At 44.5% G+C, this 72,089-nt stretch overlaps 1 pseudogene; it reads right to left on the bottom strand.

The window, feature by feature from the left end:
* Window positions 1–44,951: 44,951 nt before the first annotated feature.
* LOC126207358 (5S ribosomal RNA) lies at window positions 44,952–45,068 on the bottom strand (annotated as a pseudogene).
* Between the last annotated feature and the right edge of the window lie 27,021 nt (window positions 45,069–72,089).

Genomic DNA, 72,089 nt, shown 5'->3' with positions numbered 1-72,089 from the left:
GGGAAAGGCGCAGAAAGTGGCAATATTGGTTCCGCATGAACTGAATGAAAGACAGCAACCAAATCGAAAGACGACTTGTGAAATGCTGCTCGCCAGATACAAAAGAAAATCGTTTCTCCTTCGAATAGTGACAGGTGATGAAAAATGGATACACTCTGGGAATCCTAAGCGTCGTAAATCGTGGGTGAATCCAGGCAAACCATCGACATCCACTACAGGACCAAATCGCTTTGGAAAGAAGACAATGCTCTGTGTTCGGTGCGATCAGAATCTATTATGAGCTGCTAAAATCTGGTGAAAGTGTTAACACTAATCGCTACCAGCAGCAAATGATCGATTTAAATCGAGAATTACGTGAATGACGTCAGGAATATGGAAAAAGGCAACACAGAGTCATATTGCTCCACGGTAACATTCCATCACACACAGCAAAACGTGTGGTATCGATAGTAACGATGCCACATAGTTTCAAAGGTTGGCACTACCACGAGACACCGACGGCAGCGCCCTCTAGCTGGTGCTGTGCATCTCTACGATCTCCGCTACACATTCTCCCCATCTGATCATGTGCAGCCAGCCAGGGCACTACGCTTCAGCTTGGCACCTCACTCCAAGTTATGTATTCTTATTGCTTGAGTAAAGGGCATTTAAATTCGTACAGCAGTACCGAGGTGTTTTACGTTTTCCTGATCCGACCCACGCGCCGCCTCCCAGGCGGGATACAAAAAAACGGGTCAGGGGAACGATCGAGGTGTTCAGTTGGGAAATAGTAGGGCATGCGGCTTATTCTCCAGATTTGGCTCTCACCTACTTGCATCACTGGGACTCGCTCTCGCTGAACAGTTATTTAATTCGTGTGAAAATTTACGAAAATGCTTCGTTTCAAAAGGAAGTTTCTTTGGCGTGGCATTCATAGCATTTCGGAGGGTTGGGAGAAATGTATAAATAGCAATGGAGATTATTTTGAATAAAATATTTTTTATAAGTTCAAACAACAGACCTTTAATAATTGCAACCAAATTCCGGTTTCACACTTCTACACCTGGTTGGGGTTGGGTTGTTTTGGGGAAGGAGACCAGACAGCGAGGTCATCGGTCTCATCGGATTAGGGAAGGATGGGGAAGGAAGTCGGCCGTGCCCTTTCAAAGGAATCATCCCGGCATTTGCCTGGAGCGATTTAGGGAAATCACGGAAAACCTAAATCAGGATGGCCGGACGCGGGATTGAACCGTCGTCCTCCCGAATGCGAGTCCAGTGTGCTAGCCACTGCGCCTACACCTGGTAGCGTGAGCTTCACATACTTCCATTCAAAATTTAATTTTAATACAGTTCTGTCTCCCTGCACTGAGATTTATGTACAGTAGTTCAATATCGAAGTCAGTTTTATACGTTTCTCAGATACCAACCAAACACATCATCTAAGAATACCCTTCTTTTTATACTGCGAATAGGCCATCTGAGAATCACGTTCCAATTTCAATTCGTCCGCAGCTCGTGGTCCAGTGGCTAGCGTTGCTGCCTCTTGATCACGGGGTCCCGGGTTCGATTCCCGGCCAGGTTGGGGATTTCCTCTGCACGGGGACTGGGTGTTTGTGTTATCATCATCATCATCATCATCATCATCATCATCACCACCACCATCACCATCCGTGACAGTGAACAGATTGGTCTGTGTACAAAATTGGACCGCGAAAAAATTGGGAATTTGTACGGGAGCTGATCACCGTGCAGTTGAGCGCCCAAGAACCAACCATCATCATCATCATCATCAATTTCAGTTCTTTGTCCTTGTCTTTTCCTCCAGTAAGCTTTCATCTGTTCATTATGTGTCTTCTTTCTGTCTTCCGATCATTTTGAAACGGTCTTTTTAGCTACCCTGCCTTGGAATCCCTCCATTTTCAATTTTCCCGAAAGGCTTCTGTTGTTTATATCTTGTTTTCACATTGTTTCTAAATCCTTTCTTATTTCGTTGACCCAGCCTGTGTACTTCTTACCCCACAAATATTGAAAAATCTGAGTTAATCTAGTATCATGCATTCGAAATAAATGTCCAGAAAAATGAGTCTTCCTTTTCTCATTACGTTCCACATATTTTCTGTATTTTGGTATATATTCAGCATTGCTTCGTAATTTCCAACCTGCTCCTGTTTTTCGTTCAACAGAATCAATCGAGGGGGGGGATACTGAAAACAATAATACACGCACAGTAAGTAAAGTTCCCGGTGCAGTTATTTCAATTAGCGGGCAGCAGTGGTGTAAATAATTAGGGGAAATGTCGTTAGGAGAGTATCGTACCGCCGGGACACCACTGCTGGAGCAGCTTAGGTCGACTACGAGCGCTCCAGTGCCCATGCGCAGGGATCCCATTCGCGGAACTGTGTCCCCATTGACAGTTCGCAGCGGCTGGCGCCCGACAATGCAGCCAGTGTGGCCCTCGGAAACTGGCAGCCCAGCGCGTCCGATTACCTCCATCAAAGGGCTCGATTCGGAAGCGGGATTGCGCTCGCTCGCAATGCACAGTGGCAGCCGGCAGACAGGCCGGGTTCTCACATTCCGCGCCAGCAGTCAGCTAACTCTCTCTCCTACCCCTCCCCCCCCCCCCCCCTTCACTCCCTCTCTCTCTGCTGCTGATCACCCCGCCCGCTCGCGGGTCGATCTCTCCGATTGCACTTTCCATTTACATGTTTGGGACGGCGGAACGAAATAATACGGTTATAGAGGAGCAGTTAGGAAACAGAACAATACGCGAGTCTGCATGTCATTTTGTGTAGTCACTTCCCTCTCTCCTGAAAATCAATGTTCCGAAGATAATATCAGGAGCTGTTTGTTTTTCGCTGCACAGAACCGAACTCATTGACACGGCTAGTTGTGGGAATGTGGTATCTCAACACAATGCGCCTGGGCATATTATCTGACCACCTGGCGCAGTACATTTACTTCTTTGAAGCGACTGTTACACAGAAAAATGAGTCAGTACTACCCGCAGAACGTTATTTCTGTTACACGTTTCTGAAAGTACAAATTTACATTTGTTGTGGTCGTACAGTTCGAAGAATATAGTTTCAGTTATGTGTTGGGTTACAGTTCCCATTAATTGACACGAAGTCACCGAATAAAACAGAAGTGATCTCTGGCGTTCCCCAAGGTAGTGCTACAACCCCTCTGCTGTTCCTGATCTTCATAAATGATTTAGGAGACAAACTGAGCAGCCGTTTGCTGACGATTATCGTCTAGTTAAGGCATCGAAAGATCAAAAAATTGAAAAAAGATTTCGACATGATATTTGTGTGGTGCGAAAATTGGCAATTGACCCTAAATAACGAAAAATGTGAGATCATCTGCTCGAGTGCTAAAAAGAATTCGCTAAACTTCGGTTACACGATAAATCAGTCTTCTCTAAATGCCGCAAATTCAACTAAAAACTTATAAATTATAAAAAAATGGTTCAAATGGCTCTAAGCTCTATGGGACTTGCATCTGAGGTCATCAGTCCTCTAGACTCAGAACTACTGAAACTTAAATAGCTTAAGGACATCACACACATTCATGCCCGCGGCAGGATTCGAACCTGCGACCGTGGCAGCAGCGCGGTTCCGGACTGAAGCGCCTAGAACCTCTCGGACACAACGGCTGGCCTTGGGAATTACAATCACGAACAATTTAAATTGGAACTAACACACAGAAAATGTGGAGAAAGTAAAGGAAATATTGCGCATTACTGGCAGAACACTTAGAAAATGTAACAGATCTACTAAAGTGACTGCCGACACTACGTTTGTCCGTCCTTTTGGAGTACGGCTGCGCGGTCTGGGATCCTTACCAGATAGGATTAACGGAGTATATCGAAGAAGTTCAAAGATGAACAGCACATTTTGTATTACAGCGAAATAGGGGAGAGAGGGTCACTGACATGATACAGGATTTGGGGTGGACGTCATTAAAATGAAGACGCTTTTCGTTGCTGCGGCATCTTCTCACGAAATTTCAATCATCAACTTTCTATGGATGTCCATCTTAATGCATCAACTTTCTCCTCGGAATGCAAAAATATTTTGTTGACGCCGACCTAGATACGAAGAAACGAACATTATAATGAGATATTCAGAAACTAACACCATAATTAAATAAGGGAAATAAGAGCTCGCACGGGAAGATACATTTGTTCTGTTCTTTTTCACGCGTTGTTCCAGATTGGAATAATAGAAAGTTATTGTGAAGGTGGGTCGATGAACACACTGCCAGGCACGTAGGTGTGATTTGCGGAGTATCCATGTAGATGTAGAAGAGCTGTTTGCTGTAACTCTCCAAGCTAGTCTATTCCGTGCAAGCCGAACGAGCTCTGCACAGTTACTGCAATCTACGTCCTGGTTCAAATGGCTCTGAGCACTATGGGACTTAACATCTTTGGTCATCAGTCCCCTAGAACTTAGAACTACTTAAACCTAACTAACCTAAGGACATCACAGAACACCCAGTCATCACGAGGCAGAGAAATTCCCTGACCCCGCCGGGAATCGAACCCGGAAACCCGGGCGCGGGAAGCGAGAACGCTACCGCACGACCACGAGCTGCGGACACACATGCAAGAAAGAAACGTAGGTTTGCCTTCCCTTAACGTATCTTCTAACGAAAGTTGTAGGGTCTATTATTACCTCGCGTGTTTCAGCATTTGTCCGAAACCCAAACTTCGCCCATGTTGGCTTCTACCAGTTTTTCCATTCCTCTGCAACTAATTCGTCTCAGTATTTTGCAACCCTATCTTATTTAACTGATAGTCTGGTAATATCACATCAGTCAGCATCTGCTTCCTTTGGAGATGCAGTTATTTCGTTCTTCTCGAAGGCTGAGTGGAATTCGCCTGTCTCCCTGTAAACTCCACCCTTACTAACCGATTAATGCGATAATGTGACCCTGATGGCGTATGCCTGTTGAACTTTATTTTGGATAATGCTATCGTTCCCGAAGATAATTTGACCGTCTAGTGGAGAGATGTAAAAGACGCTGTAAAGAACAATCTAATCTACTCCTGCACTTTCTACTACTCGGACTTTGTTTAATACTTAAAACAATGCTCTCACTCACATAAAATACGAAACGAAAAGGGTGCCACATGACTTCAGGAGCCCTCAACAAAAATAGTTTGAATAACACAGGAATTAATACAGTCCCCAGCTTAATTCGGCACTGTCTGCCTAATGTGAACAATAATGCGGACAACAACGATATGTAACCGTCTTGCTGTATGTATGGCAAAAGAAGAATGACGCACGTTGCTGACAGCACAATACGTTACGAAATAATAATGAAAAAAGAAAGTTGTCCTGTATCGTTAATAATGAGACATGTTAATTTAGAAAAGGGGATTTGAATTCGTTATTGAAAAGTAACTAATTAAGCAGAAGCAATTGTTTTGTCACGACAGTAATTTCGTAACCTCAGATTTACACTTGCTTACGTACTAGATTCCTGGACATTGCAAACTATGTGCTTTGAAAAGATCGTTATTACTACAAAAATTTACTGGATAGATAAGCAACTGTTCGCTTCCAACATATCGACAACGCTGAAATACGAAATACGCCAGCACACAATAACATTATTACAATAAACACAGATATGCCATATGTGAACTTAGTTTGTTATTTTCTTTGATTTGAGACTGCCAGAATTACTTGAATTTTAGTTACTTTACTTCATCTTGAATCAATTAGCAGGAGTAACTGCCTGTAAAAAAATAATAAGAAATGTTGACAATATAGGCGTACGTACAAATTAATTTCCGGTGTGAATGTATGATGATACGTTCCACATCATTACGTTCTACCGTGCAAAATGATCCATGGAACACGTTACTAATTTAGTTGACAACAATGTTAGCTTTCTCAGGCTTCCTTTAGTAAACAAACAGAATTGACAATGGTAATCTTTTAATACTTTTATTTTCACTACTTAAATAACACTCCGGTATTCAATAACTGGAAAGGAATGGGACTAAGCAGGTGACAATTACTGAGTATAATGACTGACAAGATTATATACCTACAGTTTTTATGTAGAACGCTCGTTACTTACATGAAATTCACCGAGATACACCATAGTACAAACTTTCTGCAGGTTAGTGACCATATCACATTTCCAATTAATATACAGTATCTAAAGATTTAGAGAATAAAAGAAGTACATCATATTTACAGTAAACATAATGGAACATAATGTGCAAAAATTTTAGGTAGCACATCTGTATTGTAGTTTCACGTCCTACGTCTTGCTCGCCAAGTAGAATCGTTTTGTCATGGCCGGCTCTGTCAAACATCTCAGTTTTGAGGGAAAGTGGTCTACTGCAGTGGCCTCGTTTGGACTCAGATCAATCAGTGCACTGCCAAATTCTTATCGCACTATTGTATGTCCTTTCTCATCTCCATCTACTTCCTTTGCCGTACTATAACATTGTCTTCGAGTTCATTTTCCTCATAGAGCCACTCTATACGGTCCTTCCACCTTTCAGCTTTTCCGTCTTCGCTTTAGTACTGCACCTCGTATAAGCAAATGTTACGGCAGACAGTATGAGGTGGCGAATGTGGGGAACGTAATCGGCGGCACTTGCTCTCGCCCTCTCCTCGGCGCACTGCAGTGTGGCGCGGCGGCCACTCCCGGCTCTTGACCAACCGCACCGCCACATTTTGCAACACACACACACACACAGAGGTGGGTGCCATTAATGAGGCTGCCGGCGCGCCATTCAGTTCAGCAGCACACCAGGAGAGCCATTCCAACGCAGTTCCCTCCACGTGTGAATCACACTGTGACATTATGAGAAGCCAGATCGGGGAGAGGGAGAGGGAGAGGGAGAGGGAGAGGGAGAGGGAGAGAGAGGGAGAGGGAGAGGGAGAGGGACAGGGAGAGGGAGAGGGACAGGGAGGGAGAGAGAGGTAGAGGGAGAGGGAGAGAGAGTCAGACAGACCGAGGTAGGGACAGACAGACCGAGGTAGGGACAGACAGACAGAGGTAGGGACAGACAGACCGAGGTAGGGACAGACAGACCGAGGTAGGGACAGGCAGACAGAGGTAGGGACAGACAGACAGAGGTATGGACAGACAGACAGAGGTAGGGGTAGACAGACAGAGGTAGGGGTAGACAGACAGAGGTAGGGGTAGACAGACAGAGGTCGAGGTAGACAGAGAGATGTCGAGGTAGACAGAGAGATGTCGAGGTAGACAGAGATAGGTCGAGGTAGACAGAGATAGGTCGAGGTAGACAGAGATAGGTCGAGGTAGACAGAGATAGGTCGAGGTAGACAGAGATAGGTCGAGGCAGACAGAGATAGGTCGAGGCAGACAGAGATAGGTCGAGGCAGACAGAGATAGGTCGAGGCAGACATAGGTCGAGGCAGACAGAGATAGGTCGAGGCAGACAGAGATAGGTCGAGGCAGACAGAGATAGGTAGAGGTAGACAGAGATAGGTAGAGGTAGACAGAGATAGGTAGAGGTAGACAGAGATAGATAGAGGTAGACAGAGATGTATAGAGGTAGACAGAGATGGAGGCAGAAATAGATGGAGGCAGAAAGAGATGGAGGCAGAAAGAGATGGAGGCAGAAAGAGATGGCGGCAGAAAGAGATGGAGGCAGAAAGAGATGGAGGCAGAAAGAGATGGAGGCAGAAAGAGATGGAGGCAGAAAGAGATGGAGGCAGAAAGAGATGGAGGCAGAAATAGATGGAGGCAGAAAGAGATGGATGCAGAAAGAGATAGAGGCAGAAAGAGATAGAGGTAGAAAGAGATAGAGGTAGAAAGAGATAGAGGTAGAAAGAGGCCAACATATTTTAATTTTTATTTGGTTTCTGGCAAAGTCATTTCACCACATGCAATTATTTTACATGATGATACAAACGCGACACAAGCTGCGACATCTGATGATGGTCATTATAGATCGAAACCGGTAATCTGTTAAACAGAAAAGATTGTGACCAAAGACGTAAATTAACGGTAACGTATAAACGCGACAGTCGTCTGGTTTCACTGTAAAATACACTCAACGAAAAAACGGCACATTACTAAATAATTACACACATCAAAAAAAGTTTTTATTACCCCGGTTCCCAAAACTCCTCAAGATAGACGTTGACTGTGGGTATCACAGACAGTCCCTTGGACTCTCCAGAGATATCATTAAACCCGTCCAAATATGTAAACAACCATGCATGAGCAGCGCCTATTAGACGGGGTGGGGGGGGGGGGCGAAAGCCCATCAGTTCTAGTCACTCCACCAGGAAGGTGGTACACGGCTCGTGTTGTCTGTGGTTCAATCATGCCTAGACGGTCAATAACGCGGTTTGATCGCGTCTGCATTGTTATTTTGTGTCAGAAAGGGCTCTCAACAAGGGAAGTCTCCAGGCGTCTCGGAGTGAACCAAAGCGATGCTGTTCGGACATGGAGGAGTTACAGAGAGACAGGAACTGTCGATGACATGCCTCGCTCAGCCCACCCAAGGGCTACTATTGTAGTGGATGACCGCTACCTACGGATCATGGCTCGGAGGAGCAATGACAGCAACGCCACCATGTTGAATAATGCTTTTCGTGCAGCCACAGGAAGTCGTGTTACGACTCAAACTGTGCGCAATAGGCTGCACGATGCTCAACTTCACTCCCGACGTCCATGGCGAGGTCCATCTTTGCAACCACGACACCATGCAGCGCGGTACACATGGGCCCAACAACATGCCGAATGGAACGCTCAGGAATGGCATCACGTTCTCTTCACCGATGAGTGTCGCATATGCCTTCACCCAGACAATCGACGGAGACGTGTTTGGAGGCAACCCTGTCAGGCTGAACGCCTTAGAAACACTGTCCAGCGACTGCAGCAAGGTGGAAGTTCCCTTTTGTTTTGAAGTGGTATTATGTGGGGCCGTCGTACGCCACTGGTTGTCATGGAATGCGCTGTAACGGCTGTACTATACATGAATGCCTCCGACCGATAGTGCAACCATATCGGTAGCATATTGGCGAGGCATTCGTCTTCATGGACGACAATTCGCGCCCCCGTCATGCACATCTTGTAAGTGACTTCCTTCAGGATAACAACATCGCTCAACTAGAGTGACCGGCATGTTCTCGAGACATGAACCCTATCGAAAGTGCCTGGGATGGATTGAAAAGGGCTGTTTATGGGCGCTGTGACCCACCTACCACTCTGAGGGATCTACGCCGAATCGCCGTTGAGGAGTGGGACAATCTGGACAAACAGTGCCTTGATGAACTTGTGGATATTGTGCCACGACAAATACAGGCATGTATCATTGCAAGAGGACGTGCTACTGGGTATTAGAGTTACCGGTGTGTACAGCAATCTACACTACCACCTCTGAAGGTCTCGCTGTATGGTGGTACAACATGCAATGCGTGGTTTTCGTGAGAAATAAAAAGGGCGAAAAGGATGTTTACGTTGATCTCTATTCCAAGTTTTTGTACAGGTTCCGGAACTGTCGGAACCAAGGTTCAAAAAATGGTTCTAAGCACTATGGGACTTAACATCTGACGTCATCGGTTCCCTAGAAGTAGAACTACTTAAACCTGACTAACCTAAGGACATCACACACATCCATGCTCGAGGCAGGATTCGAACCTGCGACCGTAGTGGCAGTGCAGCTCCGGACTGAAGCGACTAGAACCGATCGGCCACAGCGGACCGCAGAACCGAGGTGATGCGAAACTTTTTTTGTGTGTGTGTGTATTCAAATGTGACGGAAAACGGTAGATGTGATGTGCGTGTACAGACAAACGAATTTCTACAACTTCAGAAAAACTGGATTATTTATTGAAGAGAAAGAGCTTCACAAACCGAGAAAAATCAATAACGTGATGTTCGCAGGGTCCGAGTTTGGGTGCTAACAACTCTGCCAGATGTTTCGCTAGTCTGTAGGTGGGTGGTCATCGGATCCTGGAATCTAACAGACTGGAATAGAATTATCTTCAGTGATGAGTCCCGCTTGGAACACAGCCCCGTTGAGCAGCGAAGATGTGTGTGGAGACGACCCTGACAGCGGTGGGTTACTAACCGGACGGCCGCCCGCAATAACCTGGAGTGACGGTCTGGGATGCCGTTTAATTTCACAGCAGGTCCCCCTTTGGTCGTCATCCGCGACATCCTTACAGCACAGCGGCACGCCGACGATATTCTGCGCCACGTTTTGTTGCCCTTCATGGCAAGCCGTCCTGGGCTTACATTTCAGCAAGATGATGCCCCCCGGACAGGGCTAGTTTCTACTGCCTGTCTTTGTGCTTGCCAAAATCTATCTTCGCCTGCTAGGTCGCCGGATCTCCCGCCAATTGAGGGCGTTTTGACCATTATGGGTGGTGGCCTGCAACCAGCTCGGAATTTTGACGCTTTAACGTACCAATTTTACAGATTTTGGCACGATGTCCTATCAGCCAACGCCAAGCTGAATAAGAACTAGCATAAGCGCTAGAGGTGGACCAAAATGTTATTAACTTGCTCAATTTGTGAAGCTCTTTCTCTTGAAAGAATCATCCAATTTTTCTGAAATTGTAATCATTTGTTTGTCTGTACGCCTACATCACATCTACCCATTTCCGCCCTATTCGGATGATTCCTTCGTGGTGCGCCTTTTTTTTCTTTCAGTGTGTAAAACCATAATTAAACGAAATAGGAGTCAACAAAGTATATTAATCTGATGCACCATTGCAATAAAAGTCACTAAGTTTCAACATAAAATTCAGTTATGTACAGTACATACAGAATGAAACATTAAAGATAGCGTCGAAGTTCCCTTTCACAACGACATTTAAAACGGCAAATAAATTCGACACCGGAATTATTCATGTCACTAAGACAAAGATACACTTTAATTTTTAAAATACTGTCAATGTAAATGCAGATGATACTAATTATGACTTTCTATTAGTACAATGTCCGCGTCAGTAGGGCAGCACTCACAGCTTGGAGAAAGAATTAATTGGCACGAATTCTGCGAAACCCTCTTCATAACCCACTGGACGGTGGTTACACCATGATCAGAGAGACAATGTTGTGTATCTCCTTCAATCATACCATCAAACAGATGAGTGTATAAAACACCACATGGATAATTCAGTGTTGAATGAGATTCTAACTGAACAGGGTATCGGTGGAGGAGTGTAAGTAGTTTTTGGTCTTGAAAGGCACTGTCTCTGGAAGCAAAGTTCCATTGCGTAAGCGAGTGCAGGACTTTAGTGGGCCTGCAACTCTGTCCACACCCTTCTGAATGACGAATGGATTCACTGTAGTAAAGTTCTGACCTGTTGTGCGTAACACCCCGAGGTAAAGGGTATAACTCGAAGATTCGTCATGTTTTTGGCCTCATCCCATTTCCGTTTATTACAGGGAGGTTGAGTCGATCAAGTTTATGTACTCATTGCGGGCGAATCCCCCGTGATTGCCGGCATCTTCGGTGGCGCGTTCCTTCCTTCTGGGGGCCCCCACCGAGGGGAGCACACCCACCTTAGGCGATATTTACACCTCAGATCAAACCTCCCGAACTTCAAACAGTGGGACCAATCGGCAATTGGGAAGGTAACAGCTCCGGTAGTAACCCCTTTACCGGGAGGTATGTGCGAGCCCTGCATGTCGACCCGGGTGCTGGGAGGTACACATTACCCAATCACCTTTTATGCATCAAATGCGTAAGCCGGCCTTCACGCATGCAAAGGTAAGAAGAAAGACAAAACAAGAGACCTCAAACGCTGAAGCGGAGAAAGAGCACGAAAAGTCAGATGAAGAAAGGAGAAAAGACAAAAATGATACTTTGATAAGTTCTGATTACCCGATTTCACGCAAGACCTGATCCCAAGGGAGGGGAGAAAGAATAGGAGTAGTACAGACATGCAACACGGAAAAGGTATGGGTATTACAAGGGCAGGGGCCCCATGTGTGTCAAACATGTACTCACAAAAGCGTTGCGAGTCCCCAGGGGGTTAATTCTATGAGGTTTAACCAGTCATTTCACATATTTTATATTATTTGCGAACTGTCTATACACTAATAAGGATTTGGGGATTCATCCTGTACCAAATGTGTGTGCTTTAAAATGATGGTGCCCAGTCGGCCCAAAGGACGAGTCGAGCCAACAATAATTAAGTTGCACATCGTGCAAACGAACAGTGCCCAATAAAACTGCCAGAACTCTCGTAACATTACTATGACACTTAGGAAAAAGGCAGACTGGACAAAAGTATCAACAATAGTACGTTTTTGTTTGCGGCCACCACGATTCCCAACTGAAGAGTCATAATTCAGATCAACCGCTTATAGCAAGTGTAGCAAGAACGTTAACGGAAACCTAGCAGAGCGATGGTCAATGTACGTGGGAGACTTGACTGCTCATTCCAAAACTTCGCATCACAAATGGCCCCGCCAGCCTCGTCGCTAGGTGACTCTAGGTTGATACAAGATAATCTAGACAGAATTTCTAGTTGATGCGATGAATCGCAGCTCGCTTTAAATGTGGAAAAAATTTAAGTTAATGCAGATTGGAACAAAAAACAGTCCTGCAGTGTTCGAATACAACATTAGTAGTATGCTGCTTGACGTGTTCACGTTGGTTAAATATTTAAGCATAGTGTTGCAAAATGAAATTAAATGGAACGAGCATGTAAGGTCGGTTGTAGGACTTGTGAAGAACGAATGAAGTAAAAAGAATGAAACAAGAGAATGATTCAAGAGATTGAGAAGGTCCAAAGAAGAGCGGCAAGGTTCGTGACGTACATTTAGCCATCGCGAGAGCGTTACAAATCTCATAGGAAGTTTGAAGTGGGGCACATTTGCAGATAGACGGCGCGTTAAGCGGAAGGGGCTGCTTACTAAATTCCGAAATCCGCTCTTCGCCGAGGATGTGGAGCATATATTATTACCACCAACTTTCAGATCACGCAATGATCACCATTCAAAGATAAGGGAAATTAGAGCTCGTACTAAGGCGTTCAGATAGTCGTTTTTCCCCGCGCGATCCGCGAGTGGTTCAGAGGGGGGAATATGACTTTGGCGCGAATTGTGCCCTCCGCCACAGACCGCTTGGTGCCTAGCGGAGTATATATGTAGACGTAGATGTGGATCAGCATCTGACAGATTAAATGGATTCTCGTTGTGGGTATTCATTTGGCCAGCTGGTCGAATCGTTCACTCTCAGGATTTGTGGGGCATTCGGAGGTGGCAGTGGCTCGGTTTTGGTCTTCAATTGAACGAGAGGGCAGGCATATTGGTTGGAAAGTTTTTTTTTTTATGTGTTTGGCCCTCCGAGTGGCAATTCGATTTAGCCATCAATAACACACAATTACAATGTTCATAGACTTGAATAAAATAAAAGAATACAGAAATGCATGTTTACAAGTAGAGAAAGCTCAAACCGTCACAGCTGTGTCCATTATATTTTTGCAACAATCAGATTAAAAGGTAGTTGGAATTTTATTGAGTTACAGTTCACACCAGTCCTGAAATACCTTCAGAAGCAAGACAGAGAAATGAAATATGTACACCATTAAAACCAACAGATTGTGCCCGGTACTCTTAAGGAACTTAATCACTTTACAAAGACGAAGGTTTTTGGTAAATAAAAGTATCTGATTGAGGAAGGTCTTAGCCCGTACTCAGCGATGTCTTCAAAACGTCCAACCGTTCGCAGTCAAATTTGGGACACACAAGACGCTGTTGACATCAGTTTCCGAATCAGGACCTCACTCCCACGCCGGCGAAGCATAAACTTTGATCCGATGTTAATGTTGAGGAAACAAGGAGTGACTGAAGCGAAATCGAATGATTATAGAAATGCATTGGTCCATATGAGTCACGAACCACAGTTGTGTAGGAATCCGAGGTTGCAGCACTGCGTAATAACCACCTTCCGTTTGCTGGGAAAAGTACCACATCTCGTGCCAATGTTGATTCGCATGACCCTTGACCTCAAGTAAGTAGTATGTGTAAGGTTATTTCAGATCCAGGACAGTGCCAAAGGTGTCGCTTGCCTGGCTAATGCATCATTATATAGGACACCTGCGTGGGAAGCCACCCACAGCAAACGGATTGTCCGCCCCATCAGTGTGCTGCGAATATATTCCGAAACCACATCCATGGTAGAGCGGTTAGTTGTTTTGTTGCATCTCCGGTGCTGAATATTTTGAAGGACGCTTTAAGAGATAGACAAAGTATCTTGGGGAAAGAAGTGGAAGGGACAAACTTAAAAGCTTCCAGGTGTTCCACTGTCTCCGCTGTCAATATAGAAGAGCTGGAGTGCAGTTTGAAGGTTTTGCAGATCTGAATCTGCACATCTAGTATCATCTTTCTGCGGAATTTTGGATCCATCGGTGTGTACACAGAGGAAACCAGGCCAGTGAGCTGCAACGATATGCCTGAATCCATTGACATTACCACTTTCCAAAAGCCTTATCTTCAAATAATAGACTGGAATATGACAGATGAGTATGAAGATCGTAGTCAGAAAGACGCAAATGCGATTAGTGTTTAGTCTAGGATAAAACATATTGAGGTGACCAAGTGTCAAAGCTGATACAAACGGCCGGAGCTTTATTCCTTCTGTAGGAGGCAGTCCATAGTAGGGAATTGCAGTGTACTTTGGTAGACAGAAATGTCCATAAAGGCCATGCCCTGAACACAGAATTTATCCGATAACATTTGGCGTCTAATGCTCGCTCCCTTGCTTCCACTAAAGAGTTTTGGTGGGCGTCGATTGCATGGCTCCAAGACAGGTACGAATGGCTCTGTATTGAAGAGTATCTAGTTTGGTGAGGTGAATCTTTGGCGCATTGTCGTACAGTTGGCAGCCATAGTCTAGCCGAGATCGAATAATTCCCCGGTAGATGGTGAGCAAACTACTCTGGTGGTGCACTCCATCACACAGGGGTCAGTGATCGAATTACATTTAAGCTTTCTTCATACTTGGTAACATTAGTTCAGAAGTGAGGTGCCCAGCTTAACCGAGAGTCAAAAATCATCCCCAGAAATCGAGCGTGAGATTCTATGTGAAAAGTGTACTTTCCACACGTAGTGTGACCATCAATGGAAGTCTATGTCGACTTGTAAAAGGGGACGATTAATGATTTCCCAGCCGAAATCTCCAGCCCATTAGTAAATAGCTACTCGTCAATGTATGCAATGGTTGTGAGAATGCCATTTTGACCTGAAGATGCGAAGCGGCAGTGGAATAAACATAGACGTTGTCTCGAGAATGAAATTTGCACTCTGAAGCAGAGTGTGCGCTGATATGAAACTTCCTGGCAGATCATCTTCCCGATAATCTTGACGCTGAGGTCCCGTTGTGGTGACGACTTGTATGAATGCCGCCATTCGAAATGCGTCGTGGAAATATTTGGACTTTTTTTTCCAATTATACAGGGTGATTCTAAAGTCACTATACATTTCAGTGATATAGTAACGGAATATTTGTTTCTTGCAGGTACTATGACAGAACGGTAACCAAAGAAGAACGAATCTCTGTTGTTTCTGCTCGTCTTCGTGGAATGACGCATGAACAGGTGCGGACAGACTTTGCCCGTCAATTCCGGAAAACAGGCCCTACCAGGCTTGCTATCAAGACGTCAATAAATTCCAGCGCACTGGTAGTGTTGCAGATGAAGAACGTCCAGGGAGGCCGGCCATAACGCCAGACACCGTGCAAAGTGTGCAGCATGCGATCACACATAGCCCTTCTACATCTGCCAGGAGACTTAGTAGGGAGCTTGGTATTCCCCAAACCACTGTATGGAGAGTTCTTCGTTACAAGCTGCACAAACGTGCGTACCATATCCAGGTCGTACATAAGCTTGAAGCGGAGTACTACGCGGCCAGGCAAGCTATGTGGCATGACCTGCTACATAATTTGATGCAAAATGTCTTGACCAATGATGAAGCTACATTTCATACCTGTGAACATGTGAACAGACAACTGCAGGATCTGGGCAGACGAACAACCAAGGGTGCTGCAGGAGTGGCAACGGGACACAGCAAAAGTGAACGTGTGGTTAGGGGTAACGAGGTCAACAGTGTACGGGCCCTTCTTCTTCGCAGAATAAACTGTTACTGGAACCACATACCTAGATATGTTGGAACAGTTTTCGGAGCCCCAGTTGTTATCTGGTGGGATTATGGATACTGTTGTTTTTCAACAGGATGGCGCACCACCCCATTTTGTCCTCGTTGTTCGGGATTATCTGAATCAAGCTTTTCCCGGCAGATGAAATGGTCGTGCCTCTCCACGGATGTGGGCACCCCGCTCTCCTGACTTGACACCATTAGACTTTTTTGCATGGGGGTTTATCAAGTCTAAGGTATACCAGGTGAAGATCCGCAGCACTGAACACTTAACACAGCGGATTCGAGCCGCAACTGCTGAGATTACACCAGATATGTTTGGGCACGTTTTTCGGTCTACAGTGGAGCGCTCGGGGGGGTGGGGGGGGGGGGTGGGGGGGGGTGCCTAGACATGCAAGATGGTCATATTAAAATGTAGAGAAATTATGTCCTATTGTAACATAAGTTGCAGTGCCATTACATATTGGTTAATAAACAAAATGTATAGTGACTTTAGAATCACCCTGTACGTGGAATGAATTGGCAATAAGGAAAACCATCAGTTGTAGAATGGAATGACGACAATGAAAATTTGTGCCGAACCGGGACTCAAAGCCGCATTTCCCGCTTTTCGCGAGCTGCCACCTTACCATTTGGCTATCCGTGCACGACTCACAGCCCGACCCAGACTTCCATATGTCGTCAGCCATCCGTCTACGACCTCTCCTCGTATATCCATTATGTATATTCCCGACCAGGTCACGCGTCGTACTTTGAAGTCGCTTGCCCGGTCTCGGCAGATAAATACGATATTGCAGTGCCTGTGTTATTCTGATTACGATTTATTTTATTTAGTTTTATTTAGCGTATGTCAGTACACATCATTTTACGCATCTTACAAATGTTTAAACAAAGATATACATAAAAAACACAATAAAACATACAGATAATGGGCAATACAATTAAACAGTGACATCAAGATTATATATGGTCAATACAAGTAAATAAAAACATCAAGATTATAAATAAAGTCTTTTGCGGCGTCTGTTGCCATCAGAGAATCACCAAACTTGTCACTGTATGCTCTTCGGTCGCACTATTGGACGATGTGGCGGATGGTCTGTCTGTTGGCTCCGCAGTCACAGTTGGGAGTTGGTGTTTTTCTCCATTTGTAAAGGGTATCTGCACATCTTCCGTGATTTGTCCGTATTCTGTTAAGGGATGACCGTATTTTACGTGGTAGTTCATATCCGGGCGGTCTCTCAGTGATGCAGGGTTCAAATGGTTCAAATGGCTCTGAGCACTATGGGACTTAACTGCTGTGGTCGTCAGTCCCCTAGAACTTAGAACTACTTAAACCTAACTAACCTAAGGACATCACACACATCCATGCCCGAGGCAGGATTCGAATCTGCCACCGTAGCGGTCGCGCGGTTCCAGACTGTAGCGCCTAGAACCGCTCGGCCATTTCGGCCGGCGTGATGCAGGGGAGGGCTTCACAATGCTCAGGGCACGCCTCTCGCCACTGTTCGCTCCAGGTCTTTATTGCATCACAGTTTATACTTTGCAATTCCTTGGCTGTTATCATTGTTGGATGTCTAGACGGAAGTCTGTTTCTTTCCAGGTCAGGCATGCCGCAGTGTATAGGGAGCTGGGCGTTCGCAGGTGGTATGTGGCTTAGAATTGGGAGCCAATGTGTTGGGGGTTGATCTCATGGTTCCGCTGACAATTCGCATCGCGTTGTTGACCTGCACGACGATTTTTTTGTGTGTGAACACTGTTCATACAGACCGGAGGGCAGTACTCTGCAGCCGAGTAGACCAGTCCGAGTGTCGACGTGTGTAGCGTGTCAGCCGAGGAGACCCAAGTAGTGCCGCACAGCTTCTGGAGAATATTATTGGGTTGTTTTGAGGGAAGAGACCAAACTACGAGGTCATCGGTCTCATTGGATTAGGGAAGGAAGTCGGCCGTGCCCTTTCAAAGGAACCATCCCGGCATTTGCCTGGAGCGATTTAGGGAAATCATGGAAAACCTAAATCAGGATGGCCGGACGCGGGTTTGAACCGTCGTCCTCCCGAATGCGAGTCCAGTGTGCTAACCACTGCGCGTGAGGATATTATTCCTCGACTTTAGTTTGGCTGCAATATTTTCCAGATGTCGCTTATAAGTGAGCGCTCTGTCCAAAGTGACTCCAAGGTACTTTGGATGCTCATTAGATCGGAGCCGATTTCCCTCGAGATGAACGTCAAGTTGTTTGCTAGCTGATTTATTATTGAAATGGAAACATGTAGTTTCGGTTTTTGTAGGATTTGGTTGTAATCTCCTTTTACGAAAGTATGTACTTAATTTCTCCAAGTCAGATGTCAAGGTTGTTTCGATGACCTCGAAGTTCTTGTGTCGTGTTGCCAAAACCCACTCGTCTGCGTACCCAAACTTCCTGGAAGATGTGGCTGGCATATCGGCAATATATAAGCTGAAAAGTAGTGGAGCCAACGCGGAGCCCTGCGGTAGGCCGTTGTTCAGGTTTCTTTGGACGCTTATCTGTTCTCCTGTTATTACTTGGAATGTTCTGCCAGCAAGCTTGGCATCTGTAAGTCTGGTACTTGTCAGGCAAGGGATTGTTAGCATGAATTTGTACAACAGGCCATGTCACCAGACACTGTGAAAAAAAATGGCTCTGAGCACTATGGGACTTAACATCTGAGGTCAGCAGTCCCCTAGAACTTAGAACTACTTAAACCTAACTAACCTAAGGACATCACACACATCCATGCCCGAGGCAGGATTCGAACCTGCGACCGTAGCAGTCCCACGGTTCCGGACTGCAGCGCCTAGAACCGCACGGCCACCCCGGCCGGACACTGTCACAGGCAGCAGACAGCTCTATGCAAACAGCTGATGTTTTTAATTTCCTTGGGTACCCAGCCTCTACGTATGTAGTTAGTGAAATAACCTGATCGGTACAGTTGCGCGCTTGCTCCACGGGAACTGACTCGGGGTGTAAGGATAGTTCGCGCCCGTAGTAGAATACTACACGTGCACCCTGGATAGCGTCTAATTATAGACGTGAACTAAATGAACTAGCGCTAACTTGCAGCCAGACAATCATATTGATCTCCTGGCTATTTAATAGCACATCCTAATCTGATGACGATGCAAAGTTCCTTTGGACATACATGTATGCACATGCAGGCTCGCTATAAGCGGGAAATCCGGGTTCGAGTCCCAACCGGCACAAATTTTCATTGTTGACATTCCATTCTACAGCTGACGGTTGTCTTTATTCGCAATTGCTGGTTCATTCCATGTATTTCTTACCGGCTGTAGTCGCCGCAGTGCCTGCGCGTTTGGACATGCGTGCATGTCCAAAGGAACTTTGTATCGTAATCAGAATAACACAGGCACTTCAGTACCGTATTTTGTTCCATTTGCCGAGAATCGACCATTATTCATACTAAGGGTAATTTTCAGGTATAACAGTTACGGACATTATTGGGAACTGCGGTCGATTATTAACAATATGTGCCATTCAAGAATTTATACAGCGTGAATCTGCGTTCAAAATAGTCTTCAAAGATGTATTAGAGACGATACAACAGACCACTGCCATTATTCGTTGGACTAGCCTCAGTGTCTCCCAGAAATGCGGTAACAGAAGTTTCCAGTGCGTAGTTTTTTTGGATTTCCCCGGTCTATACTTTTTTGTCATTATGTGCATTTCACGTGATCTGATCAAATTTCCATTTTCTCCCTTCTGCGCTGCTGCATTAATTTAATTGAATTCGTTGCAGCAAGCGAACGCGCTTCATCCCCTCCGTCGAGCGGGCGCAGTTCAATTTCGTGGTCCGTGCGCCGTTATTCACGCGTCTGTTTTTATGTTTTTTCAGGAGCTGAAAACGTTATATCGACACTATCGAAAACTGTTCGAAACGTTTTTAAATTAGATCAGCCGAAGGACATTATGCGCATAAAATGTCAGAAACAGTCAACTGCGTTTGCGGAAAGGCATCGTACGTCCATCGACTATCGCTTGTCCGTCAGTCGCATGATTAAGTTAACTAGCGAACCGTTATACTAGGAAATAGCTTACTGTGTCCAAATCAATGCTCTTGTTTGACATCGAGCATAGCTCATGCGAGGGACCGACTATGCGTTAAATATAAAACGTCGGCGCGTGTTAAATATTAACTGCAGTAGTTTAAAATGTAAAGGCCTTCTGTACGTAGCAGATTTAAGTATTTTTATTTGACGTGTGCACCCAGACGCGTTGCGCTTTATTTGCAAGTCATCTTCAGTGGGTGTTCTGCAATACTATATAATTTTTTTCGTTTGCAAAAAAAATGGTTCAAATGGCTCTGAGCACTATGGGACTCAACTGCTGTGGTCATTAGTCCCCTAGAACTTAGAACTACTTAAATCTAACTAACCTAAGGACATCACACACATCCATGCCCGAGGCAGGATTCGAACCTGCGACCGTAGCAGTCGCACGGTTCCGGACTGCGCGCCTAGAACCGCGAGACCACCGCGGCCGGCTTTCGTTTGCACATGTAGATTGTAGATTTAGAAGAGTTCATTGAAATTTTTATAATAAATGCGAAGGTACTCCCAAGTCAGCGTCCAGTTTATTATTTTGTAAGCGAAATACTTATTTCACGTGGCAAACTCGCTGAAAGCTTGCAGTTTTCCTTGTGGTCACTGTTTTCGAAATACTACACTGCCATTTTCTGTGTCTACAGTGTCATTCATTTGTGTCACCAATTTTCTCAGATTTTGCTGTTATAATTTTTTGGATGACCATGTGTTAATGTAAATTCTGTCCGTCTATACAAAAACTTTATTATTTTTTTCTTTTCTCTTTTCATGTTTCATTTATATACTTAAGGAGAGGTATGCGATTTGTGGTCATCTATTTGGATCGTTTATTATATGGTCAATAAGAGTAAAGAGTGAGTGGTTAGTCATTTCACTTAGTCATTTAGTAGTAGCTTCTTTTCAGCCATTGATTTGTATATGTTTTAATTTTCTCGTAAGGTTACGGGGTGTCTCATTTATTCTAAGCATTTTCATGTTTGCCTCTTGTTGTAGGTTTGTGGTTACTTAGTCTTAAAAGTTAACTGCTAAGGTCATCAGTCCCTAAGCTTAAACACTACTTAACCTAAATTATCCTAAGGACGAGTACACACACCCATGCCTGAGGGAGGACTCGAACCTCTGCCGGGACCAGCCGCACAGTCCATGACTGCAGCGTCTTAGCCCGCTCTGCTAATCCCGCGCGGCGCAGAACATTCCACAGCCGGTTCAAAGAACATACTAGAGCATGGAAATATGGGACATGCCACTCAACTTCTACAGATCATTTAGGAGAAGGTAATGACAAACTTACAACGTGAAAATGATTAGAATAAATACAATGATTAGAACAAATACTGAAAGATACCTCCTAACCTTACAATAAAATTAGAACATATACAAAACAAAGGCTGAAAAGTAGCTACGAGGACTACTAAACGACCAAGTGAGTATGATTAGTCCCTCGCTGTTTACATAGACTGATCATAAAATAGAAATCCAAATATATGATCAGAAATAAAATTTCTCTCCTAAGTACACACACACACAAACACACACACACACACACACACACACACATAACTTACGTCAACACAGATAAAGTAGAACAAAAACAATTAACAGGAAAACTTGAGACAGTTGGCAACACTCACAGAAACAAATGACACTAGCCGTTACAGCCATATTCCGAGAACAGAATTATAACAAGGTAAACTGCAAATCTTTGAACCAGTTTTCCACATGAAAGAAAGTTTTTCCGCGTACAAAACAATGTATTAGACGGGAAGTACCTTCTAGTTTATTATAAAAACATTAATGTACTGTTTGAAACCTATAACCTATACGCACAAACGATAAGCTATAAGTGCAAACTAGAAAACTCGTGTAGTTTTTCAGAACATCCACACAAGATGTCTTTTAAATAAGGCGAAACGCGTCTGGGTACCCACGTTAAATAGAAAAACTTTATCTTCAGCACGCGAAAGTCGCTTTTCTCGTAAACTACTGCAATTTTTGTGTAGTTGCTGCGAAGATGGCCACCACAAGAAACTTGTAAAAAATTTATTCGGCGACCCTTCAAAATAAAAATGACTTCGTCTAAAATATGCCGCGTATGTTGTACTGACAAGGGAACCTCCCCATCACACCCCCCTCAGATTTAGTTGTAAGTTGGCACAGTGGATAGGCCTTGAAAAACTGAACACAGATCAATCGAGAAAACAGGAAGAAGTTGTGTGGAACTATGAAAAAAATAAGCAATATATACAAACTGAGTAGTCCATGTGCAAGATAGTTAACATCAAGGAAACTGTGAGGTCAGGAGCGCCGTGGTCCCGTGGTTAGCGTGAGCAGCTGCGGAACGAGAGGTCCTTGGTTCAAGTCTACCCTCGAATGAAAAGTTTAATTTTTATTTTCAGACAATTATCAAAGTTCAGGCACTCACACATAAACAACTTCGCCCTCCAAAATTCCAGGGCATGTTAAGATTTGCTTGGACATATGCAGGATTTGACGGTCTACACATAGAAAAATTTGAAAACGTTAAAAACATATGTTTTGACAGAGCACAGGGAAAACTGTGCGACTGTGAAACTGTTGCATTCATTTGTTGCAGTTTATGTGACAAATTCCTATGTTTTCATCACTTTTTTGGGAGTGATTATCACATCCACAAGAAAACCTAAATCGGGCAAGGTAGAAGAATCTTTTTACCCCTTCGCCAAGTGTACAAGTTAGGTGGGTCGACAACATATTCCTGTCACGTGACGCACATGGCGTCACCAGTGTCGTATAGAATATATCAGACGTGTTTTCCTGTGGAGGAATCGGTTGACCTATGACCTGGCGATCAAATGTTTTCGGTTCCCATTGGAGAGGCGCGTCCTTTCGTCTACTAATCGCACGGTTTTGCGGTGCGGTCGCAAAACACAGGCAAATGGCTCTGAGCACTATGGGACTCAACTTCTGAGGTCATTAGTCCCCTAGAACTTAGAACTAGTTAAACCTAACTAACCTAAGGACATCACAAACATCCATGCCCGAGGCAGGATTCGAACCTGCGACCGTAGCGGTCTTGCGGTTCCAGACTGCAGCGCCTTTAACCGCACGGCCACTTCGGCCGGCAAAACACAGGCACTAAACTTATTACAGTGAACAGAGATGTCAATGAACGAACGGACAGATCATAGCTTCGCGAAAATAAAGAAATTAAACTTTTCACTCGAGGGAAGACTCGATCCGAGGACCTCACGCTAACCACGGGACCACGGCGCTCCTATGCTCGGACTATCCTTAATGTTGCCTATCTTGCCCATTGACTACTCAGTTTGTATATTTTGCTTATTTTTTTCATAGTTCCACACAACTTCTTCTTGTTTTCTCGATTGATCTGTGTTCAATTTTTCAAGGCCTATCCACTGTGCCAACTTATAACTAAATCTGAGGGGGGTGCGATGGGGAGGTTCCCTTGTGAGCACAATGGTCCCGCCTGCTAAAGAAGCTCCAAAGCCGAATACTTTGTACACTCACTGGTACGTCGCTTTCTTCGTCCTACGATGTTCCGGTAAGGCTCTCAACATTCTGCAGAACCCTCATGGCTCACTCGTTGGGACTCACTCAGAAAACTGGTACCTTTAGGGCGGAAAGCAGCAGATTACATAATTACGGTTTTGCAGTATTTTGTAAATATGGCCAGTTTCAACGCGAGCTCCTCTTTCGCATGTGCATACTGAGCGGTTACTCGCGCCAGACAGCCGCCACCGCTGGTGCTACCTCATCCGCGAATTAATCGCCGCTGGCTGAGGTCGGAACAAAACAAATCCTTCCCCGAGACGGCAAACGGCGCGGTGCAGGATCCATTCCCTCCGCTCCGCCCACTGTTTACACGCGTCTCGTACCACTGCAATTTACATCGAATTACCCCCGTTTATCCAAACACTGCCGTGGAACACGGCGTACAAGATTCTGTTTCATTAGCGTCGTACCCCGTAACTAGCGAGCTCACGAGGTAATTTTAATATTTAAATTGTAATCTCTTCCTGAATGGGAAATAAACTTCTTTGTCTAGCGCATGCTAAAGAGAGAGAGAATCGTCGGACGTAACACCAATTTACGTCCGCCGCGGCAGCAGACGTCGCTGTAGATGCAGAGCTGTTTCAAATGGTGGAAGGGGTGGAGAGAGGCATTTCTTTACCTGTTCACGCCCCACGGCGGAGTCTTCAAGCTCTCTCATTATCACATTATGGACCGCCTCTTATTCAAGTTACGATATTGGCATTGCTAATGCTTTTGTTCGGCTGGCAACAAAAAATGAAAGGGATTCCTATTCCGGAAACGTTATTTCCAAGCACGAGAACTTATTATTCTCCCAGACTCTGCTAGCTTGCCATATGAAAAAAAAAGAAAAAAAACTGTTGCATGTCAACTGACATGTGTTCCCAGTTTAGAGACTACGAAAGATTACTCGGGTTACCAACTTACCACAAGCTGTAATACAGTGTCGGAAAAAAATATGCAACGCCTTCAACGACAAGGTCATTTTATTCTAAAGCTACATGGGTACTGTGCAAATCACATTTAAGTGCCTGGCAGGGGTTTATCGAAAAACCTTCACAGTATTTATTTCTCTTTATTCCATTCTCGAACAGAGCGCGGAAAACACGAACATCTATATCTTACCGCGCGAGCTCCGATTTTCCTTGTTTTATGATGATCGTTTCTCCCTCTGTAGGTCGCTCTCAGCAAAATATTTTCGCTACCGCAGGAGAAAGTTGGTGATTGAAATTTCGTGAGAAGATTCCGCCGCCATGAAAAACGCCTTTGTTTTAATGATGGCCACCCCTAATGCTGCGTCATTTCAATGACACTCTCTCCCCTATTTCGCGATAATACAAAACGTGCTGCCCTTCTTTGAACTTTCCCGATGTACTCCGTTAATCCTATCTGCTAAGGATCCCACACCGCGCAGCAGTATTCTAAGAGAGGCCAGTCAAGCGTAGTGTAGGCAGTCTCCTTAGTAGGTCTGTCACATTTTCTAAGCGTCATGCCAATAAAACGCAGCCTTTGGTTTGCCTTCCCCACAACATTTTCTAAATGTTCTTTACAATTTAAGTTGTTCGTAATTGTAATTTCTAGGTTCAAATGGTTCTGAGCACTATGGGACTTAACTGCTGAGGTCATCAGTCCCCTAGAACTTAGAAGTATTTAAACCTAACTAACCTAAGGACATCACACACATCCATGCCCGAGGCAGCATTCGAACTTGCGAAGTAGCGGTCGCGCGGTTCCAGACTGAAGCGCCTAGAACCGCTCGGCCTCTCCTGCCGGCTAATTAATAGGTATTTAGTTGAATTTAAGGCCTTTGCTTTTGACTGATTTATCATGTAACCGAAGGGTAACGGATTCTTTGTAGCACTCATGTGGATAACCTCCACTTTCCTTTATTTAGGGTCAACTGCCAATTTTCATACCATACAGATATCTTTTCTTAATCGTTTTGCAGTTTGTTTTGTTCTCCTGATGACTTTACTACACAAACGACAGTATCATCTGCAAACAACCGAAGACTGCTGCTCATTGTCTCTTAAATCGTTTATACAGATAAGAAACAGCAAAGGGCCTGCAACACTAACTTGGGGAACGCCAGAAATCACTTCTGTTTTACTCGATCACTTGCCGTCAGTGGCTAGGAACTGTGACCCCTCTGACAGGAAATCACGAATCCAGTCACATAATTGAAACATATTCCATAAGCACGCAATTTCACTACAAGCCGCTTGTGTGATACAGTGTCAAAAGACTTCTGGAAATCTAGAGATATAGAATCAATTTGAAATACCTTGTCAGTAGCACTCAACTCTTAGTGTATGTTATTTACAAGTGAAGTGATATAGTTCCGTTATTGTACGAGTATACAGGATGTTCGGAAATTTGCTTTACAAACTTCTAGGCGTTGTAGAGGAGAGAGAGGGACTAGGAACTATTCTGAATAGGAACCCATGTCCGGAAACGCATTGTTTCCTCTCTACGACGGTTTCAAACCAGATGTGTAATGCGTCCACGTCTGCTGAGGGAAAGAGGAAAGTCTCAGCTGCTTGTCCTGGTACGCAACAGGGCAGGTAGGATGACGTGTACTACGTCATATGGTCACCTGATGGTATAATGAATCAGTGCTGTTCTGTACGTACAGAATGCTAGGTTCTTTTTTTGTTTTAGAATAATACAAACACGTAATCTCTAAGTTCTAATACAAACAAATGTGCTTGAGTAATAAATTGATGTTTCCTTTTGAATTGTTTCCTAACAACTGTGCTGCGTCACGCCTAATTCCGTTCCTGAAGCAGAATTGGATGAGCTAAACACCTGAATTGAAACCGCCGTAGGATGGAAATGGTTCGTATACGGACATGGGATCTTATTCGAATTATTATGTACTCACCCCCCCCCCCCCCCACCACCCTAGAAGTGCTAGAAATTTGTTTCCGAACGCCCTGTATGAAAAATGCAAAGCAAATCAAACAGCAGTGTGTGTGGACACTCCTTAGAAATGAAGTGATATCAAACGGGTCATCATCATCATCATCATATTATAATTATAATAATAATTATTATTATTTACTTTCTTAAAACTGTATAGCATAACGTTCATCCTAAAGCATCCCGAGGATTTAGTTTTTTCAACCACATGAAATTGACGTCTATAAATAGCCGAGTTTATTGCAAACACATCGGCACAGAATCACCCGACCTTTCATAGAAATTCGGATACGAATTACAGGATTTGAAATCTGTCAGCTGCAAAAGCCGGTTTATCCAGTTTATTCTGATATCCATCAGAAACAAAATGTTTCCCAAAACTAGACAAGATATATATATATAAATATTGAAAATCTGTATCGATAATCATACTGACAGGAAATTGTGATTGATCTGACAGCCGGAAAAACAATTTCGAGTTTATTCCAGTTAAACTAAATTCCACTGACACGAAGTAAAACGGAAAATACCCTTGTGCGTCTCTTGCACTCCTTGTTTAAACAATACTGTTACTGTACATATACTTCGCACTTCGTAAAGTAGGCGTTGCGCAATGACAAGTGTTGAGTTCTATGATAGATGTGAGGTCGTTAGCACGATTCCTGCATAATCACTATTTCATTTCCAGTCCCTGCTTCGCATTACAAACTAATCAATTACGCAAACGATAATGAATTTGGAAACGCAAATGGAAATTAACTTAACTAGGGTGTGGGAAGAATGTAGAATTAGCTGTTTCAGACTTCCCCGAAGGAAGTTCACTTGTTCACGGGCGTCGCGTCGGGTAATGTTGCGGATGCTACACAATTTTTTATCTTCAGGTGAATCACTTTAGCAATATAAGACTGATCACCGTCATCTGCCATATGATGATGATGATGATGACCCGTTTGATATCACTTCATTTCTAAGGAGTGTCCACACACACTGCTGTTTGATTTGCTTTGCATTTTTCATACAGGGCGTTCGGAAACAAATTTCTAGCACTTCTAGGGTGGTGGTGGGGGGGGGGGGGGGGGTGAGTACAGGGATTTTCTCTGCCTCGTGATGACTGGGTGTTGTGTTTTGTCCTTAGGTTGGTTAGGTTTAAGTAGTTCTAAGTTCTAGGGGACTGATGACCATAGCTGTTAAGTCCCATAGTGCTCAGAGCCACCACAGATGTTAAGTCCCATAGTGCTCAGAGCCAAATACCATTTAGTCTCGTCGGATGACGTTTCCTGACATGAGTTCCTATTCAAAATATAATGTACTCACTCACCTCTACAAGTCCTAGAAGTCTGTAACGGGAATTTCCGACCACCCTGTATTTCGTCACGTATTCATCCTCCGTTTTTTTAATCTCGGACCAAAAGATTCCACACATACGTAGACCGTTGCTAATAATTTTGCACAGAGGGTGATACCGCATTGCGATGCAAACGAGTAAGTTAGTTCTTCATATTTCAGTTTATTGATAGTGTAAGTAACGTAAACATTGGAAACAAAGTTCAGGATAGCTGTGCGGGCCGGCCGTTGTGGCCGTGCGGTTCGAGGCGCTACAGTCTGGAGCCGAGCGACCACTACCGTCGCAGGTTCGAATCCTGCCTCGGGCATGGATGTGTGTGATGTCTTTAGGTTAGTTAGGTTTAATTAGTTCTAAGTTCTAGGCGACTGATGACCTCAGAAGTTAAGTCGCATAGTGCTCAGAGCCATTTTGAACCATAGCTGTGCGAGCTCGTGACCTTCGGATTACAGTTCTCTATTCTTTCTGCTGCGCCATTCTCTGTCCAGAAGTCATGCACGCCAACGTACGCGTATCATGCCTCGCCCGACCCGCGCCAAAGATGTTTTTTTCTAAACGCTTGGCCATCTGGAGCTTCCACTTCCGTCGCTTTCATTTCTCCCCTGGTCCTGCTTCTGCTACAAATCTGGACGAAAGTGGTGATGACGAGTAGGCACGGCCCCTTGTCAGGGTCAAAGAACTTGGCATCTCAGGAGAGAGAAACTCATTCCCGCACTAGCAGAGATGCATCGCTCCTGCGTTTGCAGTCAACACACTGACAGCCTGACTAAACAAGTGGCAGACGCACTGCGTAATGCTGATTTAGGAAGAATGGAAAGACGATCGTTACTAATTGGCCACTTTTCAGTTTTTATTGCTGTAATGTCAACAACTGATCATTTATTCGTTATATAATTGCGTGATTCCTGTGTACCTGATTTACTCAGATCAAATTCGTCTTCACATTGGGGTCACATTATTCTTTGTATCGTACAAACGCGCCAATGGAGACCTTGAGCCAGCAGACGGAAAGCCATGCGTAATCCGTCTAAGTTCGAATCTTGCATTGAAAACAGTTAATTCAAAAATGATATTCTTATTCCCACTTTTTTATTATCTTGAACAGATACAGTAGTTTTAATGAGGCAGCAAGCATAACAAACTGGAATACATTTATTACCTTTTAAATGTATAACCATACCATCTCACTTATATTACAGCAGAAAACCAATTATTTTGATGTACTTCCCTCTTTAGAGCTTCAGACTCTAAAAAAATGACAGACTAAAGATTCCAAGAAAATGGTCACACAACTATCTCATAAATACAAAATCAATATAAAATACGATTCGCCACGAATATATATGTTGCCTTGCGGAATGAGACAAATGCATTTCGGAAACAGATTTCCGCTGACGTGTTTACATGATGGGCATAAACCTTCTATGAGTGTCAGCTTTTTTTATACAAGCTGTGTCTAACCAGCTGTTCCGATTTAGTCACCACGATGAAGTGACCTTATTAGCAGTGAACTCTGATGGAGGAAAGAGCAAGAAAGAGGAGGAGGAGGAGGAGGAGGAGGAGGAGGAGGAGAAGTAAGAATCGGAGGGGCTGGCGGAACAAGAAAAGCGAGAGCAGAATAGCGAGTATTTTTAAACCTAACGAACCTAAGGATATCACACACATCCATGCCCGAGGCAGGATTCGAATCTGCGACCGTAGCGGTCACGCGGTTCCAGACTGGAGCGCCTAAAACCGCACGGCCACACCGGCTGGCTCCAACGAGACTACAGAGCGTCCAAGTTATAGCCGCGGGCGTCTGTAAATATACGTATACACTGGGTGATTCTGTGGTGATGTTACAGGCTTTCTAGGATGACGGAGAACGATAAATGTATATATTTGAAGTGAAGATCCCTGTACCGGAAACGAACGAGTCGAAAGTTATAAACGAAAGCCGTTCTGATACCTCTGACAGTTGAATACATTTACCGGTTCGTGTGTTGCGAAGAGTGTAGGGTTGCTAACTTTCAGTGGTGGTAGTGTGGACAAAAACGAGAAAAAATGTCCAATAAACGTGGGCTCTAAAGTGCGTACCTTAACAGCTATGAAAACTTGCTCAGTGGAGGAGATGTGTTTCACATTAGGGAAGATGAACGAATGATCACAGTTACTCAGGTATGCAATTTAGAGCCCACGTGTATTGAACATTTTTTCTCCAATTTATCATCTGCATTTCTTCTTGGTGCAGCAATTTTAATGGCCAGTAGTGTACATAATCCGGCAGAGAACCGCGGGCCCACGAATACTTTATTCGGGTCGCGTGCTGCCGGCGGGCCGCAGTTTGACGGTGACTGGTCGACAGGGTTCTAAATGCAGCGTGTGATTTCTTAAAATTCTATTTGCTTTTCTGACTTGGTACTTCCCGTGCAGAGTCAGGAAGCATTTATCAGAGTAGACGGTTCTGGTCGTGACTGGAGCGTGTTCCGGAATACACAACAGCTTGACGGCACCGGTGCTGGTTTGGGGACCGGTGCGTCAGCTCGGCTCACGACCACGACCACGACCACGGCCACGGCCGGCGCGCAGTTGGCCGGGGCGGGGCGCGGCGCGACGCGGTCGATCAAGCGGCCCAGACAGCGCGCCCCTCGCAGCCGCCTTTGTTCCGCGCGGACCTGACTCCCAGTGGCGAGGAGTCAGCCGAGGTGACGCTGCCGCGTCGCTACTTGTCAACGCGGCGCCGTTTCCACGCCGCGATGCCCTTCCTTCACACTAATCTCTCTACAGGGCTGATCGGAAGGTTCCAAATGATTGGAAAAGAGCACAGGTAGTTCCAGTTTTCAAGAAGGGTCGTCGAGCAGATGCGCAAAACTATAGTATGCCTATATCTCTGACATCGATTTGTTGTAGAATTTTAGAACATGTTTTTTGCTCGCGTATCATGTCATTTCTGGAAACCCAGAATCTACTCTGTAGGAATCAACATGGATTCCGGAAACAACGATACAGTTCCACACTGTTGCCTGATAAACAAAGTAAGAGCCTACGGAATATCAGACCAGCTGTGTTGTTGGATTGAAGAGTTTTTAGCAAACAGAACACTGCATGTTGTTCTCAATGGAGAGACGTCTACAGACGTAAACTTAACATCAGCATTGGAGATTACGAATTAGGCGAAGTGAAGGTATTTTCATACCTTACAAGGGAACCTCCCCATCGCACCCCCCTCAGATTTAGTTATAAGTTGGCACAGTGGATAGGCCTTGAAAAACTGAACACAGATAAATCGAGAAAACAGGAAGAAGTTGTGTGCAACTATGAAAAAAAAAAGCAAAATATACAAACGAAGTAGCCCATGCGCAAGATAAGCAACATCAAGGGGAATGTGAGCGCAGGAGCGCCGTGGTCCCGTGGTTAGCGCGAGCAGCTGCGGAACGAGAGGTCCTTGGTTCAAGTCTTCCCTCGAGTGAAAAGTTTCCTTTCTTTATTTTCGCAAAGTTATGATCTGTCCGTTCGTTCATTGACGTCTTTGTTCACTGTAATAAGTTTAGTGTTTGTGTTTTGCGACCGCACCGCGAAACCGTGCGATTAGTAGACGAAATGACGTGCCTCTCCAATGGGAACCGAAAACATTTGATCGCAATGTCATAGGTCAACCGATTCCTCCACAGGAAAACACGTCTGATATATCCTATACGACACTGGTGACGGCATGTGCGTCACATGACAGGAATATGTTGTCGACCCACCTAACTTGTACACTTGGCGAATGGGTAAAAAGATTCTTCTACCTTGCCAGATTTCGGTCTTCTTCTGGATGTGATAACCACTCCCAAAAAAGTGATGAAAACTTAAGAATTTGTCACATAAACTGCAACAAATGAATGCAAGTGCCAGCCAGGGAGCCTCTTTAGCAGGAATACTCTCTCTTCCGTGCGCTGTAGTCGACTGATGTCGTGTGTTTCGATGTTTGCTTAGGTGTAGCGTCCCCATACTACGGCGCAGTTACCTCGCATCGGACGGACGGACGGGCAGATAATAATTGTCTGAAAATAAAAAATTAAAATTTTCACATGACAGAAAGCTTGAACCAAGGTCCTCTTATCCCGCAGCTTTTCACTCTAACCACGGGACTAATGCGCTCCTCTGCCCTTACTGTCCTTGATGTTGCTTATGTTGCACATGGACTACTCCGTTTCTAAATTTTGCTTATTTTTTTCATAGTTCTACACAACTTCTTCCTGTTTTCTCGATTGGTCTGTGTTCAGTTTTTCAAGGCCTATTCACTGTGCCAACTTGTAACTAAATCTGAGGGGGGTGCGATGGGGAGGTTCCCTTGTTAGAAACAAAGTAACCCATTACGGACGAAGCAAGAACTACAGAACTCATAGGCAAAAGAAATCAGCCAGTATCAAACACAGGCCTTTAATTGATTGTGTGGCAGTGAATCACGGATATTTTTTTTTTTTTAATATTCCATTACCGGTTTCGAACCGCCTAGAGATTCATCGTCAGGTGGTACACATATTAATTGTCTCGTGGAGTGTGGGAGTAATGTAGAGTGATTATTATCCGTTGGTTAGAAGTTGGTGTACATAGTGTTCTGGAAAACGTAATGAATGTTTTCCAGTGACGTTAATTGTACTGGATCGTCGTAAAGACATTTCTGGTATGAATGCATGGTCTCGCGGCGACATGATTTAATAAAATCACGGGTTTCCAGCAGTGCCATGTGGTTAAAATCCCATGACCTTTCGACTGACCATTACTTGGTGATCGTCGAGTGGTAAATGACAGCCGAATCCCCGTGGCCTAGCCGTTATACAGCCACGCTGCTGCACACCTCGTGTCCCATCTGGCGTTGGTCCACCACCTGTAGTGTTTCGCCCACGTGGTAACAACCAAACTGGCATGGTCGCTTTTACACCCCAGGCGTCCTGAGGCCTAGATCGTCCTTCACAGGCCTCGTGAGCTGTCTTATTTCTTATGAGGCCTGAAAGCTGACGAGACGTTGTGTCCCTTCAGGAGCCGGCTAATCTTTCCCCGACACTGTGCTGCAGAAAGGCGTTTCTGTTCCGGGTGGTCGTGGCTGAGAGGGTGCAGATAGTGATTCCTGTGTGTAGGTTTTCATTAGGCACTCTGACTAAAGTGTCCACCGGTTTTCTGGAGAACGTGGACGTCAAGGAATGTCACTGCACCACGTGGGTTTGTTTCCATAGTAAGTCTAACGTGGTCGTGAATGCCGTCCAGTTTTTCACGACCATGCTGCAATTTACCGTCTAGTAAGGTCATCCGAAGACCACTATCAGTTGCAAAGCGATTTAGAAAAGATTGCTGTATGGTGGCAGTTGATGCTAAATAAAGAAAAGTGTGAGGTGATCCACATGAGTTCCAAAAGAAATCCGTTCGAATTCGATTACTCGATAAATAGTACAATTCTCAAGGCTGTCAATTCAACTAAGTACCTGGGTGTTAAAATTACGAACAACTTCAGTTGGAAAGACCACATAGATAATATTGTGGGGAAGGCGAGCCAAAGGTTGCGTTTCATTGGCAGGACACTTAGAAGATGCAACAAGTCCACTCGTTCGTCCTCTGTTAGAATATTGCTGCGCGGTGTGGGATCCTTACCAGGTGGGATTGACGGAGGACATCGAAAGAGTGCAAAAAAGGGCAGCTCGTTTTGTATTATCACGTAGTAGGGGAGAGAGTGTGGCAGATATGATACGCGAATTGGGATGGAAGTCATTACAGCAAAGACGTTTCTTGTCGCGGCGAGATCTATTTACGAAATTTCAATCACCAACTTTCTCTTCCGAATGCGAAAATATTTTGTTGAGCCCAACCTACATAGGTAGGAATGATCATCAAAATAAAATAAGAGAAATCAGAGCTCGAACAGAAAGGTTTAGGTGTTCGTTTTTCCCGCGCGCTGTTCGGGAGTGGAATGGTAGAGAGATAGTATGATTGTGGTTCGACGAACCCTCTGCCAAGCACTTAAATGTGAATTGCAGAGTAGTCATGTAGATGTACATGGGCCAGATGATAAAACACTCGTCGACGAAAGGATAACAGCAACATCGCTGAGACCGGTGACCACGCTGTCTGGTCTCCTTCCCCAAACAACCAACCAACCAACATCGCTCAGCTGAAACTGTTTCTCCATAAAAAGTTGGCTATGCATGGAGCGAACGTATTTCCCATCGCCACGCTGTCCAGACACTGGCTGCCGTATAGGAAATACGATGACACCAAAGTGTGCTTAAGCAATCCCACAACCGTACTGTCGAGTAACTGGGAGAGGAGATCTCTACTCTTATCGTATCACCTTCCCCTGGAAGCAGATGTTTAATTCGGTTGATAAAATCGTCGGTGTTCTTGGTGTGACGCAAACAGCGTCCACATGCTGTGCAAGGAGGCTGGTCAGATGTTTTCCCAATCTACAAGTTGGCGATACAATGGTGTTCACAACGGGGCGAAGGGGAGAATGCATTGTTTGGATCTTTGGTAGCCCATCAAGCGTAAGAGGTCTTGGATGTTCTTAAAAATGGCATCGTCCAGTGATTGTTTTTGGAGCTCTGACGTCTTCCTCATTCTTGACGTCGGGTACTGTGGCAGTTTACAGTTGATATACTCCTCAAGAATCAACTGAATTTTAGTATCTCAGTAAGCTGTATTTCTGGAGTTGTAAATCAGCCGTTGTACTCCAGAATATGAGTACATATCAAAGATATATAATGTGGCTAATATTGGGGACAGCGAATAACCATTTATAAACATACAGCTTGTCTAAAACACGGTAACGTTGCTGTAGCCCATATTCGTAATATACATGCATAGATGTGATGAATTCAGATCATAAAATACATTGAAAATCAAATTTTTGTTGTTCCTGTAAGTCGTTAAACAGGGAACCTGCAACTGGTACCGGGTTCCGAGACAGCGGGTTAGTAATATGGATAACTGTGATTTTTGCGGTTGTTACTTTAGACGTCCGCAGCTCGTGGTCGTGCGGTAGCGTTCTCGCTTCCCGCGCCCGGGTTCCCGGGTTCGATTCCCGGCGGGGCCAGGGATTTTCTCTGCCTCGTGATGACTGGGTGTTGTGTGATGTCCTTAGGTTAGTTAGGTTTAAGTAGTTCTAAGTTCTATGGGACTGATGACCATAGATGTTAAGTCCCATAGTGCAGAGACCCATTTGAACCATTTGTTACTTTAGACAGCAGTTTTTCCCCGCCTCGTTTCCAGCAGTTGCCCGGTTAGCTGAAATATATATTTTTTTACAATTTGTGCAAGTCTGTATTTGATGTTAATATTAGATTCTTGCCTAAATTCGTAGCTTTTTTCATAAGTTTCATCAGTACACCAAATATACATAACATAGCCGGCCGCGGTGGTCTAGCGGTTCTAGGCGCTCAGTCCGGAACCGCGCGACTGCTACGGTCGCAGGTTCGAATCCTGCCTCGGGCATGGATTTGTGTGATGTCCTTAGGTTAGTTAGGTTTAAGTAGTTCTAAGTTCTGGGGGACTGATGACCACAGATGTTAAGTCCCATAGTGCTCAGAGCCATTTGAACCATACATAACATACAGTTTAGTCATCAATAATATGGTCTCATGCACTATTTGCAAAAGTCTGCCAACGCTGCAGTAACTTTTCGATTCTGCGACTGTAGAAATCACTTGATTTTGAGGCGAAGAACTCGAGTCGTATTCGGATAGCATTTTCATCCGAAAAGGAACTTCCTTGAAGGCTGTTCGATAGAGGGCGGAAAGGGTGAAAATCTGAGGACAGAATGACTTCCCAACTCAAGTCCTGTATAGCGAAACTTCCTGACAGATTGAAACTGTGCGCCGGACCGAGACTCGAAGTCGGGACCTTTGCCTTTCGCGGGCAAGTGCTGTACCATCTGAGCTACCCAAGCACGACTCACGACCCGTCCTCACAGCTTCAATTCTGCCAGTACCTCGTCTCCTACATTCCAAACTTCACAGAAGCTCTTCTGCGAACGTTGCAGAACTAGGCACTTGCCCGCGAAAGGCAAAGGTCCCGAGCTCGAGTCTCGGTCCGGCGCACAGCTTTAATCTGCCAGGAAGTTTCATATCAACGCACACTCCGCTACAGAGTGAAAATCTCATTCTGGGAACATGAGGACATGTAGAGGACGTGTAAACTCAAATAGCAACAGTGAACTTGGTTCAAATGGCTCTGTGCACTATGGGACTTAACTTCTGACGTCATCAGTCCCCTAGAACGTAGAACTACTGAAACCCAACTAACCTACGGACGTCAGATACATCCATGGCCGAGGCAGGATTCGAATCTGCGACGTAGCGGTCGCGCGGTTCCAGACTGATGCGCCTAGAACCGCTCTGTCACATGGGGACAGCAACAGTGAACTGCAAGTAAGAAATAATGATCTTGAAATAAACCCATAGCAACCGGAATAGCAACATGCATAACAAAAACGCTACGAACTCGCGCACCGTCCCAATATTACGATGCCACAGAAACTGGGAATGTCACAGGACGCCATTTTGAAATCGTGATGTTTGTGTCGCATTTTGGGAGAGCTTGTTATGAGGTCAGTGGTCAGAGTGAACGTTCGTTAGGCCGGTATTACACTATCAAATTTCTTTGTCAAAGATTTGATCAAAGATGTGATCAAATATTCCGTCAAATATATTTGACAAAGATCTTTGACGTAGCGCTAGAAGGGGTATTACACTGTTATCAAATTTTTCGTCAAAGTTCAAGATGGCTGGCAACAACTTGTTATTAATCGCAGCAGTTGCACGTACCGCAATTGCGTTGTGTGCACATGCGGAAAAGAAATGGGGCAAAAAAGGGACCATACATACGAGGTTGACAGTCTTAAATTCCTGGGATTACAACTTGATAATAAATTCAGTTGGGAGGAGCATACCACAGAACTGCAGAAACGCCTTAACGAATCTGTATTTGCAATTCGAGTGTTAGCAGACATAGGCAATATAAAAATGAAAAAGCTTGCATACTTTGCCCACTTTCATTTCATAATGTCATATGATATAATATTTTCAAGTCAGGCAAAAGTTTTCAGAGTCCAAAAGTGTGTAATACGTATTATTTGTGGAGTAAATTCACGGACGTCCTGCAGAAACCTCTTCAAAGAACTGGGTATACTAACTACTGCCTCTCAGTATATTTACTCCTTAATGAAATTTGTCCTAAATAATATATCTCTTTTTCCAACAAACAACTCAGTTCATACATACAATACCAGGAACAAAAAAGATCTGCACAAGGACTTAAAAGCACTTACTTTAGTTCAGAAAGGGGTCCACTACTTAGGAACTCCCATCTTCAATAATTTGCCAGCAAACAAAAAAATTTAGTGACAAATAAAGATCAGTTTAAAAGGAGCCAGAAAGAGTTACTAGTGGCCAACTCTTTCTACTCCATTGACGAAATTTTTAATAGAAACAAATGATATATTGTATTTATTCATACTATTAGTATTGTTATTTCGTTTTAAAAAATTGACGTGTTCCACATCCACGAGGATCTCCTCAGCACGGATCCACGGAACGAAAAACTAATCTAATCTGGGTGAAGCCGTGGGTTTTACGACGACACGATAAAAGCATTGAACAAAACTTGTTGCGTGAGCTTACAGTGGAAGACGTCAAGTCGTACATCAATTACTTAAGAATGGATGAGCATACATTTCTGTATGTGCTCAGTGAAGTGTATCCTCATATCACAAAGCACAATATTCACTTAAGAACTGCTACATCTTCAGAAGACAGGCTCACTCTAACACTCCGATTCCTTGCTACAGGAGACGGTTATGTTGGGTTAGGTTAGGTCAGGTCAGGTCAGGTCTCGTCTCCAATCTTCTTAATCTATTTTTGTATTCAGGGTGCCTCACGTTGTAAAGCGCCTCATCAGATTCATACATCTCTATTAATTTTGTAGTTGTCGGCACACACCAATTGTATTTACCGGCAATGTTTATAAAAACACTACAGACGACAGAACGCTACAGCGATGCTAGCGCTCCATGTGGTAACATGTCACATTGCAGTGAAGTGTGAACAGCAGACAAGCGATTTCTTTGATCAAATCTACAGCGAGGCCCTAGATTTGATCAAATATTGGACGACATTTGACAAAGTTCCTATTACACCATCAAATATCTTTGACAAAGATTTTTGACAAAGAAATTTGATAGTGTAATAGTGTAATACCGGCCTTACGGAAGGCTGTGGTTTATAACCGCCGCGCCCCCTACCCTCTGTACTGAACGGCGGGTTGACGCTACAGGCAGTGCTGTTTGTATGCGGCGAGCCACGTGCAGGTCGTCTGGCGCAGGCGGTGCCGCGCTGGACGGCCCACGTGTACGTGTGTGTGTGTGTGTGTGTGTGTGTGTGTACGCGCTCGCCCGCAACAGCTGGCGGCCGCCGCAGCGGACCAGCGGCCCGGCCCGGGCATGCGAATGTCCGGTTTATGCTAAACCTGCCTGCCTGCCTGCGCGTTGCTGCGCACGGCGCATGCGCGACACTCGAGCGGCCACTGCTGCCCTACCTGCCTACGTACATAGCCAGCCCGCCAGCCTGCGCTTACCAATAATAATTAGCCCCGCTGCGCCTGCCGCTACGCGTTCGCTGTAATTATCCATTGTCCCCTTGACCTGCGTACCCTGCTGGACGCTACAGAGCCCGTTGCGGTAGTGATTGGGAATAGGAATCGGCAGGAGCGGCGTACAGATGCCCGTGCCACCAGATACGGGGCGTCCATAGTTAAAGTTCCAGTTTCAAAACGCTGTAGACAGGGAATCACTGCTCGGAATGGCGTCAAATTTGAACAGAACATTACTGACGCCTAACAAAACTCTACCATCTAGTGAGCAAGATGTATGAGACAGGCGAAACAACCTCAGACTTCAAGAAAAACATAATAATTCCAACCCCGAAGAAAGCAGGTGTTGACAAAAGTGAAAATTACCGAGCTGTCAGTTTAATAAGCCACGGCTGCAAAATACTAACGCGAATTCTTTACAGACGAGTGGAAAAACTGGTAGAGGCCGACCTCGGGGAAGATCAGTATGGATTCCGAAGAAATATTGGAACTCGTGAGGCAATACTGACCCAACGACTTATCTTAGAAGCTACATTAAGAAATGGCAAACCTACGTTTCTAGCAATTGTAGACTTAGAGAAAGCTTTTGACAATGTTGACTGGAATACTCTTTTTCAATTTCTGTAGGTGGCAGGCGTAAAATACAGGGAGCGAAAGGCTATTAACAATTTCTATAGAAACCAGATGGCAGTTATAAGAGTCGAGGGACATGAAAGGGAAGCAGTGGTTGGGAAGGGAGTGAGACAGGGTTGTAGCCTCTCCCCAATGTTATTCAATCTGTATATTGAGCAAGCAGTGAAGGAAACAAAAGAAAAATTCGGAGTAGGTATTAAAATCCATGGAGAAGAAATAAAAACTTCGAGGTTCACCGATGACATTGTAATTCTGTCAGAGACTGCAAAAGACTTGGAAGAGCAGTTGAACGGAATGGACAGTGTCTTGAAAGGAGAATGTAAGATGAACATCAACAAAAGCACAACGAGGATAATGGAATTTAGTCGAATCAAATCGGATGATGCTGCCGGAATTAGATTAGGAAATGAGACACTTAAAGTAGTAAAGGAGTTTTGCTATTCGGGGAGCAAAAGAACTGATGATGGTCGAAGTAGAGAGGATATAATATGTAGACCGGCAATGGCAAGGAAAGCGTTTCTGAAGAAAAATTTGTTAACATCGAGTATAGATTTACGCGTCAGGAAGTCGTTTCTGAAAGTATTTGTATGGAGTGTAGCCATGTATGGAAGTGAAACATGGACGATAAATAGTTTGGACATGAAGAGAATAGAAGGTTTCGAAATGTGGTGCTACAGAAGAATGCTGAAGACTAGATGGGTAGATCACATAACTAATGAGCAGGTATTGAATAGGATTGGGGAGAAGAGGAGTTTGTGGCACAACTTGTCTAGAAGAAGGGATCGGTTAGTAGGACATGCTCTGAGGCATCAAGGGATCACCAATTTAGTATTGGAGGGCAGCGTGGAGGGTAAAAATCGTAGAGGGATACCAAGAGATGAATACACTAAACAGATTCAGAAGGATGTAGGTTGCAGTAGCTACTGGGAGATGAAGAAGCTTGCACAGGATAGAGTAGCATGGAGAGCTGCATCAAACCAGTCTATAGACTGAAGACCACAACAACAACAACAACAACAACATTACTGACGCAGGGGAAAGTTCACGGAACATAAAAACCAACGAAAATTTGAGCAACAGATCGCGCTTTAGTCGTCAGAATATACACACCAACAGAAGCGCGGCACACGGCTGTTGCGTCCGAGACGCCCAATTTACTGTCTCCATGCAGGATCGTGCTCTGCTGGCAAAACAATTTTACAAGAACTGTGACTGCGCGCCAGTAGCCCCGCATATGCTCCGGACACTCATGGATATGAAAAATGTATTGGTCCGATGTCTGCTAAGTGTCTGGAGAAAATGACTACAAAATTCGCAATCACACATTCTTTTGAAGTGCAATGTGGCAGATGGAGGAAAGCAGTTAATCCGACATCTGTCGAAGATGTGCCCACAGCATTGTAGGAGGAGTCGAGCGGTGGTTTGCAAACATGTAATCCATGGGGAATTGCCCGGACGTTGAACATGCCTGCGATAACGATGCGAAAAACCCTATAAAACATCCGGCATTGCTATCCATACGAAAATCACCCATGATCAAGAGCTGATTCCGCCGGCCGCGGTGGTCTAGCGGTTCTGGCGCTGCAGTCCGGAACCGCGGGACTGCTACGGTCGCAGGTTCGAATCCTGCCTCGGGCATGGGTGTGTGTGATGTCCTTAGGTTAGTTAGGTTTAAGTAGTTCTAAGTTCTAGGGGACTTAGGACCTAAGATGTTGAGTCCCATAGTGCTCAGAGCCATTTGAAGCCAAGAGCTGATTCCTGCTGACCTGCAAACAGGACAAACTTCCTCTCTGAAATAACTTGTTAGCGCGTGGAAGTGGGCAATGAATGGACATGGAACATTCTCTGGGAAGAAGAAACCCAATTCAGTCTCAAATGACATGTCAATATGCAGAACAGCAGAATATGGCAACGGAAAATCCGCATGCACATCAACCGGTACCATTTCATTCTGCATAGGTGCGGGCTGACGGCATCTTTTTTTATACAGCAGTATTTTTTCAGTTGGTGATTCCTGCGGGTCCTGTCATTTGTACCGTCACTGGTAAACGCTATGAGAGTGAAACTTCCTGGCAGATTAAAACTCTGTGCCGGACCGAGACTCGAACTCGGGACCTTTGTCTTTCGCGGGCGAGTGCTCTACCATCTGAGCTACCCAAACACGACTCACGCCCCGTCCCCACAGCCTTGCACAACATCCTCCAGGCTGTGGCTAAGCCATGTCTCCGCAGTATCCTTTCTTTCAGGTGTGCTAGTTCTGCAAGGTTCGCAGGGGAGCTTCTGTAAAGTTTGGAAGGTAGCAGACTAGGTACTGGCAGAAGTACAGCTGCGAGGACGGGGCGTGAGTCGTGCTTCCGTAGCTCAGATGGTAGAGCACTTGCCCGCGAAAGGCAAAGGCCCCGAGTTCGAGTCTCGGTCCGGCACACAGTTTTAATCTGCCAAGAAGTTTCATATCAGCGCACACTCCGCTGCAGAGTGAAAATCTCAATCTGCTATGAGAGTGTTTTGCGCACCAGAGTCATTCCAACCTTTAAACAGCGCGCGTATGTAGGTAGGATCATTCTTATACATGATGGCGCTTCTTCGCGCACTGCACAACCAGTGAAGCCGCGGCTTGGAAATGCTAGAACTATCAGCCGCCATTTCCCTACAGCCTGGCCGTCCAGATCTGCTGATCTTAATCCGTGCGACTTCTGGCTGTGGGACTGTGTGACAGATTTTGTGTTCAGTGCTCCAGTTACGAACGTAGCTGAACAAAGGGTATGCATTGCGCAACGCATTCTGAACGTGACAGCCGACAAACTCCAATATGTTGTGCGACACAGTGTTTGTAGATTTCAACTCGTGGTAGAAAACAGTTTACAGTATACTGAACATGTCTTGCGCTCGTCTCGCGACACTTGAAACCCGATGTCTCTTCGCTTTTTATGTGGTTTTTGGTCCAAGGAGAACTGAAATCCAATGTCATTGTGCTTTTTATGCTGTTTCGGCCTCAGGACAATGAAAAACCAATTTTTCCCAACTGATGTGGTACGACCTTGCCATGCTGCCACAGTTGTTTGCTGCCGAACTTGTGCAGTCACGCACATTAAACATTATGGATGGTGTGATGTGCAACTCAAGCCATAGCCGTCGTATCGCGACTCATCGGTCATTTTTACCTGGCCCCATTTACCTTAAGGCGCTTAAAGCGTCATCTATTGGTAACATTTTCGTTACTTTATGTGCCATGACGTGTCTCCATCGTTAGTAATCTGCTGTTCACTGACGTCATTATGAGCAGTGGTTCTCTTTCTACAGCGTTTTGAAACTGGAGCTTTAGTTATAGGCACCATGTATATTCTGGGATTTTGGTGTGGTTTCACTTTATCGAAGCAAGGAAGGAAATTAAGCAGGAACGTTCTGCAGACGGGTGACATTACATGAGACAGACCGATAAAGCGAGATTTGAAATATACTTCGATTCTGACAAAGTAAAAACAGAAACTAGCCACTGTTAATAATGCAGTTTATTCAGGACCGGTTGGAGAAATGTTCTGCACATAACTGATATATTATTTTGCGCCTCCCATTCTCCCCTCAGACATTACGAGGTGCATTCAAGTTCTAAGGCCTCCGATTTTTTTTCTAATTAACTTCTCACCCGAAATCGATGAAACTGGCGTTACTTCTCGACGTAATCGCCCTGCAGACGTACACATTTTTCACAACGCTGACGCCATGATTCCATGGCAGCGGCGAAGGCTTCTTTAGGAGTCTGTTTTGACCACTGGAAAATTGCTGAGGCAATAGCAGCACGGCTGGTGAATGTGCGGCCACGGAGAGTGTCTTTCATTGTTGGAAAAAGCCAAAAGTCACTAGGAGCCAGGTCAGGTGAGTAGTGAGCATGAGGAATCACTTCAAAGTTGTTATCACGAAGAAACTGTTGCGTAACGTTAGCTCCATGTGCGGGTGCGTTGTCTTGGTGAAACAGCACACGCGCAGCCCTTCCCGGACGTTTTTGTTGCAGTGCAGGAAGGAATTTGTTCTTCAAAACATTTTCGTAGGATGCACCTGTTACCGTAGTGCCATTTGGAACGCAGTGGGTAAGGATTACGCCCTCGCTGTCCCAGAACATGGACACCATCATTTTTTCAGCACTGGCGGTTACCCGAAATTTTTTTGGTGGCGGTGAATCTGTGTGCTTTCACTGAGCTGACTGGCGCTTTGTTTCTGGATTGAAAAATGGCATCCACGTCTCATCCGTTGTCCCATTCATGCAGTCGTTGCGCGTCAACATTGCTTGGCAACATGCCACACGGGCAGCCATGTGGTCGTCCGTCAGCATTCGTGGCACCCACCTGGATGACACTTTTCGCATTTTCAGGTCGTCATGCAGGATTGTGTGCACAGAACCCACAGAAATGCCAACTCTGGAGGCGATCTGTTCAACAGTCATTCGGCGATCCCCCAAAACAATTCTCTCCACTTTCTCGATCGTGTCGTCAGACCGGCTTGTGCGAGCCCGAGGTTGTTTCGGTTTGTTGTCACACAATGTTCTGCCTTCATTAAACTGTCGCACCCACGAACGCACTTTCGACACATCCATAACTCCATCACCACATGTCTCCTTCAACTGTCGATGAATTTCAATTGGTTTTACACCACGCAAATTCAGAAAACGAATGATTGCACGCTGTTCAAGTAAGGAAAACGTCGCCATTTTAAGTATTTAAAACAGTTCTCATTCTCGCCGCTGGCGGTAAAATTCCATCTGCCGTACGGTGCTGCCATCTCTGGGACGTATTGACAATGAACGCGGCCTCATTTTAAAACAATGCGCATGTTTCTATCTCTTTTCAGTCCGGAGAAAAAAAATCGGAGGCCTTAGAACTTGAATGCACATCGTACGTTGCCTTTCCTACGGCCCTTTGTTAACCCTGAGAAACGAATGAAGATTTAGTGGTCGAGCAAATTGGCTGTTTTTTAGGGTTTCGTAATTAAGTCGTGAAAACGAAACCCGTACGAGATCACTCTCATTTCTCTGCCTGTCTCTCCGTCTGTTAAGACGCCTGTTTCTCCGTCTGTTAAGACGCCTGTTTCTCAGGAACGGGCAGAGGTTTCAGATTGGAATTTACCTCAAGTACTAAGGTCTACAATCCCTTGGCGGTGTCATGGCTGTCAAAAGATACGGGCATATACGTCACGTTTCTTGATACCCGCAAACTCACGACTCTGAGCCTACAGATTATCTATACAGCACACACGTGAGGCCTAGTGGTCTACTGATAAAGCGCCTGTCTCGTAGCAGACGTGGGTTCGAATCCTAGTCCGACCATGGATTTTTCAGTTTTCACTTAACCTGTCCGTCAGCTCTCAACGATGTGAGGTATCGCCAAAAACAGCGCGTGGTTCGGATTTCACGTTGAACTGTTGGTCCACTTTCCTCGGGTGGATAACTGGAGTAGTCGCCGCAGTGGTGTGCGATAGGAACACCTGCACCCAGCCACTGAGCCGCACGAAATAATGATATCACCACCACCACCACCACCACCACCACCACCACCACCTATACAGCACTCCGTCTTCAGGCCACGAGTGGCCTACCGGGACCATCCGACCGCCGTGTCATTCTCCGAGGAGGATGCGGATAGGAGGGGCGTGGGGTCAGCACACCGCTCTCCCGGTCGTTATGATGGTATTCTTGACCGAAGGTCTATTCGGCCGAGTAGCTCCTCAACTGACATCACGAGGCTGAGTGCACCCCGAAAAATGGCAACAGCGCATGGCGGCTGGATGGTCACCCATCCAAGTGCCGGCCACGCCCAACAGTGCTTAACTTCGGTGATCTCACGGGAACCGATGTATCCACTGCGGCAAGGCCGTTGCCACCACCCATATAGGGTATAACAAAAATGTACGGCACGAACTGCAGGACACATTCCTCACACATAGACGAACAAATTATGTTACATGAACATGGGTCTGAAAACGCTTTGTTTCCATGCTACAACTCCTTTTCTCAGAGACAATCATGGGAAACACACTCTAACAGAAAACACCAGCATACCACATACAACTCTTTCTCACAGGAGATTCTCAATATGCCCTCCGTGGGCATTGATATACGCATCTACCCGGCGTCATAGTTAATCTCGGGTGCTCTGATGTTTCCCTGGAGTATTGCGTATGGTTTCGCAGCGTTCCATAATACGGGCACGGAGACTCTGAACGTCTTGTACTAGGGTTCCATACATAAGACATTTCAAATGCTCCAACAAGTGGAAGTAAGATGGATTTAGCTCCGGAGAGCGTGGAGGCCAGGCAATTGGTCCATCTCTACCTATCCATTTGTCAGCGAATGTGTTGTTTGGAAGCGACCCGACAGTAACGCTAAAATGAGGAATGATAATTAAATCAAGACCCTACGCTGTGGACAGGCGTTGATATACAAGGGTAATTACAAAAGTAAGGTCTCCAATTTTTTTATAACTACATAGACGTGTTTATTTCTACAATGGTTTACATCAGTTTACAGCTTGAACATTTAGCTATGTTTTGACATAGGGCAATTCAGAACCGGAGAAGAGGAATGTTGAGCAAGGGTGTACACACTCTCCATGACAACGCTCGCCCTCTCCTGCAACAGTTTCAGTGGAACATAATCACCTACCCAACCTATAGTCGTGACTTGGCGCCCAGTGCCTATCACCTGTTTCCCAGGTTAAAGGAACATTTGGCCGGAAGGCGATTCGGCTCCGACGACGAGGTGAAAGAGGAGGTTCGCAACTTTCTGAACAGCATGGGGGCGAGCTGGTATGACATGGGCATACAAAAACTGCCAGTGTCTACAAAAATGCATCGACAGAAATGGTCGAAAAATAGCTAAATGTTGAAGCTGTAAAACTGATGTAAACCATTGTAGAAATAAACAGGTCTATGTGCTTATAAAAAAAAGGAGACCTAACTTTTGGGACTACCCTCGTACATCAACGGGGACAGTTGAAAAATGTGTGCCCCGACCGGGACTCGAACCCGGGATCTCCTGCTTACATGGCAGACGCTCTAACTTTTTTTTTTTTTTTTTGTAAAGATCTCATTTTGGTCTATGTTGGTCGATGAATTTGTTCGTGGCGACGTCCGATGACAGCCGTTCAGGTTCTTTGTTGATTCGTTTACTCAGTCTTTAATTACAGAAGGTAGCTGACCGAGCATGTTTTTTTTTTAATCTCATTTTGTTCGTTTTCGTTCGTTGCATCTGCTCGGGGCGGATGTCGCAAGACACCCGTTTCAGTTCGTCGTTGATCCATTAACTCAGTTTTTTTTAATTACAGAGGGCAGCTACCCCTCTGACCGAATACGCTGAGCTACCGTGCCGCGTCCGCAGCTCGTGGTCGTGCGGTAACGTTCTCGCTTCCCGCGCCCGGGCTCTCGGGTTCGATTCCCGGCGGGGTCAGGGATTTTCTCTGCCTCGTGATGACTGGGTGTTGTGTGATGTCCTTAGGTTAGTTAGGTTTAAGTAGTTCTGAGTACTAGGGGACTGATGACCATAGATGTCAAGTCCCATAGTGCTCAGAGCCATTTGAACCATTTTTACCGTGCCGGCAGCACGCTGAGCTACCGTGCCGGCTGATCTATCTGAACCACCGAGGGCACAGAGGATAGTGCGACTGCACACTCCCTGTGAGACCCACATTCCCAACTTATGTCCACACACTACATGAGGAGGTGCTCCATCATGCACCAAGTACATGTTTTGTCGCACAGCTGAAAGCGCATCTATTAACAGATCAGGCAGAACATTCTCTACGAAATTACAGCAACTCTGTCCCTTGCGACTGGGTGGAAGAAAGTGTGGCCCTGCCAAACAGTCACCAATAATGCCAGCCCAAACACTGACAGAAAATCTTTGTTGATCACTTGTTTCAACAGTTGCGTGAGTATTAATATCTATCCACATGAATAGATAGTGAAAATTTCGAATCGGTTGAAATGGTTCAAATGGCTCTGAGCACTATGGGACGTAACATCTGAGACCATCAGTCCCCTACAACTTAGAACTACTTAAACCTAACCAACCTAAGGACATCACACACATCAATGCCCGACGCAGGATTCGAACCTGCGACCGTTGCAACAGAGCAGTTCCGGACTGAAGCGCCTAGAGGCGCTCGGCCACAGCGGCCGGCTTTAGAATCGGATCTCTTTGATTAATAAGTAGTAGATAATGAGTTGTAACATGGAAACAAAGCGTTTCCAAGCCCATGTTCATACAACATAATTTCTTCGTCTAATTGTGAGTAATGTCCCATGCAGTATGTGCCATACATTTTTGTTAATCCTGTATACGTGGTTAAGTTTGTACGAAACCCTTCGAGAGCGAGACCTGCTAGCTAGTGTCCGATATCTTTTCTTTTAAACTAAGTACTGTACAACGACATTCCTCTGTAACAGAGCTTCTTAGCGGTATTCCAGTGCTAAATATTAAAAAAGGACCAGTTTCCATTTATGGTCATTCGTGGCTTGAAAAGCTTTTAGTGAAAGCAGAAAGGGCTGCTTCTATTGCATTCCAATTGAAATGTGCTGCCTGTTAAACTGAGTGCAACGAATGAAAAAATAGAATTTGGTTTTTTTAGTTTTTATAATGTAACTTTTTAATTCCATAATTTAGAAATTAATTCATTTGCATCCGTAAAAGTGGGACATACATACGAAAAAAATCATGTAATTTTATACTCATGTGTTCAACGTGAGACACTGTGTAAGCTGTATGTTCCATGTATTTACTACTACAAAAGGAAACTGGAGTGTTGCCCTTCTAATACTGGGTATATTTTCGGGGGTCTTTTCATTGTGTTGTTGCTGTTACAAGACCATTAGTCTAAGATATGTTCGAGATGAAAAATTTTAATTTTGTTAATATTTATTCGTAGGAGTATGGAATAAATCCAGTTTTCCTTATGTGTACAGTGACCTGCCAGCGCACTGGCAGGGGTATATCAATATTGTTCTTCATGTGGCAGTGACAACGTTTAAAGCAGATTCCCCCCCTAAAGTTCGAACTCTACAGGGCTGCAAAATGTTTCAATATTGGCTCTCGTCATTGAAGTTTGTAATACCAAATAACTCTTTTTAAAAATTAATTTATGCGGTTCTGTCTCTTTGTAAACACTAGCCTTTGAATACAGATTCAGCCAAATGTGAGTGAAACGTATTTAATCCAGAAAATATTTTTCTGGATGTTAATCACGTTTGAATAATCGGTGTGTAAAAACACGATTATCCGGACGGGTAAATTTTAAAATGGACGTTAGCTAAATTATGAACGCCATAAAATTAAAGTGGCTTTGGAGTTTAGAGTTTATTTTATTTTATTTTTGGCTCGAGATTCGCGCTTACTGTCCACCGACATTGTGACGTAAATTTTCAACGTATCTGGAAAGGACGTGGTTTGGCACGAACTTTGTTTTATTCGAGTAATGTAGGTTAGATTCAGTATTTTGCTTCTGCAATCAATCTCTTATTTAGAGCATACACGATTGGCTTTATTTTAGAGCACCTTCAGTCTTCAGGTTGTTTTGCTTCCTCCGGTCGCAAAAGACAGTGTTAGGAGAAAGCATTTATCTACATTGACCTACATAACTGCAGAAAAAGAGGGTGAGAAACAAAGAAGATAGCATGTATGTGATGCCCAGTCAAGCAGATATTGTCTGAGAGAAGCCCAGATCCAACAGTTTCTGGCAATATACTTTGAAGATTTGAGAAAGTCTGGAAGAGTAGATAGGTAACGGAAAAACCTACGGCAAATTGGTGGGACAACAGCGAAAACTCGTTACGTTTCATCCATAACGTCTGATGTAACGTTAGAAGTATGTAGGCGAGTTATTCGTCCCACTGAAAGGTGGCTACACTGAGCCACAGCGCCAGAGATCGCGCTAGAGAGTTATTGTTCTGCCGCCTCCACTGGCAGTGATTATTGAGAAGTAGCGGAGTGCAGTTCTTGTCGAGAGGTTCTAGTAGGCAGTGCTTGCTGAGATGTCGTAGTGAAGAGTTCTTGTCGAGAAGTCGTAGTGGACAGTGCTTGTCGAGATGTTGTAGTAGGGAGTGCTTGTTCCATGTTTTATGCAGTTGTTTGATGGGCTAGACAGCAGATGTTGTTCTAATGGAGATATTGTAATGATTAGAGTGCTTTTCAGCAATATATATGAAGGTAACAAACTCGCTTTTTTTTCTCATTATTTCAATGTCTTGAATAATGCGTCATTACAGGTTCAGTCAACAAAGCATCTGGCTTGTGTTCTTGTATTAGAGTGTAATTCTGGTTTTCTTGCGTAATTATAGTATTTCTATTTTCTTTAATTACTTCAGTATAAATGATATTTAAAATTTCTTGTCTTATTGAAGAAGAACCGTGCCAGATGTGTACGTTGAATCACACTTCCACATACAGAACAGCTACACTTGTGCTTTGTTGGCTTCGTAGGTTTTATAGTTGCTGGGGACTTAATTAATTAATTGTGTTAACGGAAATTTTCTTTCATTCCTTGTTGTTGTTCTATGCAGTCAGATTGCGTAATAATACTAGTCAGGGCCAACCGTTTACGAGACTTAGTAATGGGACATACAGCGACAAAAAAATTAAAATTATTTGCATTTATAATAATTAAGCCCCCATGCACCACCTAGGGCAGGTATAGAGGAGAGACGAATTTGCTCGTGTGGGCGTGGAGCTCGGGGCGCGCCGTGGCCGTCTTAACCAAGGCGCCGCTTCTGGGCAAGCCGAAGCAACCGGTACATAACGTGTCAGGCAAGTGCAGAGGCGAGCAGCGTCGCTGGAAATGGGTGAATCCCAAAGCCGGCAGTCTGGACGGTGTTGTTCGCACTGCCTTTGTGCAGGGGACAATGCTCCAAAATGGCGGAGTGTCAGACAAGCTGAAAGGTGGCTTCTTACAGATCTTTGTGTATCTACAATAATTTGCAGTCAAATACTAATGCAAATCCGAATACAACGACGATCCCAGAAAAATTAGGCGCATTCAGTGACAACCATAATTTTAACACAGGGTGTACATAAAGTCCGGGAACACATTCAATTATTTATTGCACAAGAACTAAACATTGTACAGATTTCATACATATTGCATTTTGAAGAGGAACTGCCGGCCGGGGTGGCCAAGCGGTTCTAGGCGCTACAGTGTGGAACCGCGCGACCGCTACGGTCGCAGGTTCGAATCCTGCCTCGGGCATAGATGTGTGTGATGTCCCTAGGTTAACTAAGTAGTTCTAAGTTCTGGGGGACTGATGACCGCAGCAGTTAAGTCCCATAGTGCTCAGAACCATTTTTGAAGAGGAACTCTGAAGGTTTCTTTACAAACATTCCATATGCGAACCCATGAGTGACCCGGCAGACGTCAATACGGTAATCGAATTCTTGTCATATCCGTCCCAGCTTGGCATAATCGATTGTGGCAGTCGCTTCCCGTATTCTCTCCCGGAGCTCTGCTACATCACATGGTAGAGGTACATACACCAGACCTTTAATGTGACCGCACAGAGAAAAGTCACACGGAGTGAGAGCTGGAGATCGGGGGGGGGGGGGGGGCCATTTCATGAAACAGCTGTCCCCTTCTGTAGCACGGCTCATCCACCGATGCGGCAGCTCCGTGTTCAGGTACCCACGATCTTCACGATGAAAATTGGGTTGAGCCCCAGCGTGCTGAAAGATAAACAGAGTCCGATTGCATTTGAGGCATCAGCACTGTTGCATCGTGTCCAAGTAGGAATATCCAGTGACAGTTCTCTCGGCGAAGAAAAATGGCCCGTACAGTTTTCGACGTGACAAGGCACAAAAAACATTTACCTTTGGGGAATCACGCTCAAATCCAATGCATTGGTGTGGATGCTTTGTACCCCAGATTCGACAATTATGCCTGTTCATTTTCCCGTTAGTGTGAAAAGTGGCTTCGCCGCTAAAAATTAAGCGATCAACAATGCCATCCCAATCATCATTAAATTGTTGCAACTGCGAACAAAACTCGCATCGCTTTTATTTGTCGTCGTCATTGAGCTTCTGCACTAGCTCCAATTTGAATGGTTCCATATACAGCTTCTGTCGCAGGACTTTCCACACTGTCATTGGAGCCATTTCTAGTTCACGGGATGCACGCCGCACCGATTTCTTTGGACTCCTTATGAATGTCTTTCGTACGCGCTCCACATTCACTTCACTCACCCTGGGACGTCCCCTTCTCTTTGCTGGGCACAAGCAACCCGTCGTAAAGAATTTGTGGTGCCAGTGGTAAATGGCCTTCCTTGTTGGTGGTTTCTTACCGTACTTGGTTATAAACATCCGTTGAACAGCTGTCGCACACTTCTTTTTGTCGAACTCCAACACACAGAAAGCTCGCTCCACACCTGAACTCGTCATGTTTGCGACTAGCGCTGACTATCGGCAAATTGACAAACTACGCCGTGGCGGTATACATGAAAAAAAAAAAAAAACACCACTTTCAGGGTTTCTCTTCAAAATGACATATGTATGATGTCTGTAAAATGTTTGGTTCTTGTGCAATGACCTGTAGTTTACGAAATACCTTGTGAGTGTGGCCAGAAGTACATCGGACAAACAGTGCGCACTGTGGAACAACGCAGGAAAGAACATGAGAGGTATTATCGCCTACGCTATCCAGATAAATCTGCGTTAGTTCAGCATGCGTTAGAAAACGGTCACCACATAAAATTTGACGATACCTCTGTCGTGGCTCGCACTAACGGCTTCTGGGACAGTTTAATACAGGAAGCCATTAAAATAAAAATTACCACAAACACCCTGAATAGAGACGGTGGCTTGCAGCTCAGCGCTGCGTGGGATCCAGCGATCGCGCGGTTGAAGAGGGCACATCGAACGCCGACTCAAAACATGCCCATATATGGCAATGTCACGGGCACCAGTGACGTCACAGCCGGCAGCTAGCGTGTATAAGGGCACACCAACAGCCCACTGGCAGTCATAACACTTGACAATGGCCAAGGAGTGCTTGGCCGAAAGCTCGTGTAGTTTTAACCAATTGACGCGGCTGGAAACCCGAGAACATTTTATTCAATGTTATCGCCACGAGACTGCATCCATACAAAAAAAGTAGCTGTATACACTCACGAGCTCAATAGAAGCAGAAACAAGTTGTGCTGATATTTGTTTATGGCCACCAAGGAAATATGGCAAAGTTTCATGTAGTACAATTCACATACATCTTCCTGAAACCATTTAGTTCAATGGGTTGGTACAGCTTTTTTGTTCACTACACGAACTAAATATTTTGTACATGGTGGCAATTCTGACATTGTGACTGTTTCGAGATATTACCAGACACGGAGATTGTCCTGTGAAAGCAACTACTTCGATTAGGCATGATCACTTCTGCTGGTCGCGGAAATAACTGCATCCGCACAGAATCATGCATGTACAGTTAAACTTGTTGCATACAAAGTGGCTGTTGTCACTCCAGTGATTGACGCTCCAGCGAGATTACATCGACACGTTCTCCACTGGCCATCAAGTACGCAAACGAACCGCGACAATGTGACAGCCATAAGCGTGCTTCCGCAGACAGTAAGACATTGCAACAGCGCGAATCACACAATGATATGCAACACTGCAAAAAAATTCGCCTCAAGGGGCAGTGATCAGTCTCTCGTCAAAGATGGTTTTATTTAACAGACAAGACTGAAAATAATTATGGGAAAAAGAAAAATTTAAATATGAATAATACCTACGAAATGAAAGAGGAATTTTAAGAAAGAATTAAGGGAAAACTGAAAGAATGTAAATCAGAAGACAAATGTACTAGCCGCAACAGCTGAAGTAGTAGGTGGCTTGGGTAAATCTCAAGACCAACCAAAGACGTTAACAAATAAACAACATGAAGAATATGGATATTGCGCATGCGCGAACTGACCTTAGCCACTGTACTTTAAGTATATTCTGTTTAAGACCGGAGATAAGATGGAGGTTCAATTGAGTTAAAGGTCAACTCTCACTAGTATGTATCTTAGATCGTTGAACAGCGTCATCTAGTTCTTCCCTGCCAGCAATTCGCTGTTCAAGCTATCGGTGAGCCCGGAATCTTCTTCGCGATTTTCTCCGCTGTTCTTCGACGACCGCTAACAGAGTTAATACAGCTATTTTACACAAGTCCATTTTCGTAAAGAAATTGTTTGATTTGCGCGTCAGATGCAGCCGGGAACTGACGCTGGAGAGAGCGCTACGGTTGCGAATCACGACGAGGTCGTTCCAGAGAGTGCAGCAACCACGAAGAATACAGTATATGATCCGAAAACGTACTGCATATCGACGTTAGCGACATGGGCCTAAATTCAGCGGATTACTCTTGCTTCTTTCCTTGGGTTTTGGTGTGACCTGTGCAACTTTCGGAAGTCTTGGTATCGACCTTTCGTCGAGCGGTTGTATATAATTGCTAAGTACGGGCTACAGTATCAGCACACGCTACAAGGATCCTTACTGGTGTGCTATCTCGATCGGAAGACGTACCGTTGAGTGCTTTCAGCTGCTCCGCTGCATCGAGGATGTCTACTTCGAAGTTACTCGTGTTGGCAGTTTTCGATTCGAGTTCTGTAGTATTTACATCGCCTTCTTTAGTGTAGCAGTTTCGGGAAACTGTCTAGTGACTCTGGTTTAGTGGCGGTGTCATCGGTATTAATACCATCGGTATCGCGCAATGAAGGTATTGATTGTGTCTTGCCACTGGTGTTCTTTGCATACAACCAGAACTCCTCTGGATTTTTTGTTTTTTGTCAGATTTCGAGATTGTTTCATTGCGGTAGCCATTAAATGCTTGAAGTACTGTAAGTATTAAGAAAGTTGAAGAGAGCCAATTCCTCGTGTGTCACAAAATACTGTTTGGTAACAAAATGCCAGAGGTGGAGATAGATTCTGCTACTGTACATGGCGCAAGTTTCGTAAGTTAATCATAAACCATTCTTTCGTATGCACCGCATGCGGTGCTAGTTGTCTGCATGAAAGTCTGGTTCCCCGCCATTTCCGGCACCAATGTCATTGCCAACAAGCCCCATCTCGTCTAGGCACGTGCCTATCAGGGATGGAGACATTTGCGTCATCAGTCTTGTGAATGGTCTGGTGCGATACTCTCCTATCCTGCGCAGAACGTCCTCATTCCTTACCTTATCAGTCCACCTAATTTGCAACATTCGTCTGTAGCACCACATCTCGATTCTCTCCTGGTTTTCCCACAGTCCATATTTCACTACCATACAATGCTGTGCCCCAAACGTACATTCTCAAAAATTCCTTCCTAAAATTAAGGCCTATGTTTATGCTAATAGACTTCTCTTGGCCAGCAATGCCCTTTTTGCGAGTGCTAGCCTGCTTTTGATGACCACCTTGCTCCGTCCGTGATTGGTTATTTTGCTGCATAGGTAGAGGACTTCCTTAACTTCATATGTTTCGTGACCATCAATCCCGATGTTAAGTTTCACGCTGTTCTCATTTCTGCTACTTCTCATTACTTTCGTCTTTCCTCTATTTGCTCTCAGGCCATTCCATTCAGCAGATTCTGTAATTCTTCTTCACTTTCACTGGGGGCAGCGAATCGTATCATTGATATCCTTTCACCTTGAATTTTTGTTTCACTCCTGAACCTGTTGCTTGCATGATGTACCGATTGAACAGTAGGGGCGAAAGACTGCATCCTTGTCTTACACCCTGTTTAATCCGAGCACTTCTTTCTTGATCGTCCGTTTTTATTGTTCCCTCTTGACTCTTACACATATTGCGTATTACCCGTCTCTCCCTGTAGTATTTCGAACATCTTGCCCCATGTTACATAGTCAAACCGTTTTCCCAGGTCAACAAATCCTATGAACGTGTCTTGATTATTCTTTAGTCTTGCTTTCGTAATCAACCGCAACGTGAGAACTGTCTCTCTGGTGCCTTTACCATTCCTCAAGCCAAACTGATCGCCATCCAACACATCCTCAATTTTCTTTTCCATTCTTCTGCAAGGAGACAGTAACTGTCTACAACTATGAAGGGACATCCCGGAGGCGCCCACTAATCGCTGCTGAAAGAAGGGGGTCGTTCAAAGAATCTCGTGGGAGGTCGGTGCGGGGAGGGGGGGAGGGGGACGGCGCCCCCGCACACCTACACCCTCTCTCATCGCCTTCTCCTCCTCTCTGCCCCCACCCCCTGCCCACCGGCAGAGCATCGGCGATGTTCGGCAGACCGACTTGCGAACTCTGCTACGGGATTCACAACTTCCGAACTTGCCTCTCGAGAACGGCGGCAACAATCCCCGCCCCCGCTAAACTTCTGCTACTGCCTCTGGGACGCGCCCCTCCTCACAACTTTTAATACTGCTGCGCGCGATCTTCTGCAGAAAAAAACTATTTTCTTCTCCAAAAAAAAAAAAAGAAGCTAGACGTGATAAGCATTTCCGCAGGTTCCTGGGTGCTCGATCTGCTTACAGCTTGGAACTGAGGAATCTGGCACTGCGAAACTCTCAGATCAATGGCCAGACGACTACCGGCGTACACAGGTTCCTAAATCTTTCACTCTTAACTCGCCTCTGGTAAGACCGAAGTCTGGTTCACACCGGAGCGACTAGAAACGAACACAAAAGAGCGAGAATTCCAAGACAGTGCCCAGTTTTCACCATGATTCGTTTGTATCTGTGAACAAGCGTTTACAGTAGAGGGAACGTAAGCGAACACGATATACTGAGTGTAGCAGTGGTTCCCAATCTTTCTTACACCATTATCCCTTAGGGCAGTTCGACATTAGCTAGTACTCCCCCCCCCCCCTCGATTCACCCCCCGGAACCCCCCCCCCCCCGCATATTATCAACTTTAGCACCTAACTAAACTGTAGAATGAAATACTTTTCTTGGAACACTTATTTTTAAAATGATGAAAGATGAATGACATTTAGTGTGGTGTGTGTGTGTGTGTGTGTGTGTGTGTGTGTGTGTGTGTGTGTGTGTGTGTCTCACGAAGGAATTCGAGGTGTATCCCAAGTGCTACTCACGACTTCTTTTCAGATAAGAAAGTTAATTATCCACAACAAGGGTAGAGACTTGTTACAAAACGTATTTTCCCTGCAATACTCCAATGCAGCATTTGCTTGACCTGCACACTGCAACCACACTTAGTACCAAACAATTTCAGGCGTGTGCATTGTACTTACTGTTCGTAAATCACTTGATTGCTGCACTCCTTACTTCTGAACTGGCAGAAATAGGAAGACTTCAGGATGTTAATGCTTTGTGTCTGGCGACAGCCACTAATAGTAATAATAATAATAATAATAATGTGTCCAACACTACAGTAGTCCTTATGTAGTTACTACTGAGTCGTGGCGTCAATTCATTTACCTGTTTCGAAGTGAGTAATGATGCAATTTCTGGACTACTGACGGTACTACCTACAACTTGGAGAAAACTTTTCTTGAGACATTAAACACTTGTTACGCATGCGTATCACTTTCATCATCAACGATTATCAGGACAAAGCACAACATACGTCGGTAGTGGGCGGCGTATGTGAGGAACCTTAAACTCCACGCGGCATTAATGCTACTAACTGAGGAAAAATTATTGATAACTTATATAATCAATATTAGAGTCTTACAAAATAGTGATAATAGTAAGATATTTCCAAAACAATTTAGTTCGTGACAAACAGAATCCAACTGTTTAGATTTTACCCCTCAGAAAATTTCATGTACCCCTCAGGGGGTGATTACCCCTAGTTTGGGAACCACTGGAATATACCTTGGAAACGCTCCGTTCTAATAATAATCAGCACCCAGGATACACCACACGATGCAAAACATATTCGGAGAGAATTGTCTTGCATGGCAAGCGCACCGTATTTGACGGAGTAAGCAAAACGCCGTTGAAAAAGAAAATTTTTTGTGTCTTAATTTGTACGTAATGGTGAAATGCGTATTAGTTAGCTGAAGACTGAATTGCAGCTCCAACTTTCCTAAGCATTATTCGAAGTCTTTGCACATATGTCGGTTGACACTTAACTGGCTTCTCGTTACAAAGCAGAACACTAATTACATACAACCAACACAATCTCAAGAAAGGGTAGAATTTATACACTGCAGCGCCGGCCGTTGTGGCCCCGCGGTTCTAGGCACTTCAGTCCGGAACCGCGCTGCTGCTACGGTCGCAGGTTCGAATCCTACCTCGGGCATGGATGTGTGTGATGTCCTTAGATTAGTTAGGTTTAAGTAGTTCTAAGTCTAGGGAACTGGTGACCTCAGATATTAAGTCCCATAGTGCTCAGAGCCATTTCAAGCATTTGAGCTTATCAGCAACTGAAAACATTTACGTCAATGAAGTCATTGTTTCAATAGCTCCTGTGTAAGTTTCTTATGTCTGCAGCGACATTTGAAAAGCAATTCAAGGATTTTATTAATGTCATTAAAATATGCTTAACGAAATGCGAAATATACGTAGAACTTGTCACATAGGTTACTCAGGGTGTCCCAGGAGCAATGGCCAATTTTCAGGGATATGACGGGAACGATCATTCGAAACAAAATGTCTAGTAAAATGCATGCCTTAAGAGTTACGAGTATTTGTTCAGTAGAAGAGTTTCACAGTAACGAAGACGAAGTGCTCATATCCAAGATATACGCTTTAGAGTCCATGTTTACTAGACTCTTTTCCTTGTTTTGGTCCATACAGCATAGAAACGTGGATTAGCGATGATTTCATTATAGCAACTAGGCTAATAGAGTTTTTGTTAGATACAGCAGATGAGTAGTTATTAACATCTCACTTAGGCAGTGAACTGGAATCACTTAGTACCTGTAAGACGGATGTAGAGAAATTATGGGCAAAATTTAAGCAGATTGTAAATCTCGGTCTGGAGAGTTGTGCCTAGTAAGTGGATGAAGGCTAGGAAAGACCCATCATGGTTTAATAACGAAATACGGCGTATGCTGAGGAAGCAGAGGCTGTTGCACTCTCGGCCCAAAAGGGAAGCCGCAAATGACGACTACTGACGGTTAATGGAGATTAGTGCGTCTGTGAAAAGATTCAAGCGCGAAATGTAGAACAACTACCGCCATCACACCTTAGCGAAAGATCTGGCAGAGAACCCGAGAAAATTCTGGTCTTACGTAAAGCCGCTAAGCGGGTCTAAGGCTTCCATTCAGCCCCTTGTTGAGCAGTCTCCTGTGGCAGTTGAATATAGCAAAAAGAAAGCAGAAGTTTTAAACTTCACGTTCAACAAACCGTTCACACAGGAGAATTGTGCGAACATACCGTCACTTGACAACCAGACTGACTCCCGTACGGACGATATACATTACTGGCCATTAAAATTGCTACACAAAGAAGAAATGCAGATGATAAACGGGTATTCATTGGACAAATATATTATACTAGAACTGACATGTGATTACATTTTCACGCAGTTTGGGTGCATAGATCCAGAGAAATCAGTAACCAGAACGACCACCTCTGGCCGTAATAACGGCCTTGATACGCCTGGGCATTGAGTCAAGCAGAGCTTGGATGGCGTGTACAGGTACTGCTGACCATGCAGCTTCAACGCGATACCACAGTTCATCAAGAGTAGTGACTGACGTATTGTGACAAACCAGTTGCTCGTCCACCATTGGCCAGACGTTTTCAGTTGGTGAGAGATCTGGAGAATGTGCTGGCCAGGGCAGCAGTCAAACATTTTCTGTATCCAGAAAGGCCCGTACAGGACCTGCAACATGCGGTCGTGCGTTATCCTGCTGAAATGTACGGTTTCACAGGGATCCAATAAAGGGTAGAGCCACGGGTTGTAACACATCTGCACTGTTCAAAGTGCCGTCAATGCGAACAAGAGGTGACCGAGACGTGTAACCAATGGCACCCCATACCATCACGCCGGGTGATACGCCAGTATAGCGATGACGAATACTTGCTTCCAATGTGCGTTCACCGTGGTGTCGCCAAACACGGATGCGACCATCATGATGCTGTAAACAGAACCTGAATTCACCAGAAAAAATGACGTTTTGCCATTCGTGCACCCAGGTTCTTCGTTGAGTACACCATCGCAGGCGTTCCTCTCTGTGATGCAGTGTCAAGGGTAACTGCAGCCACTGCCTCCGAGCTGATAGTCCATGCTGCTGCATACGTCGTCGAACTGTTCCTGCAGATGGTTGTTGTCTTGCAAACGTCCCCATCTGTTGACTCAGGGATCGAGACGTGGCTGCACAATCCGTTACAGCCATGCGGATAAGATGCCTGTCATCTCTACTGCTAGTGATACGACGCCGTTGGGATCCAGCACGGCGTTCCGTATTATGCTCCTGAATCCACCAATTCCATAGTCTGCTAACAGTCATTGGATCTCGACCAACGCGAGCAGCAATGTCGCGATACGATAAACCGCAATCGCGATAGGCTACAATCCGATCTTTATCAAAGTAGGAAACGTGATGGTACGCATTTCTCCTCCTTACACGAGGCATCACAACGACGTTTCACCAGGCAACGCCGGTCAACTGCTGTTTGTGTATGAGAAATCGGTTGGAAACTTTCCTCATGTCAGCACGTTGTAGGTGTCGCCAACGGCGCTAACCTTGTGTGAATGCTCTGAAAGCTAATCATTTGCATATCACAGCATCTTCTTCCTGTCGGTTAAATTTCATGTATGTAGCACTTCATCTTCATGGTGTAGCAATTTTAATGGCCAGTAGTGTAGTAAGAAGCATACCTGACGTAGAGAAACAGCTGAAAGATTTGAGAGCAAATAAATCACCAGGTCGGGATGGAATCCCAGTGCGATTTTACGAAGCGTGCTCTACGGCATTTTCGCACCTACCTTGTACTTATCCTGAATTTTTCGCCCAGCAGAAAGTCCAAAGCGACTGGAAAAAGGCGCAGGTGACTCCAGTATACAAGAAGGGTGAAAGAACGGACCCACAAAATTACAGATAAATGTTCGTAATTTCTGTTTGCTGAAGAATCCCTCAAAATATTCTCAGTTCGAATATAATAAACTTCGTTGAGACTTGGACGCTTATGTCCACGAATCAGTATGGTTTTAGGAAGCATCGCTCGTACGAAACTCAGATTGCCCTTTTCTCACATATTATACTGAGAACTGTGGATGAAGGGCAACAGGCAGATTCCATATTTCTAGATTTCTGGAAAGCATTTGATATCGTGCCCACCGTAGGCTGTTAACGAAGGTATGAGCATGTGGAATAAATTCACAAATATGTGAGTGGCTGGAATACTTCTTAAATAATAGAACCCAGCATGTTGTCCTCGACAAGGGTATCGTCAGCAGTGCTCCAGTGAAGTGTGGTAGGACCGCTGTTCTCGATAGACATAAATAATATGGCGGAGAGAGCGGGAAGCAATCTGCGGTTGTTTGCTGATTATCCCGTGCTGTATGGTAAGGTGTCGGAGTTGAGTAACTGCAGGACAATACAAGACAACTTAGACAAAATTTCCATTTAGTGTAATAAATGGCAGCCAGCTCTAAATGTGAAAAAATGTAAGTACATGCGTATGAGTAGGAGGAAGAAACCTGTATGTTCGGATACAGTACTACTAGTGTCCTGCTTGACATAGTCGTTTAAATTTATCTGCACGTAGATTTGCACAGCGATATGAGGGAGAACGAACTTGTGAGGATTGTGGTGGGAAAGGTAAATGGTCAACTTCAGCTTATTGGGAGAATTCTAGGAAAGAGTGGTTCACCAGTAAAGGGGACCGCATATAGAACGCTGGTGTGACCTATTCTTGGGTACTGCTCAAGCGTTTGGGATCCATACCAGCCGGCCGCGGTGGTCTAGCGGTTCTAGGCGCTCAGTCTGGATCCGCGCGACTGCTACGGTTGCAGGTTCGAATCCTGCCTCGGGCATGGATGTTTGTGATGTCCTTAGGTTAGTTAGGTTTAAGTAGTTCTAAGTTCTAGGGGACTGATGACCACAAATGTTTTGTCCCATAGTGCTCAGAGCCATTTGAACCATTTGGTCCATACCAGGTCAGATTGAAGGAAGGCATTGAAGCAATTCAGAGGCGGACTGCTAGATTTGTTACCAGTAGGTTCGAACAACACGTAAGTGTTACGGAGGTGCTTTGGGAACTCAAATGGGGATCCCTGGAAGGAAGGTGACGTTCTTTTCGAGAAACACTATTGAGAAATTTTAGAGAACTTGCGTTTCAAACTGACTGCCCAACGATTTTACTGCCGCCACCGTACATTTTGCGGAAGGACCGCGAAGATAAGATACGAGAAATCAGAGCTCATACGAAGGCATATAGACAGTCTTTTTTCTCGCTCTATTTGCGAGTGGAATAGGAGAGGAAATGGCAAGTAGTGGTACAGCCTACCCTCCGCCACGCACCGTATGTTCGCTTGCGGAGTATCTATGTAGATGTATATGTAGATAATACCACCACTGAAAGTATGGATAGCAAAGAGCTTGCAGCAGCAGAGATTTGATTCCCAGTATCGAAGATTAAGTGGTTACACCTCTTACGGTATGCATTTTAGAGACCACGAATACTAGACCTTTTGCTTCGTTTGATCTTTCCTGTCATAGCCCTGAAATTTGACCATTACTCTTGGGACACCCTATATAGTTTGTTAGATGTCATAGTGAGACCATGAAAGGTTGCCAGAAAAATCATCGAAGTATGAATATTAACTATAAGCCTTGTAACTTAGGGCGCACCATGAGTCCTGCTTTCGTCAGTGCACTGAGACGTCACATGCATTCAGAAATGGCTTATTTCAAATGGCTCTGAGCACTATGCGACTTAACTTATGAGGTCATCAGTCCCCTAGAACTTAGAACTAATTAAACCTAACTAACCTAAGGACAGCACACACATCCATGCCCGAGGCAGGATTACAACCTGCGACCGCAGCGGTCGCTCGGCTCCAGACTGCAGCGCCCAGAACCGCACAGCCACTCGGGCCGGCGGCTTATTTCATGCGCACAGATCGCGAGTTGATGGTAAAGAGCGATGCGTCATGTATCTATAAGAAAGCAGTTTAAAACGCCTTATACAGACGCCCTCAAACGTTCGCCTGTGCGTACCTATGGGCTAGGGTTATTGGTTTCCATTGTACGTTTGTGTACATTGAGAGGCACCCACATGCCTTGCTCATACTGTGGCATCAAGCAGTCAGGCCTGCAAGATGAGTGGTCTGCCAAGCGAGTGGATTCATTCTTATTTAGCGAGTAACATGAACTCTCGTACTCACAATTAAGTTACAAATTATCCTGCTGTATGAATAATACGCAACGGAAACACGCATCTGACTATCAGTAATTTACAGAACTCTGACTGTACACTACGCACTGGCAATACTACATTTTCTTTCTATTTTTATTTAACGGCTTTTGTCAACACGTGGCCACCGCACTGAATATGAATGGCGCACACATTATAAATTCGGGACATTATGACAACGTACAATTCGAAGGAAAAGTCCACCAATCTTTTTCTTTTCACTATCTTATTTATTCCGATAAATTCTCTAACCTAAACACACAAATTCTATAACCTACAACAATAACACATGAGAAATTCCGCCCAGTGGGCATGGCTTTACATTGGTGAATCTCTATATTATGGTCTCGTAATTATTTAACGCTACAGTGCACTTTCTGGATAGGATGGTGGATCTTTTATTATTTCTCACACTTCGACTCTCACAATCATCATCACGAAACTATCCTCCAGACCGAGCAGTACAGAAGGAACAAGCATAACCCACTAATCTTTTGAAACTACCTTGCTACTCTCCCACGCAAACCACACATACCCAAATTACATGACATACATCACACTACAATATGAAATACAAAACACTAAATAGTCACAACACTATCACTTTCAGCTTTCCCACTTCAATTAATATTTATCCCAGTTTCACACGACACTGCCCCACTTCGTAATTCTACTTTCCTACTATGAACTCTGGAGATATATGCACGTCTTCCTGTGCAATGCAAGCCAAGTGGCGTTGCTGGATAGACGGCCGATTCACCTTGCTTCTCTCTCAGAGTTTGAATCTTGCGTCACACGGAATCATATCACGCAAAGTAATATTAAGAACGTATTCATCACACACGCGAGTCCTCAACTGATACCATGGACGAGTACTTCTCTTTATCTTTTGTCTCATACACAGTTTGGGACTCACACAGTACTCACCACGTGGAAGTACTCGTCTCTAATTTCAAGTCCTGCACACGCCATTTCTTAAATATTTCAACTTATGGTACACACGCTATTTCTTAAATATTTCAACTTATGGTACACACGCTATTTCTTAAATATTTCAACTTATTGTACACACGCTAGTAATTCAGCTTAACTTAAGCACACGGAAGTATTTCAACTTATTGCTACACGTGGTTTCATTGTGACCGTTGGTCACTTCCGAAGATTACTACAATCCCATTAATATTACCTGCCTGACACTTAATTCTCCCCACAAAAGTTCCTGAAATAGAGAAATTATTATTTCAAACTACTCTTAAATATTCCACGTGCATACCATGTCTCCAATCTTTTGTCATTACGGAGCACAACAAAAAAGGTCTTAACAGCACAAGATCCAGCGGCAGAGTGCTGAAACATGGCCGTTTTCGAGGTCCTCTCGCACCTCTGCTGAAGTGGGGGAGCACCTTGCTACCGTATTGGTCAGCCACATTTCAGGTGCTCAAAGCTCAGGTAAATTTCATCTCTTTGGTCCCACCAAAGGTGGCCAAAGGATCGTCTCAAAGATGATCATATATTCACATTCACTATCTGTGGTTAGCAGACGACCATACATTCATTCATTTCACAGATCTCACCAAACTGGATGTAGGGATTTACTTTGTGGGAGTGCACATGTGATAAATTAAATAAATAAATTGTCATTCTTTCCCACACTGGTATCCGGCTTCGCTGTATTAATTGAAATTGAGTTATTTTTACAAAAAAAATGTATTGTTCTGACAAGAATAATGAAGTATGTTGTACCTATTTTCAATGTCGGGCGGTACTGTACCCTTTCAACATTTACGTATGTCTGCATGTCACATGCTGACGAGTAATTTAGCGTAGCCGGCCGGAGTGGCCGTGCGGTTCTAGGCGCTGCAGTCTGGAACCGAGCGACCGCTGCGGTCGCAGGTTCGAATCCTGCTTCGGGCATGGATGTGTGTGATGTCCTTAGGTTAGTTACGTTTAATTAGTTCTAAGTTCTAGGCGACTGATGACCTCAGAAGTTAAGTCGCATAGTGCTCAGAGCCATTTGAACCATTTAATTTAGCGTAAGGGTTCGATTGGACCAATAGAATCTGGCACTTCCATCGTGCGTGGTCTATGGTAACATACAATACTGCGTGAATCTTAAAGTTATAGACTGGGGTGGCCATTTGTTCTGCTACGTGGTTGTAAGCCTTATCAGTGTTCTATGCTTATTGAAGCTTTAAACTAGCGTCTGTTCTCTTCTGAATGTTCCTTACTAACACGTGAAGAAGCAATAAGAAGCAGACCAGTAAGCCAACCCAAAGTCTCATTTCTCCCTATCGACACCATATTTACCTCCTTAGCTTAACCGCCGATTCATTCTATACGTCTTCAATCAGAGAGACCTGGAAAATATCAGGTTGACCCCGTCGATGTTTAACTCCTATTCGAGAAACGGATGAGCAAAAACCCCGCTTCATCACTGATCCGAGCATGAGCTTCGAAAGTAAATATGTCGCGACCCACGTCCGGTTACGACACCGGGAAAACCCTTTTTATTTGCCATTAAAATTCTGTAAAGTAACAGTGACATTAGGCATGCAACGACAGCCATCACGAACGTAAACAACGAGAATGATCAAGTCTCTCCTATATTTTTAATCTCAATCAACATAATCACATATACTTGCATTTTTTTACTTTCACGAAAATTTATTGTGCTTTCCCATTTTAATAAAAAGAAACACAAATCTTGTCCTCGTTAACCCCGTTCCCGCCTGATGGAAGCAGCGAATGATTAATCGTCTTTCTCACGCTCCCAGCAAGATCTTTGAGTGCTTCGGCAATTTTCTACGAATTTTCTTTTCCTTCTGCATCAATGCTCTGGGTCTTTCTGATTTCAGAAACACTTACGATAGCAGCACTATTACATTCTCTTTCGGAACACATCATCGCCCACGCAACTGAGTCAACAACAAAGTAGACATGGTAGGGAGTGAAAGCCTTCGCCCGCATCTCGTGGTCGTGCGGTAGCGTTCTCGCTTCCCACGCCCGGGTTCCCGGGTTCGATTCCCGGCGGGGTCAGGTTCAAAATGGCTCTGAGCACTATGGGACTTAACATCTATGGTCATCAGTCCCCTAGAACTTAGAACTACTTAAACCTAACTAACCTAAGGACATCACACACAACACCCAGCCATCACGAGGCAGAGAAAATCCCTGACCCCGCCGGGAATCGAACCCGGGAACCCGGGCGTGGGAAGCGAGAACGCTACCGCACGACCACGAGATGCGGGCGGCGGGGTCAGGGATTTTCTCTGCCTCGTGATGGCTGGGTGTTGTGTGCTGTCCTTAGGTTAGTTAGGTTTAAGTAGTTCTAAGTTCTAGGGGACTTATGACCACAGCAGTTGAGTCCCATAGTGCTCAGAGCCATTTGAACCATTTTGAAAGCCTTCTGTACTTTTACTGTTGAAGCGGAGAGGGTGCGAACTTCGATGGCTTGCTAGGAGACCGACAACCATCTGAACACTAGCAAATGCGAACCGAATGCGGCCGAATTCAAATTTCCTCGCGCTCGCCTACTGAAATGTCGTGTGACGAGGCCTCCCGTCGGGTAGACCGCTCGCCTGGTGCAAGTCTTTCGATTCGACGCCACTTCGGCGACTTGCGCGTCGATGGGGATGAAATGATGATGACTAGGACAACACAACACCCAGTCCCTGAGCGGAGAAAATCTCCGACACAGCAGGGGCTCGCCTACTGTTAACACCGGAGTGAACGCTCGTTCGCTCGTGTTCGCTCCGGTGTAAAGCAGGCTTATGACGATGACTCTTTTTGTGCAGTTACAGACCGCGCTCCTTACGACGTCAGTGGCGAGTATGTACTTATACTGTTTAACGTGTGATCGGTAGGAAGTAATGCTAGCAGCTTCGAGGGTCCCAGTAACCGGTATGGCTACTTCACAGGGACAACTTTTCACGTATGTACAGCAATTTTAGGGGCAAGCATCCAGTTTAAGCAAGGTCCAGACATTCCGCAGGAAACATCTAATATAAAATGCAAAATGAAGAAACATTTAAGTAATGCAAATCAGCTTACTGTGGCACTGACAAACAGAATTCCATATTCGTATAACAGCACTAAGGTACGTTGTTATTTTGGAAACAGCCTTTAGAAGTACAGCAGGTAGGCACATGTGGTTCATAGATACCTCTATCAGCGGAAAAGAAACCTTCTGACTGTTATGTCAGGCGAGTTTCGAAGTTGTTGTTGTTGTTGTTGTTGTTGTTGTTGTGGTCTTCAGTCCTGAGAGTGGTTTGATGCAGCTCTCCATGCTACTCTATCCTGTGCAAGCTTCTTCATCTCCCAGTACTTACTGCAACCTACATCCTTCTGAATCTGCTTAGTGTATTCATCTCTTGGTCTCCCTCTACGATTTTTACCCTCCACGCTGCCCTCTAATGCTAAATTTGTGATCCCTTGATGCCTCAGAACATGTCCTACCAACAAATCCCTTCTTGTCAAGATGTGCCACAAACTCCTCTTCTCCCCAATCCTATTCAATACCTCCTCATTAGTTATGTGATCTACTCATCTAATCTTCAGCATTCTTCTGTAGCACCACATTTCGAAAGCTTCTATTCTCTTCTTGTCCAAACTATTTATCGCTCATGTTTCACTTCCATACATGGCTACACTCCATACAAATACTTTCAGAAACGACTTCCTGACACGTAAATCTATACTCGATGTTAACAAATTTTTCTTCAGAAACGCTTTCCTTGCCATTGCCAGTCTACATTTTATATCCTCTCTACTTCGACCATCATCAGTTATTTTGCTCCCCAAATAGCAAAACTCCTTTACTACTTCAAGTGTCTCATTTCCTAGTCTAATTCCCTCAGCATCGCCCGACTTAGTTCGACTACATTCCATTATCCTAGTTCTGCTTTTGTTGATGTTCATCTTATATCCTCCTTTCAAGACACTATCCATTCCGTTCAACTGCTCTTCGAAGTCCTTTGCTGTCTCTGACAGAATTACAATGTCATCGGCGAACCTCAAAGTTTTTTATTTCTTCTCCGTGGATTTTAATACCTACTCCGAATTTTTCTTTTGTTTCCTTTACTGCTTGCTCAATATACAGATTGAATAACATCGGGGAGAGGCTAAAACCCTGTCTCACTCCCATCCCAACCACTGCTTCCCCTTCATGCCCCTCGGCTCTTATAACTGCCATTTGGTTTCGAAGTACAGGGTCACTATTGAACTGCATGAAATAAAATCGTCATAACTTCTGAACGGTTTGCGTTTGGACGTTCAAACTGCACGGTTGGCCGCAGGGCATGATGGGAATTGTATTATTTGGTTTAACGGCGAAGCACACTTTCATTAGAATAGGTTCGTCAATAAGCAAAACTGGCCCATTTGGGGGACTGAGAATCCGCATTTCGCAATCGATAAATCTCTTCCTCTCAGCGGGTGGCGCTGTGGTGCGCAATGTCCAATCACGGAATAATCTGTGCGATATTCCTTGATGGCACGATGACTACCGAACGGTACGCGAAGGTTTTGGAAGATGATGTCATCCCCATTATCCCAAGTGAGTGATTTCGAGAAGATGTGGTTCAAGCAAGACGGAGCTCGACCCAGTCGAAGCAGGAGAGTGCACTTTGGGGACTGCTTTCTGGATTCGGGGTACCCAGAGGCCACTGGCAAGGGCCTCGATTGGCCGAAAAATTCTCCGGATCTGAACATATGCGACTCCTTTTTGTGGGTCTGTACGGGCGTCAAGTGTACAGCAATAACCCGAAACTCACTGCAGGGCTGAAAACAGCAATTCAGGAGGTCACCGACATCATCGATGTTCCGACACTTCAGAGGGTCATGCACCATTTCGCTATTCGTCTGCGCCACGCCACCACCATTGATGGCAGGCTTATCGAACATGTCATAAACTAAATCCGAATATCTTTAGTGAGTTTACATGTTGAACTGCACTTATACTGTTTAACGTGTGATCGGTACGAAGTAGTGCTAGCAGCTTCGAGGGTCCCAGTTGAATAAAGTGTGTGCACGCCGTCGTTTGTAACTAATTTACGTTTTCTTTCATATACTTTAGTAATTGTCACTCTGTATCTTCATCACAGAATGTGTAGTTAACATTTTCAGATTGCGTTTGCATGGGTGAAGAAACAAACCAAGGACACTCTTCACAAACCGTCAAAACGTAGTTCTTATTTCTACGGTTTCAAATTCAGGACTGTTAAACGATGACACACATGCAAGGGTTCCGAAAACTAGCGTACACTGGTGTCTACAGATAAAAAGCTACGCCGTTAGGCGTATTTCCTCTCCTCTAGGTGTTCGAAGCGGCAATACGTTATCAAACATGGTCGATGTCGCCGAACTACTTGGCAAATTAAGGCTGTCAATGTGTGTTCACACAGTATAATGATACGCAACGGGCCTAAGGCAACTATCCCGCATATATCTTTTGATACGGACGAAGCTAGTCAGGAAAGAATAGAAATGTGATTGTATCTTATTTCTTTTTAACCAAAATGGCAGTCTCTGATGTCTATATAAGTTCGCACTGTTACATTTAATGGAACATCACTATGCTCGATGTCAAATAGAAGACTAAACCATTCCGAAACAGGATCATCACACGCACTTTACGTAAAATGTTTTCAATCTTTCGTCAACGACTTGGGGAGCAGTTTATATTTCCACCTTCTGTCTATGTATTCGAAGTCCTATTATTCAAAACCTAAGAAGTAAGCCTGTTTTCGAACTGTAGCTTGCTTTTAATACCATAGTTCGGGAATCTAATTTTGAGTGGAATGTGAACAGGGACGCACGATTATTTTTTCTTTCCACGTTAGTTACGAAAAGAAGAATTTAAGTGTCATGTTCACTCCAGGAGGAAATATTGTGAGCAACAAGGTATGGAACCGCTATACTTTGTATTTATGGTTTGGCACTTGCCTATGCAGCGACGAGCCTAAAAAAGCCTTTGAACATAGGAATAACATCCAATTTTAAATGCTCTTCGTACATATTAGGATAGCTGTTTAAAAAAAGCAACACGCATCGTTTCACTCACTGAGTTTAAAAGTAAAGCCCAAAAGGGAAGATGTGTAAGGATACGAAGATTTTCCTTTATAAATAGTTTTCTTTTTTCTTGAGAGGCTGTGAATGTGAGAACAATGGGTTTTGTTTATAAATTACTTTCTGCTATCAGTCACGAATTTCTGACTGACACACACACACACAGTACTAGCTACACACATACACAATACAGGACATCCATTTGGAAAAGCAGAGCAAAATGTCTAAGTACTCCACCGACTATATAAAGGACATGAAATGGATTTGTTAGAAGAACTGGAGATAAATACACATTACAGAAAATATGAAGACAAAACGCTAAACGAAAAACCTGAAAGTGAATCGGTGAATTTCTTCAGATGCTTCGACGATATTCTTAAATAAAAGTAGTAACACACAGAAATAAACGCTGTCGTAAAATAGAAGCAAGAAAATCAATATTGTTAAATACCTTCTGCAGAAAAGCATATCGGTGGAGGACCTGCAACATTATCCCTGTTAACTACATCTAAAAGTATCTTTGTAACTGTCTGCGTATGTTATTCTCGAGGCGTACAGTGCACTGAAAGTTGTGAGTGATGTTTAACAATTGAGACTGCACAAATAGACCATAAAAAAGTAAGTACAAGTTCTTCCAAATTTCGTCACTAACTACATATAAAAATAGATAACTAAAATTGCGCATTTTCTTATATATTGCAGTAAAGTCAAGAAAACAAAGCAGAACCTCGCACATCGAAAACATTACGAGAAATGGAATAGTACAAAGAAAAACACAGCTGAAAATGGGTATCATTTCACGAAACGCGTCGTGAAAAGATAAAAGAAAATCGCGACTTAGCACGAAGTTATTTGCAAACAAACCCAAAGATTTTCGCCCTAACCATACAGGCTGCTACAAAAGAAAAGTCAGTTATCAACAATGATACGAAGTACTCTCCGGCACGTCCTGTAGAACGGCTTGCGTCACGTGGAGGCGGTCTTAACACAAAACTGACACGTCTTCGTCTCAGTGCAGAACTACACGGCCCTGAGAATGATCCTACCGGCGTATGCAAACAACTTGCTGCGCTCTAAGTTCAGCAAATACACGGCTTCACGACGTGTCACCCAGATTCTTCTGTGACAAGAACACACAAAAATCTCACTGGCCAAAGGTAAGCACAAGGGCCGCAGCACTGAAGAGTACAAGATACGTGCGAAGTACTGTACAGTGTTCATCAATTCACTGTCTGAATGTCCGGAAATAGGATGATATTTTTTTTTAAATTTCTTCACGATACGTCAAAGCGAGTGATCCAATCATTATTTAGCATACAACAACCAAATGGGAGGAACGTTATCTAGAGCTAAGCGTTTCAAGAGTCAAGCTCCTATCAGCTGACTGTTCAGCCCTTATATACACTTACAGCACAAAATAGTAATAAAATAAACGTATTCGGACAAAGTCCTCGTACTTTAAAATCGACAACATCTGATTATTTTCCTTTTTCATAATGCCGCCCTTTCGCCAAATTGCTCCCTTTTCTATAGTGGTGATACCGATCGCATCTGCTTAACCTGACACCAGCTGCCTTCCTGGACACTGGTTTGTTCCTTAAAGAGGTACACTGCCTCGAACTGACTGCACCACTACCAACCGTTCTTGTACTCCAGAGATGTCTCGGGAAACATGAAGCAACATTGCCAAAACTTATCAACGCAAACTGCTCGCATAAATCTTATTACAGCTAAATTCAAGAACTATACATGACCCCTTTGAAGAATCCGTTACCGCTTTCTCCAGTTGGTACATTAAGCATGTCAAATCTGTCTCTGGGAATTAGTATTTGTATTTTTTTAGGTTGACCACGCTTTTTTTTCTTTGCAACGTGCACCATCTCAAAGTCCTCTTCAGTGCTTTTTAGCGGGTGGCCTGTTTCGTATATGTGTTTCGCTGCCACAGATTTACCATAATTGCAGTGGCCTTTAAAACCGTATCTCACAGTACCTCTCCGTTCCATGAATAGATCCGTTACCAGATGTATTTGCAATTTCGTCCGTCATTGTAAAGGGGAACTTCAAAATCTCAGGAACTTTTTATGTTCCATTGCGTATTTTTATGTAACTGTACTGGATTTTATGAAAGCGTTTCGTTGCTTTTAGTCTCCCTATTGTACCTTGTTGACTACTTATTTCGTTCACTTATGTCTTACATATTGTAATGAATTCAAACCATGGTCTTGTTTGTACCTTATGTGAAATAGTTCCTTCTGGTGAAATGGACTCTGCCTGAAGCCAAATTAAACGAAAAAGAAAGCAGTGTGGGGAGTTTTCTTCTTAACGATGTTTCCGTTTTTATGTCTTTGTAGTATATATAGCACTGGCAGCGTGTTTCTTTTTTTCTTCAAGCAGCTCGGAAGGCAGTTTTCGATCCAGTTTATTTGCTTTCTGTGGAGTTTTTACTTTGATGAATTTTCTTACGGCCTGCTTCTTAATTTATGATGCGATGCGTGGGTTTCGCGTGTAGCTGCTTGGCAACAGTAGGTGTAGTTTTGAGCGTC

This window comes from Schistocerca nitens, chromosome 1 (genome assembly GCF_023898315.1).
Source record: "Schistocerca nitens isolate TAMUIC-IGC-003100 chromosome 1, iqSchNite1.1, whole genome shotgun sequence".
NCBI lineage: Eukaryota > Metazoa > Arthropoda > Insecta > Orthoptera > Acrididae > Schistocerca > Schistocerca nitens.
This window is presented reverse-complemented; position numbering and strand designations above follow the sequence as displayed.